Raw genomic sequence first — 72,089 nt, forward strand, 5'->3', positions numbered from 1 at the left:
GAAATACCCAGTTTCGGTTTTCGGTTTACCGGGTACAAATTGGGTTCAGTTCCGAGTACGGGTTTGTTACTGAAATGCATACCCTATACATACCCTAAGGGTATGATTAGGTACGGGTTTGGATAATAAAAATCCAGGTATAAAAAATCCTCGTTCCAAATTTTTTTTCGAGGTCGGTTTCCATATTAGAATTTTTGTTCAAAAAACTCGAAGCTCGGGTTCGTGACTCGCTCGATAAAAGCTCGAATAAAACTAAAGATAATACGTGAATCATTTTTGTAACCGAGCCAAAATCGACCCAGGCTTGGCTCGTTGGCTCGATCTTAACCTCATATAGCTTTAAAATCAAGCTAGAGCTTAACTAAGTTACCTCGTTTAATTTCGATCCCGAGCTCGAAATCTCCCTGACTCGACTCGTGATCAGCCCTAAACACCCGTGACCCTCCCTTCCTTCTACCTACTACCCCACACACACACACTTACCAGAGGCAGAATACACTTATAAAATGAACCAAACCAAGCTTCAAGTTTCAAACACAAAACACCACCATCTCCTTAACCCCTGCCTTTCGGTTTCTACCAACACACACACACCAAATATACATTTCTTCTTGTTGAACGGATGAGGTTCATTACTGTCTATCAAGCAGGCCTTCAATGGTATCTTATTGAACGTCATACATTAACACTCAACACAACTTACACGATGTGTTATTGAGTTTCAGGTGAGTATTGTATTTGTAGTTTATATATGTGATTTTGGTTTGAAACCGTGAAACCATCTAAATAGATTATCGGTTTGGTTTTACACAGATATGGTTTCAACACCGTCTGCCTGCTTTTGTGGAAGAAATGAATAAAAAAAGCGACAAGGATGATGCGATGAAGAAGCATCATGACTTCTTGTCATGGTTTGTACCAGGCAAAAGAAAGAGGAAGCGATAGCCCATACAAACTATATCTATATCATTTTGTATCACATTTGTCGGTGGTGTTTTGGCAGAAAAATCGCTAAAATCGAAAAGGAAAATTGTCTGATTTTGGTGATTTTCCCCTTTCTTACACGACGCTCTTTTCTTTCCGGAGGATTTGTCGGCGGCGGTCAGCGGTTGATGATGAGACTGACGTTGTTAGAATACCCATCATCTGAGGTGGGCCAGAGCCATGCCAGCTAGAGGTGTTCAAAAAAACCGGTTACGGAACCGGTTTGGCCGGTTCAACCGGAAACCGGTTTTTTAAAAACCGGTTTTTTTAAAAACCGGTTTGACCGGTTTACGTAACCGGTTTACGTATCGGTTATACGTTTTGGAGCCAAAACCGGTTTTATAACCGGTTTTTTTTATAACCGGTTTTTTTTAATAACCGGTTATTAAAAAACCGGTTAACCGGTTTTTAAAATAACCGGTTTATTACCGTTATAAAAAAAACCGGTTAACCGGTTTTTTAATAACCGGTTAACCGGTTAAACCGGTTTTCGAACGTTACCAAACGGCTTTATAGCCGTTTTTTTTTTTTTTTGACCGTTTTTTAGCCCTTTTTTTTTTGTTTTTTTACCATTTTACCCCCACAAACATCTATATATAGTTTAGGTTGGGTATTGGTTAGATCACACTTGATTATACAACTCCAAACGCTCTAAACGTTTATTTCATACGCGATTATACAACTCCAAACGCTCTTCTTTCGTAGTCGTTTATTTCATACTCGAGTATACCACTCTTAATTCGTAGTCGATTATCATGGCCTCCCAAAGTGCTGCTTCATCGGTCAACATGGGTGCCTCGAACACGGGAGAAACCGTCGTTCGGGTCATCCCCACGAAACGAAACCAAGATATTTGGCAACATTTCGACCTATGCGAAATGTCTAACGGAACCCAAAAAGCTAGATGCAAACATTGTTTGAAGTTTTATAACAAAGAAGCAAACTCCAGTTTAAGAGCTCATGTAGAAAAGCCCTCTTGCAAGGTCTTGAAGGACGAATCCGGAAGTAGTTCGCAGCCGGAGATGACGAATCAAGGAACGGTGTTTACGTACGACCTTGAAGCGGTACGTCAACAGTTTGGCAACTTTGTGATTCAACAATCACTTCCTTTCAACCACTTCGACAACCCTCAATTCACGGAGATGATGCAAAAGTATGTTCAACCACGCTACCAACACGTAAGTCGTTCGACCCTTAGAAGAGATTGTCTTAAAGCATGGAAAAACGCTAAATCCGAACTAATTTCATACTTTTCAAACTTACAAACTGGTGTGAACTTAACAACGGATGTGTGGTCGGTACCTAATGGTTCGCCCGACTCATACATTTGTGTGACGGCTCATTGGGTTGACCCCCGGTCGTGGCAAATGATGAAACGAACCGTTGCGTTTCAATTGTTTGATTACCCGCACACGGGTAGAAATATTTTTAAACTCTTGGATAAAGTCATTCGACAATACAAGATTGAAGATAAAATCTTTTCAATATCGTTTGATAACGCGTCCAACAATACGGCCGCGGTTGGCCATTTAAAATTAAAGTATAAACCTATCTGTGATGGAGCGTTTTTTCATAGCCGATGCATTGCACATATTATCAACTTGGCCGTGCAAGATGGGTTAAACGTGATCGAAACGCAAAGAAACAATTTTAAAAGAATGTTACGAGATGTTTTTAGCAACAATTCAACATTTTCAAGATACAAAAAATTTTGTGAAGAAGCTAACTGTCAATGGTTGGGGCCTAATTGGGATTGTCCAACAAGATGGAACTCGACTTGTGAAATGTTTGAGAAAGCCATCCAACAAAAACAATCGTTAATTGCGTTTCATCAAATTTTGTCAAATAGGGGTAAATGTGCACCGTACGATCCTAGAAACTAGTTATTGATTGAGATCGTTACGGAGGTTCTTCAAATTTTTAAATCTTGCACAACTAGTTTATCCGGGGTTTACTATCCAACAAGCCCCATTGCTTTACCAAAAATTGCTGTCATGTGCACAAAGTTGACTGAAATTCATTGTAGGGGTGCACCTTATTTTGATATGGGTGCAAAAATGAAAGAAAAATTTAGAAAATATTTTCAACAACTACCCGCTGTTTTGACCTGTGCGGCTGCGTTAAACCCTTGCATCAATGTTGGTGGTGTTGAAGCTTTAATAGAAAAAATTTGTGATGAGCTAGAGTTAAACGACGATCAAAACCCCCATTATAACCAAACTTTAAAGAATGCTTTCAACACCACCTTGGCAAACATGTATGATGTTTACCTTACAAAACACGGGTCGTCTTCCCAAATTCATGACTCGTTAAGAGCTGTTGCCCAATCCCAATCCCAAACCGACCTTGAAATGGGGATGTACTACATGATTTGGGAAGACGCCGGTAAACGTCAAAGGGTAAACACCCCAAGCAGTGAACTTGGAAGGTATGGTGGTACCAACTTTGTGAAACACATGACTCCGGATGAATTTAGAAGTCTTGATTTGCTGGCTTGGTGGAGAGGTAAGGAGGATGAGTTTCCGATCCTCGCCGCCATGGCCAAAGATTTACTAACGGTCCAAGCTTCCACGGTAGCTTCGGAGTCTGCTTTTTCTGTTTCTGGCAGGGTTATATCGATTAGGAGGACTCGACTCACTCCACCAGCTGTAGAGATGTCGATTTGCTACAAGGATTACTTGGACTCTTTAGATAGGGCACAACATCAACGCTCACTCGAGGGGGAAATGGAGTATGAGGCGGCCTTGTATGAAGACGAGGTCAATCAAGGACACACTCAACCAATGACCGATGAAGAAGCCGCGTACGACGATTACCTAAGGAATAGCTCGGGATCGGGTAGCGAAGAAAATGAGTAACAAACATCAACTTGTTAATGTAATCGTGTCTAAGCATTCTTTAATGTTTGTATTTTTGAGTTACGAATATGCGATAACGATTTAATGTTTGTATTTTTAATGTAAAAGCTATAAATGAAAGTTATGTGTTTTTAATCTTCCAAGCAAAGAATGCTAACAACGAAACCCTAAACCCTAAACCCTAAAGCAAAAAAAAAAAAAAAAAAAAAAAAAAAAAAAAAAATAAAACCGGTTAACCGGTTAGACCGGTTATTAAAAACCGGTTGTAAAAAAACCGGTTTAATAACCGGTTCTAACCGGTTTCTAAACCGGTCCAAACCGGTTTGGCCGGTTTGAGTTTTCATTGACAAAAACCGGTTAATAACCGGTCCGGTTATTAACCGAACCGGTTTTTTTCTGGATAAAAAAAACCGGTCCGGTTAATAACCGAACCGGTTTTTTCAAAAAAACCGATTTGTGCACCTCTAATGCCAGCCCAGGCCTAAGGCCGGAAGGCACTCCGGATAAGGTGGCGGTGGCTAAAGCGAGGAAGCTGAAATTTTATAGTACATCCCAAGAGCACTTTTTTTGGCTTCAGGACATACTGGGCCTTCCGACACCGTCAGCCGCCTTGATGTTTCTGATGGAGAAGAGCAGTGTGTCTTTTGCGAAAGAAATAAACAAGAAAGGCACATGGATGATGCGTTGAAGAAGCATCATGACTTTTTGTCGTTTGTACCGGGTAAAAAAAAGAGGAAGCGATAACCCCAACAAACTATATAATCATTTTGTACCTGTTTTGGCGGAAAAATCACTATATATAAGTAAAAGTAAATATGTAACATCGTCGGTTAAAACACGTACAACAATGATTAGTTACCTATATGTTAATCAACACACATAATTTAACTCCTATCGTTTATATTCTTATTGAAATGATCCAAGTTTGACAGGATTGTGAAGGCAAAAGGTCAACGTCTGCCCTGAGGAGTGTGTATAGGCTCGAGTTCATGTGTGTTTTTTAAACTAAAGAAACAAGCCAATCCCGAGCCCAAGCCCTCATGAGTCAAAGCGAGTAGAGCACTCATTCGCTACGAATAGTACTTTAGTGTTGTTGTGTAAGCATGCAGACGAGTCAGGTAATACAAAGTTATAGCTTACATGTAACCTGTGTTTGCGCCCAAAGACAAAAACGTACCATGACGACAAACGTATCGTAACCAATGGTCTCATAGAAAATGTGCAAAGTAAACAATAAACCAAGTGATTAACTTTCAACTAACAATAAAACACGTCACCTTAGGATACGAATAAGCAAAAACCGACAACACAACTAATATCCTTGACATATAGTGACAAGTAAGCGCCTTTTGGTACCTTCGTATTAGACTTTCATCAGGGTTCGGATTTGTCTTACGCCATTGCATCATAATCATCGAGCTTGTCATTATACACCATGACTTTTCTCTTAATCTTGGATGTATCAACCCATGTGATAAAATCTTTGTTACTAGAAATGCCGGGTCGGTTACTGTTTCCGGGCCCACACGGACATGTCCTTGTTCTATATATGTCACAGCTTCCTTCAAGTGTTCGGCAAACTTCAGCCTCACCAATACCGTTGCAAGACGTCGCCTAAGATCATCATAATATCAATTATTGTTAGCATGAATAAAAAGCAAGATTATTAATTTTTTTTAAAGACTGCGTCTTTCTTACCGGCAAAAAGATGAAACTGATAAGCGGTCGCACAAAGCTAAGCTTTTTTGAGACGGTATCACACCCATGTTGTACCTGCATTAACACAGGTTTAATGAATGCAATTAGAAGAACACTTTCGAAGCACTCGCAAGTGTTTACACGAAACAGAATAAACCGAGCCGCCGAATAACTGAATCCAGTAAAAAACGAACCGACGATTAACCAAATCCAATAAAAACCAAACAAAAATAACTACACCCAATAAAAATAGGCGTTTTGGTTTTATGTTTTATAAAAATCCACTTTTTCAATTTAGCATCGGTTTTGCGTCAACCATAAACCGGAAACCAAACCGAAAAAAGAAAGACGAATCCAATAAAGAAAAACTGTACCGCAACTGACTCCAATAAAAAACTGAAGGTCTGATTTTATTTCATTTCAAAAAACTGATTTTTTTGTTTCGGTTTAGGCTTACTGAAAGCCAAACAGAAAAAAAATAATTTTAAATAATATTATAATAAATAACAAGTGCCTAACATATTTAACCATAATTCACTATTTTAAATATTTTTGGCCCAAAATTTGCAAGCCTAAGTGCCTAACTAGTAAAACCAAAAAACTGAAACCAAACCATTTTCAAAAATCCAAAAACAATAAGTTCAGATTTTGGTTCGGTTTGAGCCAAAAACTGTACATCCTACATCCTATTCAAGAGTAACAAACTGAAAGAACAAAAGTCAATAATCTACACATGTTAACTACAAATTATTACTCACTAGTAAAACCAAAGAAACCGAAACCGACCCAACCCCATTGTGAAAAGCATAAACCCATAAAACCAAAAACCAAACAGTTTTCAAAAACCCAAAACCGAAGATTCAGATTTTGATTCAGTTCGATCCCAAAACTGACCTGTGCACATCCTAATCAAGGGCAACAAAACTAAATAACACAATCAATAATCTATACATGTAAACTATTAGCCTAGTAACTCCCTAGTCATTCAACTTGTAACAAATTCACTATTTTGGCTATTTTTGGCCCAAAATTTGCAAGCCGAACTAGTAAAACCGAAACCGAACCTAACCCATAAAACCGAAACCGAACAGTTTTCAAAAGACCCAGAAACCAAAAGCTCAGATTTTGTTCCCGTTTGATCCTGAAACCGGCCCGTGAACATCCTAATCAAGGGTACCAAAACTAAATAACACAATCCAATAATCAACAAATGCTAACAACCATTAACTAATTACTCATTCAACTTGTAACAAATTAACAAACACAACAACAAACTCACAGCTTCTCAAGAAGCGGATCGGTCATCTCGATTCGATACGGGTCTGTCGGTTCCATCTGCTTCAGAATATTAACCAACTTCTGAGCCATTCTGCACAAACCCGAGTACCTAATTCAAACCACACACATGTTAATTTAATTATCATTATCATTATCATTATTATTATCATTAGTAAGCGTGAATTAACAAAACGCAACAAGTTGATATTATAATTAGCATATAAAAATTGTTACTTTTTGTAGTCGTCACGGCCGGTAACGTGGACCACGTTACGTGGTAACGGTGCATGACGTGGGCTTCACGGTGGCCGCCTTCGCGTGGCCATTCGAGAAAGTTGACCTTTTTAAAAGCTTCTTCTCATGAAACTTCAATTTCCTCATCTTCGATTAGCAGCAAAACCCTAAAATCGATTGAAGAGGTAGGTCCCAGCAGAGCCCAGTTGGACCCGCAAGACTCACCTCAAAGAGGGACGTCTGCGCAGTTGAAACCGCAAGACTCACCTTCAACAGGGACGTCTGCGCAAAGGCTAAACTCGCAAGACTCACCTTGAAGAGAGACGTCTGCGCAGAAACCAACTGGATCCGCAGGACCCACCATGCTCAGAGACGTGACGTCCTTACGCGCAGTACGCAAGCTGTTCCCGCAGGAAAAGCCTCCCAATGGTCGACGTACTCCGCCTGTTCCCGCAGTAACGGATACTAGCCATCAGGGAAGGCTACCCGCGCAGCAAGGCTACACGCACAAGGCACTTAACTCTTAAATAATTCAGTAATGTCACCTGAAGAAGGAGTGAGCAAGCCGGGAACACTCCCGCCCAAAGCCGGGAATACTCCCGCCCAAATGAGCCAGTCCGTACGCTACTGGAGGACCTTTTGTACTGTACCTGACGAGGTATGGACAAAAGGTCTGACCAAAGCAGCGAAAGCTCACTGTGACAAAGGAATAGTACACAGCCGGCCTGGTCACTATCAGCCGCTGCCTACTCACCAACCCCTGTCACTATTAGCCGCTGCCTACTCACCAACCTGTCGTAGCACGTGCATAGCCTGCAGTTGGTGGAAAAGAATAGTACACAGCTGGCCTGGTCACTATCAGCCGCTGCCTACCCACCAACTACCAGCATGGCATGTGCGTAGCCCACAGTTGGCAGAACAGGAATACTATTCAGCCGGCTGTACCTTCTTGGAAACCTACCTTCGGCTATAAATACTCCAACACCTTGGAATGGTATGGACACATTACATTACCTTATCACATCTTATCTTCTCTAGCAATCTCTTAATATACACTTATATTCAAGAGCAATCTAGTCTGATTCTCACGCCGGAGGGTGGTCACAAGGAGGTACCCCCCTTCTCAGTGACGAGCTCACGGTGTCTGTTTTGGAGGTCACTAGAAGAACCATCTTTGCCGGGCATAACCCCTCGTAGGAAACATCTATTTAACCCCCAGATTATCCGTAATCTGCCCGGGGTCAATTAGTGTTTCTTCATTGGCGCCATCCGTGCATAAAAGCTAGAACTAATTTTCTCAGCTTTTTCAAAACCTCCGAAAAGATGGTTAACGTTACTCCGGTCCCAGGGCCAGAGAGTGACCAGGAAACCCCGGAAATCACAACCCCAGCTACTGGGAGGAACACCGGCGAGTACACAAATTTTACGAACACTACCCCGGTTACTCAAGCCGGGGTAAGTGCAGTAAATTTTACGAACACTACCCCGGTTACCCAAGCCGGAGCAAGTGCAGTAAACAATCATCCCCTGGGATTCATTGATACCCAGGTGGAAAGACAACAGACGAGGCTCCCCCGCCAAACACTTGAACAAGTTAAAGCGTGGGCGGAAGCACGTCAGAAGGAATTCCAAGCTGAGTTGGACGAACGCCTACGTTCCATCCAACAGGCTGACGAATTTGGAGCACTCAACAGCTCAACATGAGTAGTGAGTGCGAGTACTCGGAGGAATCCGACACCGACGCAAACCCTCGCCATAGGGCGAAAGGGAAGCGTAAGGAAACGGACTTCCAACCAAGAAGGAATTTCGGAGTCACCTTCAAACCAAGGAACGCGGGGAGGAACCCACGCGACTTCTCCAAAACCTTTAGACCAACTGCTGCAAATGCGGGAACGTCCAAGTTTGCAAGGGACATTGCGGAAGCAATCGCCCCGAGAAGTGCCAAACAGATGTCCAACATCGGCACTTATGATGGTATATCCGACCCAGACGATCATTTGAACAGATTCATAGCGGAGGCAACCGTCAGCAACTGGACGGAACCCACGTGGTGTTATATGTTCCAAATGACGCTGGTTGGAGCAGCCAGAGCGTGGTTTGACCGTCTACCGGTCCACCACATCTATGATTGGGCAGACTTCCAACAGAAGTTCAGCCAACACTTCAGTCAACAAAGAAAGTACACTGAAGAGCAATGGACAATCCTCACCTGCATCCGAGAGGAAGATGAGTCTTTACTAGACTTCATCACTCGTTTCAACTCAAAGAAGCTAAGTCTAGGCAATATTAGCGAAGATCTTGTTCGCGCTGCTTTCATTCAGGGCGCGAAAGACCCAGAGCTCATCCGCACCTTAACGGGTAAAGATGGCATGCCATCCACATGGGATGCCATCATGACAGCAGCTAAACGCTTCGCGGAAACGGAAAAGCAACTGGGTAGAGATCTTCCCCAGAGCACAAACCTCTACACCCAGAAAACAAGAGAAAATAACGTCCTTACCGCCCGACTAAACAAAAAGAGGAAGCTAGGTATTTGGCAGTCAAGGGTAAACTTCGACACCTCATCCGACTCGCACCCTCGGTTAGGCGGAAAGGACAACAGGCAGTCGTCGAACCGGAACCCCCGGTGGACGCCGCTCACCAAAAGCGTCACCGAGATTTTCGACACCGAGAGGCTCCCATGGCCAAAGGCTCCAATAATCCGAGAGCGTCACAACGCTGATCAGAGCAAATTCTGTGACTTCCACAGGACAAAAGGCCACAACACCGACGAATGCATAGACTTGAAAGACATCATCGAGACATTCGTCAGAGATGGAGAACTCGCACACCTCGTGGCGTAAAGGATGCTGAGCAGGCCAACGCGTGTAGAACCCCGGTTGGGGAATACATGAAGGAAACTGCAGCTTCAATGTTGGAGACTACATACTGCGTAAACAACGAGATCCCGAACCAGGTGCATATCGGCTCGATGGCACTCCCATCCCAACAACATGGAAGGGAGCTCAATTACACAGTCTGCATGTAGATCAATTCCAAACTTGTAAAGAAAAGGCCCATAGCCACTTCTAATGGAAATGATTCTCCTTATCACATTGACGCTGATAATCTTACCTTTATACTTATGAACTTTCCACACTGATATGCCGGTCTTCACCGCATACATAAGTGGGGAAGTAAGTCGTTGCGTGTGGAAGGCGGCAAAACCCGCATAAACACAAAAAACGGCAAACCTTCACGCAGGTCAGTCATAGGTGAAGTTCGGTCATCCCACTAAATGAAAGTGCCGGTCCTACCCGCACAATCATCATAGAGGAAACTGAACGTTAACCTATTGACAACCGCGCGTCAAACGGTTAACTTATCCAAAACACTGATATGCCGGTCTTCACCGCATAAATAAGTGTGAAGAAGTCGCGTGTGGAAGGCGGCAAAACCAGCATAAACACAAAAAACGGCCAACCTTCACGCAGGTCAGTTATAGGTAAAGTTGGGTCATCCCACTAAATGAAAGTGCCGGTCCTACCCGCACAAATCATGATAGAGGAAACCGAACTAACCTATTGACAACCGCGCGTCGAACGGTTAATTTATTCAAAACACTGATATGCCGGTATTCACCGCATAAATAAGTGTGAAAAGTCGTTGCGTGTGGAAGGCGGCAAAACCCGCATAAACACAAAAAACGGCAAGAATTTCTAAGGAAAAGATAAGGAAAACCTTCACGCAGGTCAGTCATAGGTAAAGTTTGGTCATCCTACTAAATGCAAGTGACGGTCTTACCCGCACAATCATGATAGAGGAAACTGAACATTAACCTATTGACAATCGCGCGTCGAAAGGTTAACTTATTCAGAACACTTAGAAAATCTCTTAAGGAAAAAATGAGGAAAACCTCCACGCAGGTCAGATATAGGTAAAGTTTAGCCATCCTACTAAGTGAAAGTGACGGTCTTACCCGCACAATCACGAAAGAGGAAGCAAAACTTTAACCTATTATCTGCCACGTTGAAAGGTTAACTTATCCAAAGTACTTAAGAAATTGCTAAGTTAAACTAAAGTATGCACAAGCGGAACATATATTGTTTATGCGGCAAAACAAGTGCCAAATTAAACTATAATATGCATGAGCAAGTCGTATAACGTTTATAAAGCAAGAGTGACGGTCCTACCCGCACAAAAGATTTATATTCCATAAAAATTCAACTGTTACAAGAATGGCCGGGTATCTACCCGCCTACAAGAATATAAATCTATACAAAGACGTAAATCTATCCTAACAGTGGGAAAGGATTTAAAAGATCAAGCTTCAGGGCCACTCCCTCCAAACCCACTTGTACCCGCACTATCAGTTGGCTGTGGCGGTTCAAGGAAGGTCTTGAGAATGGTTAGCCCATCATCAGCAGCAGCAACTTCGTTCACCTTCTCCACCACCGGGTGCGGGAAGGCGGCATACTGATTCACTGCTTGGTCATATACAGCTTCAGTATCCACATCATATAAAGGGAAGTTGGAAGGCGGGATGCCCTTCTCAACGAACCCTAGATCAAGCAGGAAGCCAGCCTTTTCCCCATCCTCATGAGAAGCGTTGAGGGCTGCGCTCATGGCATCGTCATATGATGCGTCCGTGAAGACCCGATGCACAACCTACAAAACAAAAATACAAGTATCAAAACCTTTTCTAAGTACAAAGAAAAGCGTAAAGATATTATGAAGCTATGCATACCTGCGACAACGCTTCTCGTAGAAGCCATTCCTTGGTAACCAGAGCCTCCTGGAGGGCAGCTTGAGCTTCATTACGGGCGCGTTCGGCTTCGTTCTTTGTAAGGTTGGCAAGCAACACATCTTTGGCTGCAGCCTCTTCGACGCCCTTTAGCTTACGCTCAGTGTGGTCAAGCACCCCCCTCTGGTCCAAGATCTCTTGGAGCTTCTTGGCATCTTCCATGGCCAAGGCATCATGAGCCTGCTGGAGCCTCTCTAATTTGGCTTTAAGCTCCTCATTCTCAGCGCGTAGAGGCTCAGCAACAACTTCAGCCTTGGTGGCCCTCTCAGTTGCGTTCTGTGCAGTTTCCTTAGCCAACCGAAGCTGTTCATTAACAGCTTGGGTAGCCTTGGAACGTGCCTCGAGACGGGCCTGAACTTCAACCTCGAGGGCCTTGAAGGCCTTCTCCTTCTCCGCAGCAACGGCGGAGAGTCTCCTGTTCTCCTCCCGGATAGCCCGCGCCTGAGCTACTTCTTGGATACGAGCCACCTTTAACTTGTCGTTTTCACGACAAAGAAGCTCGACGCGCGGCTGCATCCGGGCAAGGAGAATTCGAAGCTCGTTTGTCAGCCTACCCTCTTGGTAGCTCGACATAGCTTCTCCCAGTGCACCACTGGGGGCGGCGTGGCGCGCCCACTCGACACAATCCACAGCCGTCCGAAGGGTGGTTCCCCGGCGGATGTTCCACCGCGGAACAAACACCTCATTCGAATCCGACACTGCAAAAACAAAAAGCAGTTGGGAAAAGATGATATAAAAAAATATATATATAAAAAGGCCAAAATAATCCTACGCACCTGTAGGGTCGACAACAGGCCGGTAGCCGCCGAACCCATCACCTGAACCTAACGGATATCCATCCAAGAGGTCAGGCAGGTGGGAAGGAGGCAGAGATTAGCTAGAAGCCCCAAACATACCTGCTGAACCGGCCGGGGGCAAAGTAGTCGCCGGTGCCGGAGGCACGGTTGAAGCCGCCGCGGTAGAGACCACCGGTGGTGAACTCACTGGAGGTGAACTCATAACCGTGGCCGCCGCTGCGAAGGAACCCGCAGAAAAACTCACCGCCGGCTCAGTGAAGGACGCAGTGAATATGGCACTGACAGCCGGCGGAGACGTCACAATTGGAACAGTTGCCTCAATTGGATGAGCAACTGAACCAATGCTGCAAACAGGCGCAGCAGCCTAGGTCATCGCCTCGGGTAGGTTGACCAAACCTACCGTCATGGGTCCAGAGCTGCTCCTCCCCGCATCACCTTGGAATGCGGTAGCATCCATGCCTGCATGAAGACAAGATATTAAAAACAATGGCGGAAAGAAATTGCGAGTAAGATTAATTTATACTTACGAGTTCTCTTCAACTTGAAGGTTCTGACCAGCGGGGACGAACCCGACGGAGCCGGCCTCTTCACGCCGGTCACCGTCGTAGAACTTGGTCGCGCGGCAGTGGCAGCTGTCTCAACCTCCGAGACTGTTGTCTCATCACCACCAGGATTCCCCGCCACCTCTTCGCTTTCGGTCTCTGAGTCAGACCGATTCACCGGATCGGCAGTAGAGGCAACCTTCGCCTTGCACTTTGCGCCAGCAGCCTTCTTCTTCCTCACCAAGAAAGGACCATCTGCGGATTCCTTATCAGAAGATGACAAGATTAGAGGAACTCCAGCAGAGGTTTAAGCATGGAGAGGGCGGGGGTTAAAAAGTTCCTTACCTGGCCGCGTGGCACTCAAAATCTCGTGGCCTAGCGGGTAGACCTCCACAAACCGATCCGCCGTTTGCTTCAAGATGGGCAACTCGTTCTCATCAAGAGCACGGGTACCCATCCGAGCCAGACCATCAGCTTCCCGCGGATGCAGGAGCGATTGCAGGTCGTTTCCCTCTGAAAATAAAAAGAAACAGTTTAGCGGGAAAACCCTAAATCAGCAAGAAGATATGAACCATACCGTAAGGGACAGAGTTCAAACCGTATTCGAGGACAATAGGAATCTGTGGCGCCTCCGCCCCAGCATCTTTCCACACCCGGCTCATCCCGAGCATCACCATCCCGGACTCCGCAAAGCGGTAAACCGGAGACTGGACCCGGGAAATCTTGGAGAACCATTCCGCCTCCTCATAGTTGAAGGCGTGAAGGTGTCACACCCTCAAAATCCACTAACGGAGTTTTACCGTCAGAGGGTGTGAACTAACAGGATCGGAATCATTAGTTATAATCAAACCATAAAAACGTTTAAATGAAAATAAGTGCGGAAGCGTAAAACCATAGAAACAATGTTACGTCACGCAGGAAATCGTTTAGAAGAAGAAGAGAGGTGAAACTGTGAGTTGAGATGCAACCTCTCCTCCCTTTATATACTCATCGCAATGAATGCGATGAATTTAATGCGGAAGAGATAGGAAAACGCAGGTGCAATGAAACTATGACACGTGGAATATGCAAGCTGGCAACAACTGTTGACAGGACGCGTGCCGTAAACTTCGCGGCCACGCGCCCGAAAACTCGCGCCCACGCGCCTGAAAAAGCGTCTCGAATGACCATATACTGTCACGTCGCCATAACTTCCTGCACGTCCTGACACTGTCAGAAGAAACCGTCGGACGACGTTTCAACAGTTTGGACTGTTCTTATCCTTTCACCAACTCTTCAAATTTCAAAAAGATTCAAAAAAGATTCAAAAGTAAGCGGGACTATACCCCTTACCTTGGCAACCAAGTAACTATAAGACAGGTGCGAGTACAGTGTTAAGGCAAAACCCTTCACATACTTAGCACCTGCAGGGAATTGAAGCCAAGAATACCTCGGCAACCAAGTAACTATAAGACGGGTGCGGGTACAGTGTCAAGGCAAAACCCTTCACATACTTAGCACCCGCAGGGAATTGAAGCCAGGAATACCTTGGAAGTAAAGTAACTATAAGACGAGTGCGGGTACAGTGTCAAGGCGAAACCCTTCACATACCTAGCACTCCGCAGGGAATTGAAACCAAAAAGGATCTTCTTGGCCATGCTTGCGGAAACGGGAATAACATCCCCGCATAGCGGGAACGTCGAGAACTAGATTGTTTGAAGCTCCAAGATGGAATTGGTTGTTTAAACATAATTGATCATTATGTTCAAAACTACCAAAACCTCATGGAGAATCTACACAAGTGGAACTCAACGCTCCTGACTTGCGAGGAGGTTACAGACCTACCCGCATCATACCCAAAGATCAAGCAGAAAAGTCGGGAATTTCTACATGTGACATTAGGACTTCCGCGGGAAGAATCCCCATGGAAAACCTTAAAACTAAACCCTTTTCAAAACCCTATGCTTAAGTCCAAAAGTTCACCTCACTTATTAACAATTCATGAGAAGAACATTGGACTGGGGGGACTTGAAGAGGTAGGTCCCAGCAGAGCCCAGTTGGACCCGCAAGACTCACCTCAAAGAGGGATGTCTGCGCAGTTGAAACCGCAAGACTCACCTTCAACAGGGACGTCTGCGCAAAGGCTAAACTCGCAAGACTCACCTTGAAGAGAGACGTCTGCGCAGAAACCAACTGGATACGCAGGACCCACCATGCTCAGAGACGTGACGTCCTTACGCGCAGTACGCAAGCTGTTCCCGCAGGAAAAGCCTCCCAATGGTCGACGTACTCCGCCTGTTCCCGCAGTAACGGATACTAGCCATCAGGGAAGGCTACCCGCGCAGCAAGGCTACACGCACAAGGCACTTAACTCTTAAATAATTCAGTAATGTCACCTGAAGAAGGAGTGAGCAAGCCGGGAACACTCCCGCCCAAAGCCGGGAATACTCCCGCCCAAATGAGCCAGTCCGTACGCTACTGGAGGACCTTTTGTACTGTACCTGACGAGGTATGGACAAAAGGTCTGACCAAAGCAGCGACAGCTCACTGTGACAAAGGAATAGTACACAGCCGGCCTGGTCACTATCAGCCGCTGCCTACTCACCAACCCCTGTCACTATTAGCCGCTGCCTACTCACCAACCTGTCGTAGCACGTGCATAGCCTGCAGTTGGTGGAAAAGAATAGTACACAGCTGGCCTGGTCACTATCAGCCGCTGCCTACCCACCAACTACCAGCATGACATGTGCGTAGCCCACAGTTGGCAGAACAGGAATACTATTCAGCCGGCTGTACCTTCTTGGAAACCTACATTCGGCTATAAATACTCCAACACCTTGGAATGGTATGGACACATTACATTACCTTATCACATCTTATCTTCTCTAGCAATCTCTTAATATACACTTATATTCAAGAGCAATCTAGTCTGATTCTCACGCCGGAGGGTGGTCACAAGGAGGTACCCCCCCTTCTCAGTGACGAGCTCACGGTGTCTGTTTTGCAGGTCACTAGAAGAACCATCTTTGCCGGGCATAACCCCTCGTGGGAAACATCTATTTAACCCCCAGATTATCCGTAATCTGCCCGGGGTCAACTAGTGTTTCTTCATCGATCTTTTAAAGTTTTCTTGAATTAGGGTTTTGGTTGGGGTTTATAAATAGAAGTAGAAGTGGGCTTGGGCTAAACTCTCGTAATCGGTTTTAATGGATTAACCGAATTTAATATTTACATTGTGTTAATAGAGTTTACTTAATAAAATAAAGGTTTCCATTCATTCTCCTTTGACAAAATGGTAAAAGACATCCTCTATATTTGCTCCTTTTTTTCATAGACGTCCTTTAGCAAAAGAAATGGCAGAAAACATATTTCATGTTTCAAATCCCTTTCAAGTTACGTCCTTTGACACTAACCCAGTTAATTTTTCTCGTTAAATCTAAACATGTGTCATGCACGTGAGAGTAGTAATTGTAACTTTACATATCATTTATTTCTTTAATATATATTTTAAATTAAAATCCAGTCAACCCCTCTCTTTCTCTTTTCTCATCTTCCATCTTCAAGATCTGGCCATCATTCCCTAACCCTAAAACACCATAGCCCGAACCATCAACCACCTATTTATCGTTTAGACTTTTGGTGTATAAAGGACGTCGACGATGATTTCAGCCGCAAACCCTAGCGCGCGACGACTTCGGTTGTAAGGTCGTTCCCGGCAAAATTCAACAGCGGGGTGTTTAGATGATGACAATAACAGGCGATGCGAGAGAAATGGAGTGGCTCCACGCTGTTTTCCGACGAGTCCAGGTCGAAAAACAAGTTTTTGATGCTTAAGCAATCGCGTTGTTTCGAAACCCTAGGAATTGGGGGTTAGGGTTTGAGGACGTGAACTTACAATTACAAGAATTGTGAGTGAGATGTATTGAAACCCTTGTTTTGATGTCTTTTCATGAGCCAAAGTAGAAAATGATCGGTGAAGGTGTGGTGAAAATATTAGCATTTCTCAAGGTATGCATTTGCAACTCCTGTTGGTTTTAAAGAATTAGTTTGTAAGCGATGTGATTTTTAATCCATGGATCTGCAACTCTGGATGGTTTTAACTTGATATATGACATATCCGCAACTCCGGTGATGGTGGCAATGTGGATGCGAATGCTTATGGTTGGCGGTGGATGAATTGGGATGTGGCAAAGGTAGGTGACGGTAATGAAGGTGGCGGCTAGGGAAATGGAAGCTGGTGGATGGGTATAAAGATTTTTTTAATACTTTTATTTTAAAATATTAACTAAATAAATGATATGTAAAGTTACAATACTACCCTCATGTGCCTGGCACATGTTTAGATTTAACGAGAAAAATTAACTGGGTTAGTGTCAAAGGACGTAACTTGAAAGAGATTTGAAACATGAAGTATGTTTTCTGCCATTTCTTTTGCTAAAGGACGTCTATTGAAAAAACGAGCAAGCATAAAGGACGTTTTTTTGCCATTTTGTCTTCTCCTTTTTAATAGAGTTTACTTAATAAAAGAAAGGTTTCCATTCATTCTCCTTTTCCTTTTCTTTCTTTTTCTTTCTTTCCATCCAATTTCTTGCTAAAGAATATCAGTGTTTTTTTGTTGCAAATTTTATAAATTGTACCGGATCTGAAACCGGTTTTAGTGAATGAGACTATGAACTGGTATACCATGTAGTCGATATCGCCGATATATCAGTGATATATCGGTTATCGGTCCCTTGGCGATATATAAGTCAATATATCAGTACCGATAATATCAACGATATTGACCGATATTGGACTAATACTTGATCGATATCAGTTTTTTAAGTCTTAATTATCAACTTTTAGTGTTCAATGTTAATGTTTTAAGTCTTAATCTATTCTTACTTGCTACGATTGTTAGTGTTTTGCAATTTGCAAAAGGTTAATTTGTTAATGGTAGGAGACTATACTGAATTATTAGTGTTAAATTGCTATATATATGAATTTTACATGATATTAAAGTTACCGATATCCCACGGATATCTCATTGCGATAACCAATATCTCATATATCGATCATTGACCGATATCCGATGTTTTCGGCATTAACTGATGTATATTACCTGACCGGTTCAAACCAGTTTTTTTGTTAATGTGGTCCGGATTAGAAACTGGTTTACCCGGCCCATAACCGGTAACTTCATAGTATGTCGGCCCAACTAAAACATCTTTTAAAAATACAAAAACACACCAATCAACTTTATATCCGACCTCATTCCCATAACTCAAGAATGACATTCTACACAAACTTGAGTACCTGATTCAAACAATCATATTAAATTTGTAATGGACTTTGTAATAGGCTAGGCTGAGCTAAGCTGGGCTAGTTTTGTAATTACACGTTGGCCTAGAATATATCTTAAGTTATGTTTGGTTAATCGAAACTTAGACTTGGCATAAAACCCAGTTCCGGATCTTGATCCAAACTAGAACCACCAGATTCAGTTTCATCTTTACCCGGTCCAAACCGGATAAAAATCTGGTCAAAAACCCGACCATACACAAAACTGGTTGCTACCGACCTGGTCCTTGACTTTGTTGACCGAACCTGGAACCAGTTCTTAAAAAACCTGATTTGTAAACCTATACCAAATTTAACATTTTGAGAAACTGAAAATCGGGATGAAAAGCGAGGGAACTATTTGCCCCGAACTAAATGACTTAATAAGATTTTGTCTTTTTCTTTTTTTTTTGACTTATTTGGTTTCAAACCAAATAATGAATACCTCTGTAAAAGAGTATGTTATGTAATGATGAATGTAACAAACTAGGGGGTTTGGTTTTGGTCATGCGATTCGGTTGCTCATTATTTTGTAAAATTTATATCAAATACCGGTACCCATTGTACACAACCGGTACATGTATTTGTTATTCATGTTTTTGATTTTTTTTTCTCTGGTATTTTCACTGGTACCAATACATGTTATTTCATCATAATGACTGGGAGGGCCTTTTTTCCTCCATTATGGAGTTAATTATACAAATGGCTCATATGATTTGATTATATTTGCAACTTTGTCCCAAAGAATGAAAATTTGCAAACTTAATCCAAATTTAAAAAAAAAAATCTCAAAAAGATATAAAACTATAATAACTCAATTACATAACCAAAAAATGTACCCATCCCGATATTATACATTTTTAGTCTCTATTAACTTTCCTTATTAATTAAATTATTTTTATACGGTGACCCATACACTTTCAAACTCTACTTTTAAATTACATACCACTAAACAAAATCTGGGTTGTCAAATCTCTATTATATAATTTATATTGCTAAAAGCGCCTGTGTTAATTACAGACGTTGATTTATTTGACATATGATTTCAGTTTAGTGATAACCATTTAGGAAAGAAAAAAACTTTGGAATATTGTAACTTCTGAAATTGTAGCTTATACAATGAGATCGGTACTATTTTGATTCCAAATCAAAAGTATTGGTACCGATTTGTAACTGGTACCAAATTTCTGAAATGTAGGTATCGAGTTTTTGAATATCGGTACCGCATCAGTAGTTGTTACAGAAATTCGACACTTTATGGTACTAGTACCGAATTTGTACCAGTACCAAAAATGCTGGTATTGAATTTTTTAAAAAGTGGATATCAAATACCATACCAAATAATCTGAAATAATCTGAACAGTAAGAATACTGCTACTGGTACTCGGTACCAAATACTCGTCTGTACAACCAATTCACTAAAACTTTAACTATTGTTAGGTAGCGTTTGGTATGCAGGAATGACAGTAGTAATGGAATGATTCATTACGTGAGAATGAAAAAAGTGGTGTTTGGTTACTCAATGGAATGGAATCATCCATTACATATAGAATCTTATTCCATCAAAACCATTCCTTCCCACCCCCCTTCTTTTTTTTCATTCCATTCCTCCTTCACCATACTTTTTCAACAACACTACCACCTAACAACAACCACCACCACTACCATTGGCACCACCACCAACTGCAGACACCACCACCACCACCGCCACCATTTTCGTCGCCGGAGCTACCACCGTCGCCATTGTAGGGTTTTTTTTTTTGGGTTAAAAAGTATTTTGAGATATGAGTGTTTTTATTATTTCTATTTCATTTCTACAATTTTTTTGGATACAAAACAATAAAAATTAATAATTGATTTCATTTCTATATGTTAACCAAACAAGACAAAGGAATGGTAATGATTCATTTCATTCCCTTGTCCATTCCATTCCTTCTCCCATTCCATTCCCACATCATTTCATTACCTCCAACCAAACATACCCTTAGTGTTATCATTGGTTGAATAATGTATCTTAACGTGATCGGGTAAAAGATTTAGATGTGTTTGTTGGAGAAAACTTGATATATCTTTTCAAGAAAATGAAAATGGCTCTTGATAGAAGGTTGATCATGTAATAAAAAAAAGTATTATTATGTTCACAATGTGTAATATATTTTTTTTTTGACAAGTCTAGTTTAAGTAAGATGGACTTAGAACCTATTGATAAATTTTTTTTGAACGGTTAATTTGGATACTGTAGGTTACCGATCCATCCGATTATCTTCATTCTATCCACAGGAGAAAACACACTCATAGAGTTATAGGTGAGAAAACCCACTGACCCTACTTGAACCCCCTATTTTTTGTCTCGAGTGATACAACCCCCTTGATTCATTCTCTTCTACCCCGAAGCCAACACCAAACCACACACAAATCGGTTCGGATGTCTGAAATAACAAACACATTTCTTACTTTTTTGCAGCCATAAACATCATCCCTTGGATACTTTAAAACCAATCCAAGCCCTCCATTCATAAAGTAAACACATAGGTTTAGAGGGACTTTATGTGTATACTTTATGATTCTTATGTATTTATTGGTTTTATAGATAATAGAATGGCGGGTATTTGTAATAGAACATTTATGTATATTCCCTTGCTAAGTTACCTTATTATATATTTACTTATCTCTTAAAAATCAATTACATATTTTCCCTCCCTAAACCACACATATTACATATCTCCCAATTTCATTAAAATTAACTAATTAAATAACTGTTTTACCTTAATGACATAATTAAATAAGTATTTACACATATCCCCTTCCTTAAAGCATCAATTACATATCTCATCAAGTTCAATCCAACCCAAATCGATGTAACGACAAACATATCAAACACTAATAAGCCAATCGACATCGAACTTTTTAATCAATAGTCAATATAAAAAAGTTTTAGATTACCAACAAAAACAACTCAAGTATAATAAAAAAAAGTGTTCATGAGACGGCGGGATTCAAAGGGAAAAAGTGATGGCAGTCATTTATGGAGGTGATGAGATGGCCAGAAGCTTGCCGGAAGTAGGTTGGAGAAGATGATTTGATGATGTGGGTTTATAATTACTAATATAACTTTGTTTTATAATTAATTTATTAATGGTAAGAGATATATGTAACTTGGTAATTTGATATGAAAAAGGGAAATATGTAATTGCTTGTTTAAGTGTGGTGAAATATATAATTAATGGTGTTAAGTAAGGAGAAATATGTAAAAATCTCATTTTTAATTTAGTATTCCAAAAGCGAAAAGCAAAAAGTAAAACAAAAGACTTGGATTTCTTGATTCTGAAAACCATCTTTTTAACACACAACAAAAAACAAAACCTAGAAGTGATTTTATGATACCTAAACATAATTATTTGCTTATTTGCTTTTTGAAAAGCATATAAGCAACATTGAAAAGTTCACCCAAACACACCCTTACTAGCTCGATATAAATATAGTTATTGGCCTTCACTTCACCACATTACATTATTGACCTTCACTTCACCACAAACACACCCTTACAAGCTCGATATAAATATAGTTATCGGCATTCACTTTACCGCAAACTTGCTGTGCGAACTAGAGTCTTTGGAGCTACTATACTTGGCCAAGAAAAAAGGGGATACGCGTCAAGGAGTTAAAGTTGTAAGCACTTTAAACAACCATGTTTTAAGATGTTTAACCTTGCTAGCAATCTATAAGTCATGGTCGTTCATGTCTTCATGTCACTCTTCCTATAAGTTAACCAATAAATAATGAGCTCCGTATGGTTGAACGAGTTAAAATAAACATAACACCTATCTAACTAATAATGCATCATTTACTCTGCATTCTTTAGTTTTTTATTTAAGGGTTTGAAAAAAAAAGATAAGAAAATTTTTTCTTTTTAATTCTTGAGTTTTTGTTTAGAAAGAAAAGAAAGAGAATGGAAAGAAAAATTAGGGTTTTTTTCCTTCAAAACTTTCCAGCCAAATATGGTCTGATTCTGAAAGAAAATTTATAGCCATATACAATATTACTAATTTAACTTATCTTTTCCTTCCTATCTAACTTAAGAATGAGGACATGATTGTAAAGTTACAATTTTTTTCCTATCTTTTCCTTCATATCTAACTCAATAATGTAATTAACAATTTCTTTTCTTTTTCTTTTATTTTGACTCAAGAATGTCTTTTAAGTATATAATTTTTTTTCCTTTCTTCTCCTATCCAATCTTATCATTTTTTTTTCTTGTATTTTAAACCCGAGAATACAGTGTTAGAAATTAATATACGAGTTATATTTATTTATGCATTTTTATTTATCAAAGAGTTTCTTTTAATCCTTGTAGTCTTTAGGACATGAAACCCAAAACCTTCCCTTCCAAACCATGATGTTTAAAGGCTTTGTCTTTGTTAATGGACCACCAAATGGTATGAAGTATAATGGATATATATTCTACTAGGTTTTATCCTCCGTATTACAGGGGTTGTTTTTATTTTTCATTTATAATATTTATATATTTTTTTAATTCAATTTTATTTATTGTAAGGTAGTTAATTATATACTTAGTGTTTAATGATGAAAGAGTTTCACAAATAAATGAGTTGTTATAATCCGTTTAAAAGCTATCTGAGTTTGGTGAGACTCATGACCCGCTTATTTTTTTACTATAAAATTCTTTGTTAATTATAAATAATATATTTAAAAAATTGGATATTAATTTTTAGTATGTCTCTATTTTATATAATTTTCATATCAAATATTTGGTGAAATTAGTTTTTAATGTAATGAGATGTTATAACCCGTTTAAGGGTTATCTGGGTTTGGTGAGACCCATACCCGTGAATTCGGGTTAAATGCATGAGAAGCCTCCATTTACAAATAAAGCAATCTGGTGGCTTGAGAGAATGTAGAAACCAACGAAAGAGCTTTTAAAGTCGTTTATATATATTTAAGATTAAGATAAATTTATCACAAGTATAAATGTGTAAAATTAAAGGAAACATAATCATGTCACCAACGAATCGAATCACGTGAAAGTATAAGTGTTGGGTGAACATTACATAAACTAGCATAACTGTTAAATATGTCGTACAAACTTTGAAAGAGCCCATGATTGTCTTAGGACGCACGCATGTTGGATTCTATCAAGACTTTTCATAATCGTTATCATCAGTCACCGGGGCCTAGGTGAGTTTCGCGGCCCCTTTTTCGTTTTATTGTTTTATATCTTGGGGGAAAAACATACACATACTCGTTTTATATATGATGATTTAAAAAACAAGACCAGACCTTTATGTTTACATGAGTTTAGGGCTGGAAATTCGTGTCTTAACGGGTTTAATAGGTTAGAAATGACGCGTTTAACACAAGTATCAAACATGAATACGACTCGTTTATTTATTTTATATGCCATGGTTATAATACAGTTTTAAGTTTCATGTACCAATAAGGGAAAAATGATAGAGTCTAGCCTATTAGTTTCAATTATTTAAAAAAATGACATACCTTACTTTTTTTTACTAACATGTCTTATCGTGTCTTAAACAGGTACCCAATTGTCAGCCCTACACGAGTTACTGTTTGGAGCTCGGGATATTCACTTTATCGTCTTATTTATAACCACTGGCTATGTATTAGTCAGGGATTCTATGAATAGTACTGTTGGGTTTGACACCCTCGGTCATGGTTAGTCACTCTAACTGCCCATATGTATGGTCGAATGATTGCATAGTGTCTACTCGTGAGGAATAAGTGAGGGGAAAAACACTTGTGCTTGGGTTGGTTATGCCTCATGTTGACCTCCAACACCTAAGATCCTCCTATTATAAATTTCGACCCTGAAAACAACCAGTAAGTTGTTGGTATCAATTTCGGTCCCAACCAACAAGATCAGGGTAATATTGTTTTCATTTTCGACATCTATGATAGACTTACTGCGGCAGACCTTTCTGAGTTGTATGCATGTTCTACACTTACTACACCATTTGGAAGTGGGCGTCTAGATGAAGGCCCAGATCTGAACAATATAGGCCAATACGATAATGTAAATGCTGATACAAGCCTGGGTGCTGAAGAGGAAGAGGTTCCAAGCCAAAGCTTAACTGTTGTTGTTGATGCAAGCCTTGAAGATGGTCCATCAGGAGGCGGCAAAAAGGTAAAAAACTAAAAGGTTTAAAATCACCAAACAAAATAAAGACAAGCTTTTTTAACTCCAAGAAATTTTCAGTCACAAACGTTACCCTGGACTTATTGTTTAAGTTTGCCGATGAAAATGTTCAATAAGAAATCAAGTAAAGAAAGACATCAGTTGAGGAGTGTCTCCAAAGATATGAAGATGACTGACAGAAAAAGAAAAGAAAAACACAAGGTAGTCAAAAGCATCACAAGCGTCGTGAAAACAACATGAAAGATTGTTACTTTTTGTAATCGTCACGGCCGGTGGCATGGTAGCGGTGCATGACGTGAGCTTCACGGTGGCCGCATTCGCGTTTCCGTTCCAAAAAGTTAACTTTTTTCAGCAGATTCTTCTCATGGAACTTAAGCTTCCTCATTGAAACTCAATTCAATTACTACAGCAAAACCTTGAAATTGATTCAAGTTTTCGTCATTTAGGGTTTTAGTTTGGGGATAATAAAATTTTAACTGGGATTTGAATAGCTGGGCCTAATGTAAGTAAAAGTAGGTTTGGGCTTAAAATCTATTAAATGGTTAAATGGGTTATTTGATTAACTGGATTTAACATTTAGACATATAGACAATACCCGGTTTTGGACCTGAATCGGAACCGGTTTCTGCACAAACCTGGTATTAGATTTCTCCCTAGAACGGAAATACCTGGTCAAAACGGTAGCTGTGTATTGGAAGTTACCGAATTTGACCGTTTGATCAATAATTGGTTACAGAATAAGCGATATTCTAATATAGTTATGGCTACAGCCGAAACTAAATAATCAAATAAGAATTCGGTTTGATTTTTTTTTTCATGTTTTGGTTTGGCTTGCTTTAATCAGTTTCAAACTGAATAATAAGGGGGTGTTTGGGATTCCTTATTTTACCTTCTTATAATTTTTCATTAAGTTAATAAGTTACAAAAATTTAACTTATTAACTTTTCCCTCTCACATCAAAAGCAATCTCAAACACCTTATTCTTTTTCAAAAAGTTAATAAGTTATAAGTTGGTGAAAATAAGCAAATCCCAAACACCCCCTGAACACCTTTGTAAAAGAATACGTTATGAGAGGTGAGCAATAATCGAATCTTTAACCGAAACTAACCGAAGAATGAATTAACCAAAAATCAGCTACGGTTTTTTGGATACCCATGGTTAACCTCAGTTAAATTTTTATTATATTGTTATTTCATCTTTTAATTTGTGAGCGAGTTGTACGTTTATCACACAACGTTCATGCTTATTCGTATTCGTTTTCGGGGTTTAGTACCTTCACATGCATTCCCTATGACGGCACATTTGTCATTTTATTTTATTTTTTCTATGAGGTAATTGCATAAAAGACCATTTTGGTTTTGATCATATTGCCTCTTTAGCTCCGTGAATGAAAAATTGTAAATTTAATACAAACATTAAAAAATTCATTTTAGAAAGATTAAACTGTAATATATAATTTATAAACAGCAACCCATGCACTTTCGAACTCTACTTTTAAATTACATACTTTAACCTATAAGACTCAATTAATAAATTTGTTTATCTAACTCTCTGTTACCGCTAAACGAAAGTCTTTTGTTGAAGTTTCTATTATATTGCCAAAGGCACCGGGAATTATAGACATTGATTTGACATGTAAACTTTTCAGTTTAGTGATTTGCATTTAGTGAAAAAAAACTTAGGATATAAAATTATAAACCTATTGAAGAGGTATGCACCCGCCTTAACATCGAGCGGGGCGGGTCAACCCACAAGATATAGACAAGAGGCTTGAAATCAGGATGTCATGAAGACACAAAGCCAAAACCTATGCGCGTGGCGCATATCACATATGCTCACGCATATCACATATGTTCACGCATCACATATGCTCACGCGTATCACATATGCGCACGCATCATATATGCTCACGCATATCACATCTGCGCGTGGCGCATCTGCGTGTGGCGCGTATCACATATGCTCACGCATCACATGCTCATGCATATCACATCTGCGCGTGGCGCATCTGCGCGTGGCGCATATCACATATGCTCACGCATATTACATATGCTTGCGCATATCACATCTGCGCATGAAACATCTGCGCGTGAGAATAAAGAGAAGACCTCGCGCATCCCCAGGATAGGCGCATATCACACATGCACATAATCAACCACGTCCTTATCCAAATCAGGATAAGGACAACCATGATTGTGCTCATCAGACAACCTTCCAGAAGGTATCATTTAAGGAATAAAGAATATGCTGATGTTGACAGCTGCCAATGAAGGGTGGACAACTCAGCAAAACCCATGTGCTACCACGTGATTGCACATGGGTCAGGTGAAATACCTTGGTCAGAGAATAATCAATGAAAAAGCACCAGGTGTCCTAAGGACACGTGGCGCGAAGCAACAGGAGGAGGCCAAAAAGGCCCTAATTGGGTCTGAGCCCAATCATTGAAAACCCTAACACTATAAATACCACACCACCTCCACAGGGGGAGGTAAGCAAGAAAATACATTCTAAATCCTTACTCACTTTCAGATTATTATTATCTTCTCCTACAATATCTTATTCTCACACCGGAGGGTTACCCCAAAGAGGACCCCTCTGTCCCTTTCTGAGGGGTAAGTTCACGGTGCTGCTCGTTTTGTAGGTGGAAGAATTCATACTCTGGAAAACCATCGGTGATATAGTACACTCATACCCGAGGAAAGTTGATCGTCTACTAGTAAGCCGATCCACGTTTCTTCACCTATAGTCATAACAATTTAAAAGATATAATTTATATTTTTATTCATGAAAAGTAATGTAATAAATAATTTGAGTTGGGATAAATGATAGGTAAGAGAAGTGGTGGGGTGTGACAACTGTGAGTCTGTAACCAATCAATGCACCATCATCAAGTCCCCCTGCCACCGCCGGTGCCACCACCACCGGTAATCCTCAAGAAGCCTCTTTATTATTATTATTATTATTATTATTATTATTATTCAAAATACATGCTTAAAGATGACACAAAAGAAATTAACATCCCCATAGACAACACTCCCTTGTACAACATTTTGAAAGGGGTATATGTGGCTCAATAAAGAAAAACTAGGACCGTTGTGATTTTTAGTTTGATCCTGATAGCATTCGGGTTTTACCACCAGTGGATCTTTGAATTCCGACGGGTGGGTTTAACCTGGAACTGGATAAATTGGACGCGCTGAAGGGTTTCGTACGACTGGGTTGGACCGGCCGGTAGTGACATTTTGTCATTGGGTCACCCACTCGCCCCGTACGATAGAGGTGCACAAAAAACTCGAACCCGGAACCGGACCCGAAAAAAATACCCGGAACCGGTTTTTGTTATACCCGGGTTTTTAATACTCGAACCCGTACCTGACCCTACCCGTAGGGTACGTATAAGGTATGCATTTTAGTACCAAAACCCGTACCCGGAACCGGACCCGATTTATACTAAGCAATACCCAAAAACCGGAACCAGTTCCATACCCGGAACCCGGTTTTTCCAATACCTGAAATCGGGTTTTTCAAATACCTGATCTATACCCGAAATTACCTGAAAAATACCAGAAAATACCCCTCAAATTATAACCCATTAAAAAAAATCCAATCTATATCAGAAAAAAACCCGAAAGAAACCCAAAAAAATCCCCAAAAATAGGGTTTTTCAATACCCGAAAATAGAGTATTCAAATACCCGGTTTTAGAATACCCGATTCTATACCCGACCCGAACCTGATGCATAGGGTATGGTTTTTAGAGACAATACCCTGACCCGAACCCGACCCGGGTATTACCAATACCCGATTTTCCAATACCCGGTCATACCCGAACCCAGGTATTTAAAAAACCCGATTTATGCACCTCAACCGTACGAAGTACCTACGCAATTTTCGTCGTAACAAAACTAAATCATATTCATAGTTAAATATTCATTTTAGAATATTTAGCTGATAAGATACTTTTAATAAATAATTCATATGATAGCTGATGACTTTATTACTTTCAAGTTTTAAGTATTAACCTTTTTGTCATAAAAGATTAAATAACGTAATATTTATATTATAATATTTAAAAATAAAAACTTTCTAATATCATTTGGTTATTTTATTTAGGCATATAAATCATCTTTCTAAGTCCATGAAGCCATGATGGTAAATATTGGAATTTGTAATTTGAATAATAGATATTTTTAGCTTGACAAAAATAGTCACAGGACATTTGGAATATTGTAACTTCTGAATTGATAAAAAGCTTGTGAGAATTTGGTATGACAGGTTGTTGTAGTTTATACTTTATACAACAATAACTCACTGAAACTTTAATTTTTGTTACAGTTATCATTGGTTAAATATATATAACAGAAAGTCTTGATAACAAAAATATATATAAAAATGTTATATATAAGAATTATTTGATAAAATAAAATCAAAATTTATTTCAAGACCAGAATAATATTTTATCCTTTTTATCGTGCACTGGCAAAAGATATAGATGTGTTTGGTGTAGAAAACAAAAACTTAAATAGTTGATAGATGGTTCATGTAATAAAAAAATATTATTTTGATGTTTTAAGATTTAATATATTTTATTCTTAACATGAAAATAGTGAAAAACAATTTGTTGTTATTGTTAGGCTTGTTTTTATAATTGTTTGCTGTTATTTTTTGTTCGTATTTGTTGATTTCCGATTATGACGTTATAATTTGTTGATTTACGTTTTGTTATTATTATTAATTTTTTTTCTTATGTTGTTATAAGTAGTTGCTCTTATTATTTTGTTGTTAATTTTGATTTTTTTTGTTGTTATTATTATGTTTTTTTCTTTGTTATTATAAAAAATTGCTTATATAGATTGGTATTGTAGTTGATATTGTTTTCTATGTTCTCATTTTTGATAGATTTGTATTGTTTCATACGTTCTCGTATTAAGATTATTTTGTATATGAACTTCCCCTTATTATGATCACAATATGTAGTTATTTTTTATATTATGAATTTATGATCACTTTTCTAGAGAAAATTATAGAGATGCAAATAAATTATTTTCAATTTACAATCACCATTTCTGAAACTAATTTGATTTTTAGTAAAATATTTTACTTATTAAAGAAGGTGATATAACCTAAAAAAACAATTGAAGATATGATGGTTTGAGTGGATATCAACTAAATCACTTTATTTACTTCCAACCCTTTGAAAATAATTTATTTTTCATTAATTTCTATCTATTAAGACTAGATTACAACTTATCTATCAAAGATGGTATAGATCATGAAGTTTCACCATATTTTCTTTCTGGTAATTAGTAGGGATAAATAACAACTCTTCATTGTTATAAAGAGACAATTGCACACAACTTTTATTAAGTGTTTCAATCTTGTCAATTTTTTTATAAATGTTAAATTTCATAGAAGTAATTGATCTAAATGGAAAGTGTAATTTTCGTTATAAAAGCCGGTTACTATTTATATATATTTTATTTATTGTTACCTAAACTTTCAAGTTCAGTTAAAAAAGAAACGCTCAGTACGTAGTTACTATAACTCACACATGTCCCGTATAATTATATAAATCTTTTAATCATTTTTCATAATTGACACTTAACAAAAATATCATAAAACTGAAAAACCTAATTAAAGCTAACTGTCTTTAAAAGAAACTTTTTTAGTGATATTAAATGGATCAACATTTTTTAGTGACTTAGAAACATTTACGAAATTTAGTTACCAAAGTGTGTCATATGTCATTTCAATTCATTTATAGAATATACAAATATAGACAAACATTTATTAAAGAGCACCATCCTCAATAATTCTATTCTTGCAAAAATCAAAAGAATATTTTCCTTATTAGTGGATACTAGAAAGCCATAACAAAATCATGAATTACCAAATAGACAAAACACATAATAATTCTTTTGTTTTAACACGAAACACCCAACACACAAAACGTGGTGATCCGGCCGTATCCATACAAGAAACCCCACAAATGAGAAAACTCATAAGATCTATTCATAACAAAATGCTTAAAGTTAGACTCGAACCCCTTATCTTTCATTGGACCATAATAATAATAATAATAAAAACCAAAACTTAATATAATTTAGTTGGTGGAGTGGTAAATGAGAGACTTGGTGTTTCATGTGACTCAGATTCGATTCATGCTCTCACCATTTAGTTTCAGCAGTACCGGGCAATGATGAGAGATCAGGTGAGTAGCCGACATTCACCAGCTGGATTGTTGAACTGAACATGTTTTATCTCATCACACTGTCGTACCTTCGGCGAGTGCTCACGGGGCACTGGCCTTAGGTGAAAGTTTTCCCCATATCGAAAAACGAGTGCATCCCGATATGATGAATTTAACCAATAGCCCATTCAGACGATTCATTGGCCAAAACCTGTCACAACCTGAATCGAATTCAATTAAAACTCGAACCAAAATCGATCGTAACCAGGTCAAAAAAACCGGTTTTGACCAAAACCGAAACCAATCATAAACTGATTTTGACTTTTGTTGACCAAACCGAACCAGCTTATACACCTCTATAATCAGTAGCCCATTTAAAGAATTTATCGTTCGTAATAAAACCAAAACTTAATAATATAATATAGAATCTTGGAAAAGTTCAACCTCCAAATCCAAATATTTCTGCAGTAAAAAAGAGTAAGAAAAAGGCAATAATCTGCTCCGTAATTACAGGCACAACAAATTCAGTTTCTACTCGTTTTCCAACAACAAATTAACACAAAACCCCCAATTCCCATCTCACCAATTACTCAATCCCAAAACCCACATTCACCAATTCAAGATTCTCAACACCCATTTCTTGATCCCTTCAAAAAACCACTTTTTGATCAAAATTACACCCCAAGATACACCTTTCACACATTCATCAAATACCCATTTGTTAATTTGTGTCTTCACACAAAACCCACATTCATCAAATACCCATTTGTTAATTTGTGTTTTAAAACAAAACCCACATTCATCAATTCAAGATTCCTTCAAAAATTGAGTTTTTGATCACAATTACACCCCAAGATTGCATCTTTCACACATTAATCAAGTACCCATTTGTTAATTTGTGTTTTGACACTCACAAAGCCCACATTGATCATTTCAAGATTCACAACACCCATTTCTTGATTCCTTCAAAAAATCACTTTTTGATCAAATAATCAAATACCCACATCACCAAATCCAATACCCATTTGTTAATTTGTGTTTTAACAAGAATTGGATCATGTGTTGTTGAGCAGTTGAAAACAGAGGAGCAGTTGGAATTGAATAATATGGGTGGTGGAGATAAGTCTAATAGTAATAGTAGCAGTTTGAATGTGTTGTCTCAAGCTAGAATGATATTGTGGATGACTAGAGGGATGACAACTTTGTTGCTGTGGATCTGTGTTGTGCAGTTATTGACAGTTGGTGAGATTTGGGGTCCAAGATTGTTGAAAACTTGGCCTTCTTGTTATTCATCTCACCAGATTAATAATAATAATAATAATAATAACATTCATTCTACTTCTGCTTCTTCAAATTCTTTCTTAGAAAACAAAGTTTATCTTCCACCCAAAAGTAAGTTCTTGGATTGTTTATTGAGTTGTTGAATTCTGATTGTTTGCTTATTTGGCTGTGAATTGATGTTTGCAGTAAGTCATTGTATAATTCAAGCCTTTTAGATTTTGAGTTTTACTGTTACTGAGTGATTTATTTATTTATTTATTTTTGGTGTGTGTGTTAAACTTCAAGTTTTTTGGTTTTTTAATGAATTTTTGTGTTGAGTTTCATTATATTTGGTTTCTAGAATGATTTTTATTTTTCAGTGTCAAGTTTTAAGATTTTTGGTTTCTTGAATGATTTTTTTAGTCAAGTTTCAAGTTTTTTTTAATGGTGTTAAGTTTCATTATTTTCGGGCTCTAGAATGATGTTTGGTGTTAATTTTCAAGATTTTTGGTTTCTTGAATGAATTTTTGTGTGAAGTTTCAATATTTTTGGTTTCCTGAATGATTTTCTTTAGTCAAGTTTCAAGTTTTTGTTCTTTTAATGAATATTTGTGTTAAGTTTCAAGATTTTCGGTTTCTAGAATGATTTTTTGTGTCAAGTTTCAAGATTTTGGTTTCTTGAATGAATTTTTGTGTTAAGTTTCAAGCTTTTTAGTTCCTTGAATGATTATTTTTTATGTCAAATTTCAAAATTTTCGGTTTCTCTGGAAATCTTTTATATGTATTTGTATTAATTTATTGTTGAATTGGTGGTAAATTATAGATTTTGAGTTTAAAAATCTTGAATTTGGTTCTGTTTATTGCAGGGGCTTACAAGAACAATGGTTATCTAATGGTTTCTTGCAACGGAGGACTAAATCAAATGCGAGGAGCCGTAAGTTTGTTATTTGCTTCGTTTTAATTACAAGTGATCAACTTGCTAATTTGTTATTGGATATGCAGATCTGCGACATGGTTGCAGTTGCCAGATACTTAAATGTCACACTTATTGTTCCCGAATTGGATAAATCATCATTTTGGGCGGATCCTAGGTAAGTTGACCATTTCCACAAGTCAAACTAACACTCAATAACATAAATTCTGACACTAGATTTTATATTATAATCTCCAGTGACTTTGAAGACATCTTTGATGTTGATCATTTCATTAGATCGTTGAGGGACGAGGTTCGGATATTGAAAGAGCTTCCACCGAGGCTTAAAAGACGAGTCGAACGTGGAAATTTTCGCTCATTAGCACCGATTAGTTGGTCTGATATTTCTTATTATCATAACCAGGTTTACCATTTGCTCATAAATTATGTTAAGTTTGACTTTTAAACTCGAACAATGATGCTAACGTGTCAAATATTATTGGTTCACAGATTCTTCCACTTATCCAAAGGTTTAAAGTTGTACATTTAAATAGAACTGATGCTCGACTTGCAAACAACGGTCTCCCTCTAGAGATACAAAAGCTTCGTTGTCGGGTCAATTTTAGTGGCTTGAGATTCACTCCACAAATTGAGGAATTAGGTGAAAAGGTTGTGAAGATTCTTAGGAAAAAAGGGCCTTTTTTAGTTCTTCATCTTAGATATGAAATGGATATGTTGGCGTTCTCGGGCTGCACGCAAGGGTGCAATAGTGAAGAAGTTGAAGAATTGACAAGAATGAGGTGAGTTTTTAAACATGATTTAATTTTTTTATTTTTATCCGTTTTGTTTTTTTGATTATTAATCAAACGGGTCAGTTTTAATGAGGTGATTTTTTAAACAAGATTCGATTTTATTCTTTTATTTCGACCGGCTTTTTTTAATTATTCTTCAAATGGGTCACTTTTAATGAGGTGACATTCGAAACAAGATTCGATTTTAAATTCGACCCGTTTTGTATTTTTTGATTATTTCTCAAATGGGTCATTTTTAATGAAGTGATTTTGATTTTTTAAACAAGATTTGATTTTAGTTCGACAAGTGTTGTATTTTTTATTATTCCTCAAACGGGTCACTTTTAATGTGGTGAATTTGTTACAAGATTTGATTTTTTTTATTTCAACCCGTTACGTTTATTTTATTATTAATCATACTGCTCATATTCGAATGGCTAGATATGCTTATACATGGTGGAAAGAGAAAGAAATCAACTCCGATTTCAAGAGAAAAGAAGGGTTGTGTCCAATGACACCAGAAGAAACCGCTTTGATTTTACGCGCTTTAAGAATCAATCGAAATATTCAAATTTATATTGCTGCGGGTGAAATTTACGGTGGTGAAAGACGAATGGCGAGTTTAGCTGCTGAGTTCCCAAATCTGGTTCGTAAGACCGATTATCTAATGAAAACTAAAATTACCAGTTTACCCCTATAATACTTTAAACATATGTAAGCTAACGGTTATTATGAACAGGTGAGAAAGGAGACGTTGTTGGACCCGTTGGAGCTCGGGTTCTTTCAAAACCATTCATCACAAATGGCTGCACTCGATTATCTTGTTTCTTTAGAAAGTGATATCTTTGTTCCAACGTATGATGGAAACATGGCTCGAGTCGTTGAGGGTCATCGAAGGTATTTCATTATTGCATATCGTGTCGTTTACTTGTGAAAGGGCCAACCAGGTTGTAAGTGATCAAACCCAACCTGGCCCGGCCCGTTTCAACACAAACTCGTAATAATACTATATTTATAATCATAACACGTTAGTTATTTAAAAAATGGAGAAAACATGTTTATGGGCCAACCCAACCCGGCCCGACCCGACCTGTTTCAACACAATTGACACATTTAAGAAAAATAACAAAGATCAATCTTTTTAATCATAATACTACTTAGTTATTTAAAAAATGGTATATATGTATTCGGGTCAACCCAATCTGGCCCGGCCCGGTTTGACGTAATTGGCCCGTTTCAAGTCAACTCACACTAGTCATTTATAAAACAAAATCTTAACTTTTTTTTGATGAAAATGTACCAGATACTTGGGCTTCAAGAAGACCATCCGGCTTGACCGAAAAGTCTTGGTTGACTTAATAGACAGATACAGTGAAGGGTCACTGAACTGGGAGAACTTTTCAAACACGGTCAAAGAAGTTCACGCGGACCGAATGGGCCGCCCGGCCCGGCGGGTGATGATTTCCGATAGACCGAAGGAAGAAGAGTATTTCTACGCTAACCCGTACGAGTGTTTGGATTCTTGAAAAGATTGACTTGATTAATTCTTTGTCTAATAGTTGGAGATTATGTTTGGTTGTATGTATACTTACATAGTATACATTTTGTTACATGGCTTACATAAAGTTTCTAGCTTTAATAGCTAATACCAAGTTTCATATCATCATCTTTCATTTTAGATTGTAAAAAAAAACAATGTTTTCGCAGCCCGACTGGTTATGGAACTGACAGTCTTATGGATTTACCGCCTGGGTCGGATCGGTTTTTAAAACAGAATATTGCCATAAATTATTCAAAAATTAAAATTGTATAACTAACTTAAACAACATATAAAACTACTTTATTTTTATGGTACCGAGCCCGAAATAGTAAAAGAATAACCTAATAAATTTTAGTTAGAAAAAAAAATAATTTTGAAAATTCGATTCAAGTATTCAACCATGAACAATGAATTCGGCCTTGCTCATTGTAACCGGCTGGCCCAAACAAAAGCTATTGTGTAGCCGGCTGGTTCAATTATGAGAACCGATTATGAGAATGTTAAAGCAAGCATAACAATGTAGTAATGTTAAGTTTTACTTTATTCTGGAGGATGTAATACACAAGATATCGAACCCGAAATAGTAAATGAATAACCTAATAAAATTTAAAAGAAAAAAAAATCAATTTTGAAAATCCTGTTCAACTATGAATCATGAATCCGTCCTTGCTCTCATTGTAACCGGCCGGCCCAAACAAAAGCAGTTGTGTAGGCGGTTGGTCCGATTATGAGGACATTAAAACAAGCATAATAATGTAGTCATGTTAAGTTTTACTTTATTCTGAATAACCAAAGAAAAAAAATTTGAAAATCCGGTTCAATTATGAACCATGAATCCGGTCTTACTCTCATTCTAACCAGCCGGCCCAAACAAAGGCGGTTGCGTAGGCGATTGGCCCGATTATGAGAGCATTCAAACAAGCATAACAATGTAGTAATGTTAAGTTTTACTTTAAATCTTGTATAGTTATTAAACACAAGTATAGAAAATGAATAAATTCAAACACATTTTTTTGTATGTATACACCTAAACCAAAAATAACATGTTTGATCCATATATTAGGGAGAGGATAACTCTGAAATTATGAAATATGTATCATGTATTATTATTGATTAATGTACACATTTATTCATGAAAGTTTGATCCAAGAAATCCCAAGGTGTTGAATGATCCAAGAAAGGACCTTTTTGGGTCTTTTATTCAACATAAACTTTAAAATATGATATTCCTTGGATGTATGAATTAAAAGAATTTAATAATATTATTATTATAGTCACTAAAGCATGTAACTTAACCTGGAAAACAAGTAAATGGAAAATTGTGCAGACAAACCTCATTTAATTAGGAAACAAGATATCATAGATGGTATAGGCTTGCTAAATTTCAATTACACTGCATTTGATAAACTATTTTAATAAAGTGATAATTATATTATTATATATTTTTGTAGCATTCTTTATTTTTACATACAGAATATATAGAATAAACTGATTTGATGCATCAAAATGTGTGTTTTCATAACAACTTTGGTAAATTGGTTGATGGAAAAGTTAAAATACAAATGGCGACAAAAATTAGAAATGTGAGAAGGACTTGTAAACACACAAAAAACCCCTTAAAAATAAATGCAAAAAAAATAATAAAAAAAATCATAACTCAAAATATAAATAAAAAACGAAAAAATTTAAAAACTAAAATGTTTCCTTCGTCATTCTCGTTCAAAAAAAAAAACGAAAGACACAATGACGAGATCAAAGTCACAATGATGAAAATGAACAAAAGACACAATTATAGCTAAAAAAAGACACAATGGATCACAAAATATAACGCAATGCTGAACATAATATAACACAATATCAAGGAAAAAAGACACAATGTCAAGAAAAAAAAACACAATCAATAACAAATATAAACACAAAACACAATAATAAATATTGAAATCATGTGGTATAGATACCAAACACATGCTCGATTGGTCTATTTTGAACCATATGCATATTATTGAAACTGGTTGTTGTGAAAGGACGTTAAACCTTAAGGTTAAAATGGCACGTCACTGTCAAATAGGCGCCTAATGAGGCTTTAATTAACGCATCTCTTTGACATAGCGCCGCCATGGTTTAAAAGCTTTTACCAAATTCAAAGCCTATCATTTTCTTATTAAAGCAAAATTAATCTTTTTTCTCCTTTTGAAGCCCCGTTAACGTGTTGAAGCCCCACCCTTTACCGCCCGGGCTTTATCACCCCGGCGCGGATGGGGTAATTGTCATATTGTGTAACTCTTGAATAGTTTTCTTTAGTTTCTTGTAGTTTTATTAATACATCATCCCTATACTTGATTACTTTATTTACATTTATGTTTTCAGATTATTCTTCATATGTAAAGTCACCCTGGTAGTGGATGGGCGTGGGGGGCGGCTGGGTGGCAACTGCAGCATGACCGTCGGGAACAGTGGTCACGGGCGGTGGCACTGGCGGTCAAGATAACAGCTCATTTGTACCCCTAACTACCTCCCAGTCAATGAACACTGTTAACAAGCCGAGCTTTTTAGGCATTGGCACTGGCGGTCAATGGATGAGCCGAGCTACTTAAGATCGGCTTGTTAAAAAGCTCGATCGAGCCAAGCTTAATCAAGCCCGAGCTCGAGCCTAAAAGTAAGCTCATTTAATAAACGAGCCCGAGCCCAAGCTTCACTTATCGAGCTCAAGTTGGCTCGCGAGCCTAAACGAGCCTGCTATTTATATAATTTTTTAAAATATATATTTATAATTATTAATTAATATCTACAATGTTATAAAAAAATAAATAAAAATAACTCAATAATATATATTATTTTATACATAAAATTATAATAGAAAAGAATATATAAAAATAATTATAATCATATAAAAAATAGTTGACATATAGTAAACGAGCCGAGCTCGAGCCTAGTCGAGCTCGGGTCGGCTCGTTTGTGCCCCTAGAGGTAGTGGCGGTGGCGGATTGACAGCAGCTGAGAACTTGAGAAGTGTTTAAGATATATTATCAAAATCCGCCAGCAGTTGAGAACTTGAGAAGTGTTTATATTATCAAAATCAGACCGTGAACACCCCTAAGTAGAGGTGCACAAAAAAACCGGGTCCAGACCCGACCCGGCGGTTCCTACCAGGAACCGGACCCGATCCTACCCTACCCGCGGGTATGGACGGGGTCTTGGGTTTCCCTCTGAAACTGGAACCGACCCGGAACCGGTTCCACCAATACCCGGTCAAAACCCAGCTGTACCCTACCCGAAACCCGAAAAAAACCCAACGGAACCGGTCAAATACCCAACTATACCCGGAACCGGTTCCTACCCGAACCCGATTTTGACTTTTGTTGACTATACCTGGTTCCGGTTCCTAAGAATACCCGATTTGTGCACCTCTACCCCTAAGAAGCACAAGCCAAAGACAAAAGCCCAAACACAGACAATGTAATTAGGCGTGCTAGCGTTACCAATTAGGTTTTCTATCCTTTTGATGATTTAGTCTCAAAACAATATGACCGGATTCAAGAAGAGCGGCTTCTCTGATTCGCAATTGAAGCCTATGACTGAATATTAATATTAAAATTAATAAAGTAAAAGCAATCTGTAACGCCTTCGGATAAACATGTACAATAACGAGTAATTACTGGTTGTCTTCAGTTCTGAGCCTCTTATGTTCTTGAATGCCAACATCATCTCCAGTTCTAGCCCCACACTGGGTCATTGCCTCATATGAATATCCATGATCCTGAAAACCGATATGTTAATCAACGCGCATAAAGTGTATTTCTAACTCCTAAATAATACTCCTTATGGATCATGATACAAGTTATGGAATCATATTATTTACCATGATCCCGAATGACGTTGAAGTTGCTTTCTTGATATCCAATTGTACGGAAATACTGGCTTGTGATAAATCAACTCCACAAGAACCTAACGCATGCGTTAGATTATTCAACAGCCTGTAGAAACACCAATTAATCTCAAACAGATCAAACAAAAATTAATATAAAATTAAATAATAAATAAATAAAGCAGATGCTCACCCTTTTGAATAAGCATTTGAGATGCTAGATTCTTCTAGAACACTTGGAGTACCGTTTTGAACACCATTCCAAGTTTGTTGACTGGATTGTGAAGTCAACAGGTCAATGTCCGGGAAAGAACCCTGAGGAGTGTGTATAGGCTCGGGTTCATATGCGTTCTGTTGTAATGACACGCCAGCATGATCAGTTGTTTTGAAGGCATCGGGGCCGCTCATGTCAGGTTCTACCAAATTGTTTGGATCTGTAAGCATGGCGTGGGTGAAAACAATATTATCCTCGTCAACAGACCCGTTTTTTATGGGCTGTGATTGATCTGCAAAGGTATCAGTTCCTCTCTGTTTGGAAACAAAAACTATAGATTAATATCATGCCACGGGCACAATAAGAGTCCCTCGCTTTCAATACAAAATCAATAAATTTGACATGAGGCAAAGGCTAAATCCACTCAATGAGTGGAGCTAGTACAACAGCACATGACTTGTTTAATGTAATCATGTTTTTATAAACGTACACATGCTTCATGATCACATAAGGTTCTTTTGGTTATACACTTATACCTAAACTCGTTCTTTTGTTTTAGAGTTGTAAGGTAATAAACTTTGACTGCTAAAGTTGATAACTATAGATGGCAATCATAACCATTCTTCAAGCAAAAAATAAAATGCATATGAGTTCATATGGGTCACCGCGGGTCAATTTGGGTCTACTCAAGTTAGTCAACGGATCAAAACAGCTGACTATTAGAAACTTGTTAACTGAAAAGGAGTTCACAAATGGGTTAGCGCCACACATTTGTATACACCACCGCCACATCACTGCCGCAATGACAAGACACCTGCCTAATACGACCACAGACCACTACTAGTAATAATTCTTTTGTGAGAACAATTGGCAAGCAGCCGGCCAGCAGCCTAACTTAGATTACTTAAGTTATAACCAGTACTTTATCAGTGAGCAACCATGCCTCACCAAACTTAGAAGTTAGAACTTAGAAGATATATCGAGTCAAACCAACCAGATGGTATTTTGTGACATAAACTAATTAAGCAACATCCTATTTTACCCTACGAGTCATAGTGAAGAGTGAAGACAATAAGCAGATTCTAACTATGTCAATACAAAGTCTGCTAGTAAAATTCCAGAGCTCGTGAGAAATACAGCCCTCATGTTGTAAATACTCTTCTAAAACTGCGTTAACAGGCGATCTCTATTCATTGTTTTCTTTTATTTTGCACTGATTTTTTCCTATTTGTCTTTTGCTTAGATTGATGAGCTATGAACCAGACCCCTATGTAGGGACAATATAGTAACAAAAAACGCAGATATAAAGATTATGTTATTTACCCATGGCATCGATTTACTGAGCTCTGGACTCCAACCTTGATATGTTCCTTCATACACCTGCAATTTTTCTTGTAAAAACTGGATATATTGTATCACCTACATTCACAAAAACACTCCCAAAGTCATATGCAAGCATAAAAAATCTACAAAAACAAAGTTGCATACAATGATACAGACCTCCAACAAGAATGAAGCTCTGTCTCTTTTCTGATCATTTTCAGGAATAAGATCCCTCAGAATCTGAAACCTGCACAATTTCAAGCTTATTAACTTCATCCATAACAACAAAGTTCACATAAGTGTGTCCCAGAATTCAACATTAAAACACACAAAAACTGTGATCAAAACTCATATTTGCCTCACTATATGATCATATCAGCTGTCTCAATAAGCAGAAAACTAACCAATTCTCTATAATCCTAATTCAAACAACACATTTTTGTTAAGAACAGAGTGGCACTCAGCAGAAATAACTAACACACTCACTCACACGAATATCACGCAGAAACTGAAAATATAAACGAGACAAGAACTTTAACATGGTTTGGTCCCAACAGAGCACCTACAACCAACCACAAATAACAATTATATATAAAGACTAATTATGTTAAGTAACTTAGGGACCAAGAAACATAAATACGAGCCCAGGTTAAAACAATAACAACCACAAAACCGGCCCGAAGCCTTCATAAATCCTAACAATTGTAACCTAACCAATTCTCTATAATCCTAATTCAAACACAACATTTTTGTTAAGAACAGAGTGGCACACAGCGAAAATAACTAACACACTCACTCACATGAATATCACATGTAAAAACAGAAAACACAAACAACACAAGAATTTTAACAAGGTTCGGTACCAGGGGACCTACGACCACGAGCTGCAAGCCTGCAACTAGGTTATTTCATAATAATCAGAACCACAAATTACAATTACATAGTGTAGTTTATATAAAGACTAACTATGTTTAGTAACTTTAAGACCAATAAACATAAGCACACGCCCTAATTAAAACAATAACAACCACAAAACCGGCCCAAAGCCCTCCCAAATCCTAACAATTATAACCTAACTTTCAAAAATAAACGAGCATAAATAAACACCTCTTATTTATTTTGCTTCTTCTCTGCTGCTCGGTCGAAGCAAAACATTTACAACCACAAAACCGGCCTGAAGCCTTCAAAAATCCATCCTAACAATTATAACCTAACATTCAAAAATAAACGAGCATAAATAAACACCTCTCATTTATTTTGCTTCTTCTCCGCTGCTCGGTTTCCGAATGCTTCAACCGATGAGAACTTGCCTTCTGTCCGCTCTTCCTCCCATCTACATTCAATTCAAAACTTCAATTTCGCAATTATTATTATTATTATTATTATTATTATTATTATTATTATTATTATTATTATTACTAAAATTTAAAAAAAAAAAAAACCTTTATGTGAAGAAGCGTCAGTAGCTCTGGAAATGAAATCATCTTCATCCTCCTCTTCTTCTTCAAGGTGATGATGATGACTCTTCACTGACCTCACCATCACCTTCAATTCCTGCATAAAATTCATTCATAATAATAATAATAATAATAATAATAAGCTAAATGACGCCGCAATTACGGATACAGATGGTGCGATAACGTACTTACTAAGATGGAGGTGGTACGGCGGAGGAGTGTGGTGGTGGTTTAAATTCCGATGAAGGAGTACAAGTGTACGGGTTAGTACTGAAAAGCCCTAGCTATAGCTACCTCGATATTTTTGAAATGAAAGTTTATGGGTGCAAACCAGCCGAGATCGGCTCGTTTAAATTACATAGAGCTTGAGCTCGAACTTTGCTTGTTTCGAGCTCAGTTCGTGAATAGATTTTCAAGCTCGAGCTCGGCTCGTTTACTATTTATTAATTACTTTTTTTATAATTATAAAAAAAATATAATTATTTTTATATATTTTTTCTATTATAATTGTATGTATGAACTAATATATGTTGTTTAGTTATGTTTATCTACTTTTTCGTAACATTATATAAATTAATTAATAATTATTAAATATATACTTTAAATACTTATATAAATGGCAGGTTCATTTAGGCTTGCAAGCTTGCTCGAACTCGATAAGTGAAGTTCGGACTTGTTTATTAAACGAGCTTATTTTTAGGCTCGGGTTCAATTAAGCTTGACTCGTTTGAACCCCTAACTTTTAGTTTGTTGGTCATGGCAGATGATAACATACGCAGTGGTGTTACGTTTACACCGTTACGTGGCCCGGGTATTTTTACAGACTAACGAATACTTCGAGCTACTAGTGATTGTTATCCACTTGCCTAGTCTCAAATCATCACTGATGATAGAACTTTGAAAAAAGAAAAAACCAAATAGACCGAATAATAATGTCTTTTACTTGGCTTGAGCTCGGCTCGTCTTGAATCCGAACCAATTGAGCTTTTTCTCAAGTGACGATCGGTTAACCGCGAATCATTTTATATAACTGAAACCCAACTAATGCAACAAACTTTCGTCACCAAGTATAATAATAATCATATAATAATAATAATAATCATATAATAATAATAATAATAATAATAATAATAATAATAATAATATAAGTTTTGATGAGCGGCAGTGGCAAATTCAACCTTGTTTGATTGAATAATACAAAATGATGAGAAACCCAACGCATAAATCTTCACATCCAATCCGGCAATGTCAGTATATGAGCAAATGGCACTAACCCACTTCACCATTTGACCACTTTATCGTCTTCTTGTATCATCATCAATAGGTTTGTTATTTTTCCGGCACCAATTCTTGTTTATATGCATGTTTAACATGAATAAACCATAAAGATTGAACTAAGATGTATGGAATTAAAGATTTATACGCTCGGATAAAAGATGCCCTCCAACTGTTTGATGAAATGCCCCAATGAGTGTAGTCAATGCGGAAAAATATCGGATATCAGTTATCGCGGTGGGATATTGGTAATCTATGCCGTTGATGATATATCACCATCATCGGTCCCTTGGTAAAATATCGGTTAGAATATCGGTACCGATAATATTGGCGATGTTGACTGATATTTGACCGATTTATCACCGATATTCCTGATATCAGTGTTTTAAGTTTAGTTATCATTTTTCAGTGATCAATGTTAGTGTATTAAGGGGGTGTTTGGGATTGCTTATTTTCACCAACTTATAACTTATTAACTTTTTGAAAAGTAATAAGGTGTGTGAGAGAAAAAATTTCATAAGTTACAATGTTGTAACTTATTAACTTAATGAAACGTTATAAGGAGGTAAAATAAGGAATCCCAAACACCCCCAAGTCTTAAATCATTTCCTACTTGCTACGATTTTTGGTGTTTTGCAAGTTGCAAAAGGTTAATTTGGTAATGGTAGTAGAGTATACTGAATTATTTGTGTTAAATTTCAATATATATGAATTTTACATGATACTAAACTTACCGATATCTCAGTGAGATAACCGATATCTCAGATATCGGTACTTGACCGATATCTGATATATTTCCAGATTATTTGCTTAGTCGGTAATTTTAATATCATGTAGAATTTATAATTTTATATATATGGCAATTAACACTAACAATTCAATATAGTCTCCTACCGTTAACAAATTAACCTTTTGCAACTTGTGAATCACTAACAATTGTAGCAAGTAAGGACTTGTTAAGACTTAAAAACACTAACATAGAATACTAAAATTTGAGAATTAAGACTTAAAACAATGATATCGGGAATATCGGTCAATATCGCCGATAATATCGGGACGAATATTATGACCATATATTACCTAGGCGCAGAGGCGCTCTGCTTTTGATTACTATGGTATCACCGATATATCGGTGATATCGATTGCATAGGTTTTGAGTCTTTAAATCTTTAATTCATCGCGCTATGCTGTCAATTTAGGTTTGTGTTTGGTTACTGTTTAATGATGCAGAAAATTTAATCTAGAAGTTGGTTACAAGATGCTCTTACTGATAGTAAAAAGAGAGCAAAAACATGGTTCACAAAGTTGATTTAGTGATCATTGGAGTCTCTGTGGGTCTGGCTGTTGGCTTACTCATAGCAACACTTGTGTTCTTTTGCATATGGTGGTACAAAAGACATAAATACCCCTCACCGACACTACCCACACACAACAATAGTTTTGCAGAAACAAGTATTATCTTGAGTGAAGTCAAACAGTCAACTTACCCTGCAAAAGCTTCACCGATTGCTGCATTGTGTAACAAGTCACCAACATCTGGATTAGTGAAATACTCGTACAAGTATGTGTTTTGGCGGTTTTGTCGTTTGTTTAATAGAGAGTTTGGATTTTGATATAACTGAAATGTACGTTTCAGGGGCGTTCAAAATGCCACGAAAAGCTTTACGACTGTATTGGGACAGGGGTCTTTTGGTCCTGTTTATAAAGCGGTGATGCCAGGTGGTGATATCGTTGCTGTGAAAGCTCTTGCTTCTGATTCTAAACAAGGCGAAAAAGAGTTTCAAACTGAGGTAATGTTTATAAAATATAATTATAACCCGTTGGCTTAATTATCAGAAACTTTTTAACCATTGTCTTAAAATTATAAATTTCTTTTTGCAGGTATCACTTTTAGGAAGATTGCATCATAGAAACTTGGTGAATCTAGTTGGATATTGTGTAGACAAAAGGCAACGACTGTTGGTATACGAATACATGAAGAACGGAAGTTTAGCAAGCTTTTTATACAGTAAGTTGGTTGATTAGTTTTTGAGCTTTTCATAGTCAATAATCTTTTCTTTATTGTGATAAACTTTTGTTAGATGAGGAGAAACCGACTTTGAATTGGGAAGAAAGGGTTCAAATTGCTCTTGACATATCACACGGGATAGAATATCTTCATGACGGGGTAAATATGTTCGTTTTCTTATCGTTTTTAATATACGTAAAAGGTTTATATTTATACTAATTGTTCAAACAGGCAGTGCCACCTGTCATACATCGAGATTTGAAGTCGGCTAATATACTGCTAGATCACTTAATGACAGCAAAGGCAAGATCTAAAATCTCACTCATAATACGTTAATATTCTTGTATGAATCATGAATGAATGTTTTTTTTTAACAAATTGGTGATGAAATAGGTTGCTGACTTTGGACTGTCCAAAGAAGAGGTTTTTGATGATAAGAAATCATGCGTTAAAGGTACATACGGGTACATAGATCCTGTGTATGTGTCTACAAACAAGTTTACCAAAAAGAGTGACATCTACAGTTTTGGGATTATACTCTTTGAACTCATTGCAGCCATTCATCCAAATCAAAACCTCATGGAATATGTCAATCTAGTAAGTTTATACTCATTTTTGCCCATTGATGATCATTTTATAAAACTGCTAGCATTGTTTATATCCAAAAGACCAGTTATTAGGCTTGTAAGCAAACCGAACAAACACAAGCATGGCATGTTCGTGTTCGTTCATATAATTTTAACCGAACAAACAATCGAACATGAAGAATTAAATGAACAGGGGTTTTCTTGTTCACATTGGATCGTTAAGAAAGTGAAAGTGTTTGTGTTCGTTTACATTCGTTTATGTTTGTCCTATAATAGTATGATTGAACAGTTTACAAACATAAGCGAGCAGACACAACCAAACATAAGTGAAGGAACATAAACGGACATAAAACTAGACTAATGAGAGATATTTTAAATTCTTTAAATTAGACAAAATGATAACAGGCCTAAGAAATTTAAATGAATATACAAACGAACAAGCTTATACAAACCAGAAATAGCGGACATAAACGAATGGACATGGACAGATTTAGGTGAACAAACATAAACGAACGAATGGACATGGATAGATTTAGGCGAACAAACATAAACGAGCATTCACTCACAAACATAAACGAACGAATAGAGCATGTGCTCATGATCGCCGTTTAACTCCATGAACAAAAACTTTTATTCAAGTTCGTTCGTTTATCAAATAAACGAACATAAACAAATTTCAAGTCGAACGGCTCACGAATGTTTCATTGAACGTTCGGTTCGTTTACATGTCTACCAATTACCTTGTTACTACTGAAAGGTATTTAGTGAAGCATCATGATTCATGCATTTATTTAAAACAATGTGAAAAATGGGCCTTCTATCATCTGAATATATTGGACTACAAGTAACAAAAGAGCATTCTTTTATATTTTTTCATGTATTCGTTCCACTGTTTGACTTTAATGGTCAAAATCAAAACTGGTCAAACATTTTGCACCAATTCAACGCAATGTTTTCCAATCTATAGCATTCATTATCAATTATAAAACCTTGTAATTTGCAATTCTGTGTAACTTTCAAGAATCTTGGTTGGTTAAGAACTTGATAAATATCTGCTATTGTCAGGCAGCCATGAGTTCAGATGGTGCAGATGAAATCCTTGACAAGAAACTGGCGGGAAACTGTGATCTTGAAGAAGTTAGAAGCTTGGCTCGTTTAGCTCACAGATGCTTGCACAAAACACCCAAAAAACGACCCAACATCAACGAGGTTTCCCAGATTATAAAAAGGCTGAGACATAAACATATCATGAGATCAGAAACCCGTAGCAACGTGTCTTTCGGAGGCCTAGAATTCTCAGGGATCATAGAGATGCAACTGAATCAGTTAAACCGTATGTCCAGCATAAACGAAACCTCACAAATAACCTTTTGATACATTTGACATGCTGTTGTACTAGGTTTTTGAAACTTGAAAAAACATGTTACATGTTTAAAGTTTAGTAGATTGAAGCATCGAATCTTGGCTCATAAAAACAAACCTGACTCGTATACAACTCAAGTACACAACCGACAATCCAACACCACACCTTTTTATCAACATCATAAAGCAAACCCTTCCCTTGATTCCAAGATGTAAAAAGAATCAAATTGTTCTGTCCGAAACACTCGAATCGTTCTGCAGATAACCTTAAAAGAGCTCTAAAGAATCTCGGGGGCATTCTTGTAATTTCAACCCACATCATTTTCACATGATCCAACTCCCAAATTTTCATACTTTGAAGAGTACTGTAAACCCCAACTCTACCAACCAGAAATAACCGCTTTTCCGTACCCGAAATCAAATACCCGTCTAATAAAGATCGTGGGAATTTCGCTGGCACGTGTTCCCATAACCCCGTGTCAAGCCCGCACATCATTAACCCGAGTGGCGAAAGTGTTTCAAGATACAATCTTGGGTCACAAAATGCCATCTTTGATGAGCAAAGATTGACTGCTGGTATCTTTTGGTGTATGTTCCATTTATTAACCTTTGAATCGTATACTTCGATTGGCAACGACTGGTCACCGTAAAGATCGTTTGCAGCGTTAATCTTGAAAGACTTTTGCTTTCGGTCAACGACCATAGTCAACTGCCGGTGTTGATTGTAATGCATAGCTGGTAGTATTCTGCATGTTTGTGTGAGTGGGTTGCAAATTAGTATTTTGAAAGTTGATCCGTCAAGACCCGAAAAACAAACTAACCCGCCAGATGACCCGACTAACCAAATAGCCCAGTGAGGTAGGAATGTGAACGGGATTCTATACCATTGTTTTAACGGTAAACTAAAAACCGAACATTGTGGCGTTTGAGATTGTGAGTTTTTCCAAAATGCAAGAAGACAAGGGCCGTGTGACGGGACTTGCGAATGAAACTTCAGAAACGCGTTATCCAACAAGATCCAATTCCATCTTTTACAAACGGAACGGAGCCGAAAGATCATGAAAGGTGGGACCCACGCTAGTATCTCGTTTAGTAAATCTTCGGGTAATATAGCCCATATGTTGTCTTCCATTTGAACATCATGGTAATGAGGTGTTTTAGCAAATGTAGCCATGGTTTCTTCATCTAAACCCCTCGGTTTTGTCTTGATCGCCTTTTGTTTAGACGGGCTCGTGTTTCTTGACCCGACCCCGACCCCTCGACCTATCGGGCTCGGGTTTCTTGACCACTCCTCACCCATCCTAACCAATTGGGTCATTAAATCTCTTGACCAACAATTAGATGGCTCACCTATTCCAATCCCAACCACCATCTTCCAAGAACCTTAATTACAAAGGTTTCAACTTTCAAGAAGCCTAATTTGAAAACTAGTGTTAAATCAATGAATCTTGAAACATTAATCAATACCCAAAATCCCAAATCTATACAAACCTATACCAAAAAAAAAAAAAAAAAAAAAAACACTATACAAATTAAGAGATATAAGCAACAAGATTAATGCTTTGAGATATAAATTACCTTAGGATTGATTTTTGGTTGAAGGGTTGATTTGATAGGACATATTACATATGAAATTCATGACCCAAACAAGAATCAAGGTTTTAAGGATGAATAAAATGATGATGATGATTTGTGAATAGAAATCATTTGGTGTTGGGTGCTTCTCATTCTGATTCCTTTTGGATAAAATAATAATGTGATATGTAATATTTAATACATGATTAGTACATTAGTCATGTTTCATGTCCCTACATCTAATTTAAATTCAAAAGTTGCCGCTATGTATGTAACGATATCTTTTAAAGGTTGAGAGTTCAAATTCTATAATAGACATGTTAGGTGAATTTAGAAGTAGATTAGCTGTTAAAAAAGCGGTAAGTTCATTATTTAGTTATTGTAGTTCTGTTAATTAATTCCATTAAACATGATCATTTGATTGTGCCGTGAGAACTTTGCAAATACTATAGATCCTTAGGGCCGAAGAATTATATCCTGCAAAATTTATGTATAGGTAGCTTTGAATTTAGGAGTAGATTAAGAGCCGTTAAAAAAAAAACTATAGGTCCCTTTTTTTAATAATGTAATACATTGTCTTTATATATATATATATATATATATATATATATATATATATATATATAATTATTTTAAGAGTTAATTGCCCGTTTGCCCCTGTGGTTTGTCAAACTAGCACGTTTGCCCCCAGTGGTTCCGAAATAGCACCATTGCCCCCTGAGGTTGTTTTTTTAGTACCCGGGTGCCCCCAAACATGAACGTCCGTTAGTTTTCACCGTTTGGTGTCATATCTTCTAGGGTATTTTCGTCTTTTAACCCAGTGGTTCCGAAATAGCACCATTGCCCCCTGCATAAAGATGGAACGTCCTTCGATTTCTTCACTTATACACCAAATACCAGCAGATCCTTCAACCCCCACATCCTTCGATTTCTTCTAGGGTTTTCAAACTCATACCAGTGAATCTTTGTTTGAACGATGGCTTGGGAATTAAGGAAGAAATACTCTAACCTTAACCCCCATATAAGATATGGTAAGGTTTAGCACCTTCTTCAATTGCGATTCTTGAAAGGCTGGAATCATTAATTTCAGTTTAAATTTTGCTGTTTATATGTTTTATATGTGTTTGTTTTTGTTTTTTTTGTAACAGTTGGACAACCTAATTTGTTCTCTGTACGAATAAACTATGGTGGTGCATTTAGGAACTTTCCGGGTAGAAGATATGCTAATGGTAAGGTTGCATTTATAGATGATGTGGACATAGATGTGTTTTCTGTGATTGAAGTCCATTGGATGTTGCGTGAGCTAGAATTTTTTAAAGATGATGTTCCGCTATATTATCATTTTCAAATACCAGGTAAAGATTTGGATACTGGTTTAGTAGCTTTAGGTAGTGATGCTGATGTGCTTAACTTGTCCAAATATGTGGCTGAAAATAAGATTATTAACTTGTTCATTGAAGAATATAAATCTGATGTGGATACTTATTTGAAATCACCACAATCAACATCTAAGGTTGTTATTGAGGAAATAGATGATGGAGATGCTCATGCTAATGCCATTGCTGTTCCTAGGAAAAAAATGGTTCCTAGAAGAAAATTATTGATGATTGAGTATGGTGATAATGCAAAAGGGGGTGAGAATGCAAAGGATGGTGATAATGCAAAAGGGGGTGAGAATGCAAAGGATGGTGATAATGCAAAAGGGGGTGAGAATGCAAAAGGGGGTGAGCCGGTTGTAGATGGTTATAACTTTGATGATTTTGATTTTTCTACGGTCTACCCAGGGGGTGATAACGAATGTACGGGTGATAATGGGAATGAGGTTGACAATGGTGAGACTGATTGTGGCATCGAGGATTCTAGTGAAGATGATGATTCACAAGATAGTGATTTCAAGGTGGACATTGAAAATGAATATGCGGATGACATGGAAGTTGATATGAGGGACTTCCATGACTATGTAGATGATGACGAGTCATTTGATAGCATGAGTGATGATTCAACTACCGACCTGTCATCTAAGAGAAACAAGATGTTGAGGGAAATCAGACGTAAAGAAAAGGTTAGTGTTATATTCATTGTACTCTTTTGTTTTTTTACTAGTTATTAATTGTGGGATTAACTTGTTGCAGGGCAAGAATCATATGCAAGCTGCAAGATTTTTTGTTGGTCAAACATTTGGAACTAAAAAAGAGGCTAAGAAGCTTGTTGAAATGCAAGCAATTCAAACTAAAAGAAAGTTATCCTATAAGAAAGATGAGGTAAATAGGATTAGAGTCATTTGTGAAGGAAGTGTTCCTCAATTCAATAAAGGTGATGGGCCTTTACAAATATCTGCTAAAAGGGCTAGCCCAAGAAAAAAAAACCCTATTATCAGGCCCAACCAAATACCAGCAGATCCTCCTACTGCCAATTCAATAGCCTGTAGAAAAAGAAAAGAAAGACTTTTACAGGCAGCTTGTCCTTATGTGTTATACATATCTAAGGAGAAAGATTCGGTTGAAACTTGGATGGTGAAGACCTACAAGCCTGAGCACACTTGTGTACAATCAAGAGATAGTCTTTATTTGACTGCCAAGTTCATGGCTAAAGATAAATCGGTGCTTAACCTTGTGGGATCCAACCCACATATTTCTGCGAAAACCATCCAGGAGGAGGTATCAAGGAAGTATGAACTTAATGTTTCCAGACCTAAAGCATTTAAGGCAAAGGTAAAAGCTTCAAAGGAGATCCGGGGTGATTACAAAGAACAATATTCAAAATTGAGGGACTATGCCATGGAGCTCATGAATGCAAATCCAGGCACCACAGTGAAGATTGATGTTGAGTCAGAGCCTAACCCATCTTCTCAAACTAGAGTATTCAAAAGAATTTACATCTGCTTGGGTCCTCTAAAGCAAGGTTTTAAGGCATGTGGGAGGGAATTACTAGGGTTAGATGGGGCTTTTTTGAAGGGATCTTACCAAGGTCAAGTGTTAGTTGCTGTTGGGTTAGATCCTAACAATGGAATCTATCCATTGGCATATGCAATTGCAGAGGCAGAAAACAAAAGTTCATGGACCTGGTTTCTAGAATGCCTTCAAGATGATCTGGATTTACAAAGTAACAGCAATTTCACTTTCATCTCAGATAGACAGAAGGTTAGATCTGTCTTATTTTTAACCTTATGTCTCATAAATTGTTAATTAACATCTTTTATGTTCCTTCTAAATAGGGCTTGATTCCAGCTCTTGCACAAGTATTCCCAGCTGCTGAACACAGATTTTGCCTTAGGCATATACACCAGAATATGAAGTTAAAGTGGAGAGGCAAAGCATTCAAGGATTGCTTGTGGGCATGTGCAACTGCAACAACAGGTAACTTAATCAATTTATGCAGTTAATACTTTTATTGTACTTTCAAGGTTAGATCTGTCTTAATTTATGCAATTGTCAAATAGTTCCTGACTTTATTGAACAAATGGAAGAGTTGAAGAAATTTAATATTGAAGCTTATAAGTGGTTGGCTGGTATTCCACCACAACATTGGAGTAGGTCTCATTTCACAGGTACATTGTTGTTCAAATGTTTCTTAATCAATATGAGGTTTCAATGAGGTAACTTTTTTGTTTTGGTTATAATTGAACAGGAAGAGCACAAAGTGATGTTCTACTCAACAACATGTGTGAGGTCTTGAATTCAAAAACTGTTGATGGGAGAGAGAAGCCTATAATATCATGCTTGGAATTTATAAGAGAATACTTGATGAAAAGGATCATCAATGTGATGAAGGCACAAGATAAATGGAATGGTCCACTAACACCAAAGGCTACAATCATTTTAGAGAGAAATAAGAAAAATGCACCAAGTTGCATTGTAAAGTGGTGTGGTGATAAAAGGTGGCAGGTAACTGGGACTAGAGGTCAATATGCAGTTGATGTGGAGAAAAAGGTTTGCACTTGCAGGAGATGGGAATTGTCTGGAATTCCATGTAAGCATGTTGTTGCTGTCAACTGGGATATGGTTGTTCACAAACAAGAAGTTGGTCCACTAGAGACATGGGTCAATCCATGTTATTTTATGGATACTTGGAAAGAAGTTTACAAGTACAAGATTGGGCCACTGAATGGTCCTAAGTTATGGCCAAAATGTCAGGATCCAACAACATTGATTGCACCATTTCATAGAGCACAAATAGGCAGGCCTAGGAAGAATAGAAGAAAGGACCAGGTGGAGCTTGAAGATAATATGGAAGTTGCTGGAAAATTGACAAGGAAGGGTGGCACTGTAACTTGTAAGATGTGTGGTGATAAAGGGCACAATTCAAGAGGTTGCGGAAAACATAAGAATGTAGCTGGGGATGGAGGTCAAAGTGTTGGTCAAGCTGCTGGTCAAGCTGCTGCTGGAGATGGTGGTGAAAGTGTTGGTCAAACTGCTACTGATATGGATTGTGATGACTCTGTTTTAGGTGCTTTGCTAGGTGATGATGGAGCTGCTCCTGCTAGTTGAAACTGCTTTGATTATATTACTTAAACTTGTTTTGTTATGCTACTTGGTTGTATTAAACATTAGTAGATGTCTTGTTGTCTAAAACTACCTAAAACTATTGCGGCTTATGTTTGCCACCATTTTGGTATGAATTAAGGGTGGATATTAAACATGTTGCTTATGCATTTTGTTGTTAACACTATGTCATGTTTTGATATTAAACTGACTGTGACGTTCCATCTTTATGCAGTTAAAAGACGAAAATACCCTAGAAGATATGACACCAAACGGTGAAAACTCACGGACGTTCATGTTTGGGGGCACCCGGGTACTAAAAAAACAACCTCAGGGGGCAATGGTGCTATTTCGGAACCACTGGGTTAAAAGACGAAAATACCCTAGAAGATATGACACCAAACGGTGAAAACTAACGGACGTTCATGTTTGGGGGCACCCGGGTACTAAAAAAACAACCTCAGGGGGCAATGGTGCTATTTCGGAACCACTGGGGGCAAACGTGCTAGTTTGACAAACCACAGGGGGCAAACGGGCAATTAACTCTTAAAAAAATTGGACTAGCTAGTGTTTAATTATACATGTATGTAATAAAGGGTCAATGAAGTTTATTTTAGTTATCTTGAAGACCGGTTTTTATGGAGGTTTGAAAAGCATAAAGCAGTCTTCTTGTTCTGTTCATTTGTCTTCAAATCTTAAAAGTTTTTGGATCTTTATGTCTTTATCTTCTCTTTTATTACTACACCTTTTTCTTTATTGGTTTTTGTTCATATAGGACATAACAATGAAGCCTATGGAAGAATTAGTGTCACAAAGAGCTAAAAACTCTTCATCTTTGGAAAGAAAAGCAAGACCTCAAAAGGATTCAGCTGTCAACTGTCCAAGATGCAATTCTACAAACACTAAATTTTGTTACTACAACAATTACAGCCTTTCACAACCAAGATACTTTTGCAAGACTTGTAGAAGGTATTGGACTGAAGGTGGGACCCTTAGAAATGTTCCTGTTGGTGGTGGTTCAAGGAAGAACAAGAGATCATCAACATCTTCTTATTCATCATCATCTTCTTATTCATCTTCATCTTCCATCTCATCATCTTCAATGTCCAAGAAGCTTCCTGATTTGGTTGTACCTCCTGTACCACCAAAACTACTTTCTCATCAAAACCCTAATAATAATATTATGCATAATGATCATGACTTCAAGACTATTTCTGACCTCATCCAAGCACCTAACGCATCTGCTCTAGAACTCTTGACTGGAATCACAACAAGGGGTGTAAATGTGATGAATTCATTCATGCCAATTCCAATTCCTGATCCGAATTCATCGGTTTATTCGACTTCTGGAGGAGATCATGATCTGATGATCCCATCACTTAACTTTTCACTGGATGGAATGGGAGGAAGTAGTATTAATGAGAATTTAAGTGGGAGGCTTTTGTTTCCATTTGAAGATCTGAAAACAAGCACAATATCAACAACTGTTACTACTACTACTACTCCTCATGGACATACAAATGTTGAACAAAATAAAGATCAGAATGGTGATACCAATGGCTTTTGGAGTGGAATGTTAGGTGGAGGTTCATGGTAAACAGTTATATATATTAATCTATATCTCTCTATATATAGAGTGTTCAAACTAAAACTTTGGGGGTTTAGTTTCTTTTTCTGACTGCTTCATATGATTATTTTTCTAGTTTTTGATGAATGATGGATGGTGATTATTTGCTTGGATTTCTTGAAAAACTAACTTGATAGGATCATGCAATTAGTATTGGGTGTCTCTTCTTCCTTTATAAACTATAATAATGTATTATTTTGTTTAAATTTCTAGATACAAATTTGTATGATTGTTTCAACATCAACCTACTAATCTGGTAGTATATATTGCACTGTCTTGCATAATATTTCAAGTCTTTTTTATCAGTGAATAGTTCTTCTATATAATGATGAAAATCTTGTAAAATATTTAGTAAAATCAATAATCATATACAGGGTTACAATAAAAATATTTATAAACAGCTTTTAACATGAGAATTGTACAAATAACTAAAGTAAATATTATTATTCAATAAATTTTTAACTAGAGTAATTATTACTCTAGTTCAAAAACTATAGAAAAATAGTAATTATTCTAGTTATTTGCACGTTTAGTAGGTTAATTTGATTTGTACCGAATTTCACCGTTCTAAAGATAAAATGAAACCAATAAATATTGTACAATGAACCATGTTTACTAATACATTACTGGCGTTGCATGAAAATTACTTTAGGTATGTGTTAAATATGTGTGAATGAAAGTGTAAGAAGAGGTCAAATAGATATGGTCATAAATCATAACTTCATGTACGTATGTATATGGAGAAGTTGAAACTACTTCACCTGCTTCAACTGAAAGTTACAACCACTTCATTCTAAATAGAAACAGTCTCCAAGTACATACACGAATATGCATAGTTGTACAGTACAACACCTGGAAGATGTTTGTTTTCATATCAACTCACTCCAAAATGAATCATGATTACTTTACCTGTGTCACCATGCCATGTTTTCTTTAAAATATTGTTTTCAGTTTTCTTATTCTTACTTTGAAAAAGATCTGACAAGAACCCTACTTTTGACCTAGAGGGGCCTAAAACATTCCCCTAGGAGAATGTACTAAATAAAAAAAATATGCATTCGATCTCCATAAATCCACTTGATGATCTAGAAACGTATAATTAGCTTCATATTAATTGAGTGTTGTGACTTAATTAAATGAGTATTCCGCTAATTGCTGTAACCCACTCGATGTGCATAATCATATTTTACTCTTATTATTATATGAACACATGCCATGCATTAATACAATATTAATAATAATTACAGTAGTAATAAAAAATATAATATGAATAGTAGTAAGACTGTGTTATGGTTAATAATTGAGCCGTCAATCGTGTCTAAAGTAATAACAATAACAATAATAATAATAATAACCTAAACAACCACTTTAGGTCGTATGGTTAAGTTATTTTATAAAACGGGACATAAATAACCTTAACAACCATTTTAGGTCATAGGGTTAAGTTATTTTATAAAATGAGACAAAATTAAGAATGATGAGAAGGATTTGTAGCAAAAAAAACCCTAAAAATAATAAAAAATAATTAAAATAAAATCATAACTCAAGTTTTTAATATAAAAAACGAAAAATGTAAAAAACAAAAATGATTCCACCGTCTTCCTCATTAAAAAAAATCTCGAAAAAGAGACAATGTTGAGTAAAAAATATCATTGTGTCTTTTAGTTATCATTGTGTTGTTTGTTCATTTTCGGCATTGTGTCTTTTTTCTCGACATTTGTGTCTTTTCGCCGTTTTTTTTAACGGGAATGACGGGGGAAACATTTTGGTTTTATAATTTTTTTGTTTGTGGTCATAAATTCTTCTCACACTTCTTAATTTTGTCTCTTTTTATATTTTAACTTTACCATTAGGGGCCATACATTTTATTTTTAAATACAATGATAGATTTTGAATGTAGTTTAAAGAGGAAAAATAAATAAATTAAATTTCACCATGGCATGTTAGATGTGCCAACAAGATCAATTTTACATTTATGATTCTATAATAAGTTTTTATTTGATCTCATGTACATTATTCATGTACCACACTCAACCCAAACAAATGTATAATGTAGTTCTCTTAGTTCTTAATGCGTTCTTGATTTTGATATATATTTCGCACTGTTGCATGATGGACAATAATGGTGCATGATAATGAAGTCCCTTTCATTTGTCGTATTGAGAGGTCTAATTTAAAAATCTGATGTGTATTTAGTGTACTAGGGTTTCTTCTATGATGGGGTAAGGCACATGAGCATCAGTGGAACTTTAAGTACTCTTTGATCCAAAAGTGAAATAAGTATATATACATATGTTCAACTTGAATTCAAACTTCATTTCTAAGTGATGTTTTATGTGTGTTTTCAACAAGTACGACTCTATTCATAAAATACTATCACCAGTCAAAGTTAATGGACTAGAGTTCTTGCCACTATTTTGTAGGGACATGAAAGAACTCAATTTTCAAAGACCTTATGCTAAATTATTTAAGATTAAATCCAATGAAGTGTGCTTATAAGTAGAAGATACATATATAAAATGTAGTTTGTTTGTCTAGAAAGCAGTGGTATTTAAAACTGATGTGATTGTGGTAGTGGCGAAGCTTGGACGAGTTCGTCGGGGGAGCCGGACTCAAAATGTGTTATAAAAATCATAAACTAGTGGGGCCGATATCAAATTTTCGGTCCAAAACGGGTTAATTTACACTACGTATACAAATTTTCGGACGAAAAAATGTCAATTTACACTACAACGCAAAAAACCCGGGGGCGGGGGGGGGGGGGGCACCCCGTCCTAAGGAAGCTTCGTCCCTTGATAGTGCTATATATAAACAATTATAAGAATAATTGGTCGCGAATTATGTCTAATCCAACTGGTCGCAGTCCGTTTATAAGTTAAGAGGGTGTTTTTCATAAGTAGGCAAAAATAAGGAATCCCAAACACTCCCTAAATTTTGTAAACCCAACATAATGCTCCTTTTACTTAAACTTAAACAAAATTTTCGCATTCAGCCCAAAAATATTTTCTTCTTCTCGGAGCCGGCCCTGCATGTGGGATTCTTGTCTCAGAGGTCCCAATTTCAAGTCTCGACTCATGTGTGTGCTCTAAAATATGGGTAGAGCAACTGTAAAGGGGACGATTCGAACAGTAAGGAGTGGTGTTAATCGTGGGGCAACTCTTAATGAATCCCTCGACAACCAGCTGTATTGAGACATTCAAAAGAAGTTAAGAATAATGTGTCACAAATGCTATATATCTACCATTATTTTATGAAAGTGAACTTATTTAAACGTAATGAGATATTATTGCAGGATAAATTGCATATAAGAGTAGTGTTCCCTTTGTAGACAAGTATTTTTCTTTGAATTAATAAAAAGTACTTCACTTATGAAAATGATGTAAAAAGATAATTTTGACATGAATAAAAGTAACCCACTTAAATTAAAAGAGTTAGATGAAACAAAGACATAGTTATGCCAAAATTGCTATTTTAAACAATTTTTTAAAGTTGGCTACACTTTGTAAAAGTATAATATGTTTTCATGTAAACATTAAATAGTAGTCGTCGTCTTTTCATCTTTTCCTATTCTTTTAAAAGTTGCTCAGTCGTTTTTTTTCAAAAGTGAATTATAAGCCTCAAAGTAAACATATTTGTCATACATTCATCATGCTATTTTAAAACTCCTTTTAAATAAGCATGCTAAAACTATCTGTTATATTTGTAATCATTCGTCATCTAAATGTCACATGTATTCACCTCCACCAACTCGTTTTAATCTAAGTTCATACTTCTTATTTACCATCCACTCATTTGTAATATTAATAATTAAATTTAGTAATATTAATTACAGTTAAATTTAAAAATCAATATCAAGTATTAAAAGACATACATAATTTTAATTAAAATTTAAAACAACAAATAAAATCAAATATGTAGTCTTCAACGGTCGGTATGGGGTGGTAGGTGTTGGGATATGTTCCACCAAATCCGAGCGTAAGGTATTGTGTGTGTCTTCATTATTTAAGGCCCACATATTAGACTCTTGTCATGCCTCGTCAATTTCTTCACATTATTCACTAGTGTCCTCTTCATTGTAGTGACAAATCGCCCACCTTTATCTTCGATAATCATGTTGTACAATATAATTACGACATACATTGTTTTCCTTGTTTGATTGTGTATAAATTGGTTTCCTTGTTTGATTGTGTATAAATTGGTTGGAGTAACGAATATTTATATAAAATAAATTTATTTTTTTGATGCTGCCATTTTTCAACGGTCGAAAAGGACCAAAAGTAAAAAAAAATCCAATATTGAGCAGTGTCACCACCAAGCTAGTCACGCAAGTTAGCAGAGATGAAGTGGGTCGGCATGGAGTTAACCGCCCATGTATGCCATAATTGGGTCATCCCATGACCATAACACACAACTTGGGTAAAAAATGATATGTAATTTAAAAAGTTAAAGTTTATATTAATACATAAAATTTAAGAACTTTTAAGAACTCATAACAACCAAGCATTTTTTTTTGTATATTAACATTATTTGAGCCTAGTTTATCATATTTAAAAAAAATGATTACATATATAAATCACAAGTTTACACATGTGTAAAATTTATGTAATAACAAATTTACATGTGTAAGAAACATAGATTTGTTTAAAAACTAGCTCTTATAATTGTAATTGTAAATATAGACCTAAAAAGTGATAAAACTACACTTAAATAATATTAACATACAATTTTTTTATAAAATACATTAGTTATTAAGAGTTTTAAGGTTCTTAAATAATTTAAAAGTTATGTAATGATACTCATTCATTTATTTAAAAGTTAAGAATTATATTTAAAACATTTAAAAAGATTATGATGGCGAGAAACCATTATAGCATCAGCAATGCTAGTTTTTGGGGTTTCCGTGAACATCCAAATCAGGGGCGGACCCACATAGGTTCGATCGGGGTCCCAGGACACCGATGTTTTTTAAAAATTACTTAGAGACGGTATATTAAATTTTGTAAGGACTCCATAAAAATTAATACTTGGAACCCATACTATTAAGATTGAACTGGTACAGTGAAAAGTCCCTTGTTTTACTTGTGAGAGGTTGTAGGTTCAAGCCTCACCATACTCCTTTTTTGTTGTTTTTTTAATATTCTAGTCTTAGTTATTCAGTTAGGGTATTTGTACTTTTTATTAGTTACTCTCATATAGTCATTATCACCATGCAACATATATAATGTTAACATGGATTTTGCATATTCTTTTATTATTTACCTTGTGTATGTATATTATAATTAATCATTTATTTGTGTTAGAGTTATTTTTTCATGTTTTGGTCAATTATGTAAGACCATATATATAGATTACGTTCATGTTTTTCGGGTATGAATTAAAAGTGTATGTTTCATCTAGTTTGTAATTTAGATTCTTTCTACTTACTCGTTTCCAATGACACCATAGTTCCGTGTTTTATTATGTTCCTCGCCTCGACCCGACCCGAATAACGACCGACCTGAAAAATTTTGTAAACCGAAAAAATTGGGACCCCATTGACAAAAAATCATGGGTCCGCCACTGATCCAAATGATCTCACACACACATCACCCACAACAGTTAGGGATTGCTTATTTTAGGCTATTTTAACTTATTAACTTTTGAAAAAGTTAAAAGGCGTTTGGTATTATGACTTAGTGTGAATGAATAAGTTAATAAACTTTTGGGAAAAAGTTATTTGAAGGTAAAATAAGGAGCCCCAAACACTCTCAAGACAAGGTTGAAGAAGAAATAAAGGTGGGAACGTATTTTTGAATAACAATAGGCGAACCTATATCGTTTAGATTGGAATAGTTAGTGTACTTTCAATCTTTGTTTTTAATTGTATTCTTTGGTCTAGCATCTTACTAGTTGTAATAAACTTTTATGCATATTGAAAGAGAAAACACGTGAATCTAGCACCAATGTCGCAGCTACTCCATAGGATACTACATGATGAGAAGGATATCAAGAAAGTTTCTTGAAGAAACAATACATAATCGGTCAATCTAGCACCAACGTCGAGTATCATTCTATTGTCCATACAGCAACTAGCGGTGCCCAAAATGTACGAACCCAATTAACCCGAACCGAACCTGAATAAGCCAATTAGGGTTGGGTTAAATAAGGTCAAAAAATGTTAATTGGGCTATTAGGGTCAACCTGAATTGTCAATAGGGTCGGGTTTTGGGTTTGTTTATGAAAAAAAGTCTGGTTTCGGGCTAACCCCGTTAGTTGTAATAGTTAACTTCAGATACAATATTGATGCAAAAGATGAAATAAGCACTAACAATTATTGAAACAAGTTTGGAAATGCAAATTATTAGATCGCGACATGTACAACGATTTGATAGATAAGTTCATATTGCAGGTTGTTGTAACAATATATGGTATCTAAGTATACAAAATTAGTATTGGTGTATTTGACTAGTAAGGTCAAACTCAAAAGTGAAAATTGATTATTGATGGCTCTTGTTGAAGCAATTTATATGTGCAGACTTGAGGTTAAAGTCAAAATGAGGCTTAAATGTCAAATTCTTAAACAGTGCTGCAAACAGGCCAAGATTAGGATAAGCGGGTCAAATCTTGGGTCAGATTTGTGATTGACCTCGAGGGTAATTTTGGTAATTTGGATGATTTGATGTCAGTTGACCAAGAAAAAGTCAAACGGGCTAGTTTTTAAATGAGGGCATTTTGGTCATATTTTGCAAAAGAAGAGGGGTAAATAATTTGTTAAAATACATGATTCTTTGCAAAATAATTCGGGATTTATTCGTTCAGGTTTTTGCTACGTTACTTTAATTGAGTTCAAGATTCCGTTTTTACGTTTATTTCGGTTTGTTTGATTATTGAAGCCAGACAATTTGGGCTTTCAGTATATGCTTTATTAGATGGGGATGATTATTTAACGATTTAGAATCGAATGATGAATCAAGATTATTCGGATTTTGAACCCAAAAATGTGGGCTTATTTTATGATAGGTAGGAAGAAATATTCAAATAGAGTAACCTGATTAACCTGAAACCCGAGAAAATCAAACCTTAATAGGGTCGGGTTGCAGGTTAGATTATCTTTTTCTTAAAAATCCGACTAACCTGGCCTGATTAACTCAATCAGGTTGACCCGATTAACACCCCTAATTGCAGCTAAACTTGGTTGGATTATGTGTTTGCTTCACGAGCTGCGTTTATCTCTTCCATGTCCGTCTAGAGTGACATCAGCGTCACCTAATTAGCCGTTAATCCGATTAAGGCACCAAATATCTCAATATTGATCTACTGTTTTACACTTTATTTAGACGCGGTTATTTCATAGATTCAACATGTTCATCATGTGTCGACGATTGTTCAACCTGCCGAAACTCTAGCCAATGGCTATCTTCCTCTGCTTTCACCACTTTTCGGATCAAGTGTTTCATGTTGCGCTTCGGTTGTCGACACGTATTAGAGACTTAGAGTAGCTTATACTTTATAAATTAGTCAAAACTAGTGGTTTAATATTTGATATTTTAAACCAACCAACTCACACCATATAAGTTATAACTACTTCTAAATCTAGGGATGACATAACATGTCAGACACGAACACGACATTTTTTCCGAACACAGTTACCTATTTGCATCTGTCACAATCTTAACTGGCAACTTGTAATTTAAGAATTTGACTGATACTGTACTGAACTATTCATTGCACATACTCTGTATAAGTGTAGCTTTGAAACTATCTTGCAATATTATATGTTTACTTACTTATCCAGCATCCATTCATGATATCATGAACACTTTATTGCAACCACCTAACTCATGACACCCAAACCACGCCTCATACTATAATTATGTTCCTTTTAATTGCATTATTGATTATGACACTTCATTTCTTAACCAATATGACACAAATTAATACTTGAACCTCAATCCCAATATGGCAGAAAAAATAATGAAATGAATGTAGCCCAACAAAAAAATTAAATTAAATAATTTTACCATTTTCCGGTTTCCAATTTAAGATGGTAGAGTTACAGACAGACGCGTGATTGAACAAGTAAAGCTTCATTCTTCAGCATTGATTCCAAATATTCGGACCTTGTGCATGTTCGGAAACTTGGCAACAACTAGCACAAATACTGCCACTGTGTTTAGAAACAGCATCGGGTTCTGGTAGTCTGTCGTGTGAGATGCTATCAAGTACCTGATAAACATATTTAAACATATATCGTCCGTTAATTACAAAAATATATTTCACTTTAAATAATAATATCAAATTTGATCTTCATATAGATATACTTAACATTGTTGTAACAGCAAAAAAAGTAGACTTTCCATTTCAAATACTCATTTTTTATAATTTTTATCATCAATTTAAGGTATTATACATTTAAGTCGTCTTTTATGTATAGATTTAAGTACTTTATTCCATATACGCATATATGATACATAATCAACTCCACAACACCAACAATATCATATGATCAAAAGCTCAGCAGAGCACTAATAACTGTAACAATATTTTTTTATTTAGTATGAGTTATACGAAAGCGATTTAAGTAGGTAAAACTTACAAGACCACAGGAACGAGAGTGAGAAACTTCCTGTTGCGGGTGAGTTGTTTGCCACTATCGATTTGCTCCCACCAGGTCAACCGGTTGTATATACCCTGATCATCAGCAAAAGGTGTGCCTTTTTTCCAGTGGAAGAACTGGTATGTCAACTGATAACGACAACAAATGAAGAGTGCAAAGAATTAATCAACTATAACACACATATCTCATATTTGACTTATGTTTGACACTTAGGCTAATGACAAAGCAATTAGGTTATAAACATCCTGAGATAAAAGTTCAAACTTTAAGCATGTTGGGTTCAAAGAATATCTTTTTTTGTTGAAAAGCCAATATATTAAAAACAAAAATGGAACAGTCCAAGCCAGAAGCTAGAAGCCCGGAACAACAAGACGGAAACATGAGATTACACGAAATTAAAATTGCACCAAATTTCCCTATCCATGCCCGTCATTTCCCATAAGAAAGACGTTGCCCTTTATATCACTAACCAACTTAGCGACTGAGACACGTTTATTTTTGAAAATCAGATCATTTCTCGATTTCCAAAACAACCAGCATGTAACCGCCTGGATTAATTTACTCAATAAAGAATATCTAGTTGCCAACTTGGACATTAACCAGTCTAGACTGAACCACGTTAAACCCTTGTGTTTGTTTATTGCTTTCGTGTATGTACTAGATCCTAACAAAGGAGTAGTTAACTAGTTATAGATCAGTTAAAACACCAATACATGATCTGACATAATTCGTATTCATAAAATATTTAAGAACAAACATTGTTTTTTTTAATTAATGATTAGCAATTTTCAAAAAAATTATTATTTAAAAATGCATTTCTCTTATTTATATTAATATTCACCTATTCTGTTGTAAATATAACTAAACTTATGATATTTGGCATATATATAATATCCAAAAATTAGTTTCTTTTTATATATTTATCATGTCCGAGTACTCCCCAAGTACTCCTCAGTCGGCCGCCAAGGGTCCGCCTAGCAGCTTTGGATATTCACCTATTCTGTTATAAATATTAGTAAACTTATGATATTTGGCATATATATAAATATATAATATCCAAAAATTAGTTTTCTTTATATATATTATGACTCCCCGAGTAATCAGAGTACACCCAACTCCCCAGTCGTGCCACCCAATGAACAACTAACCAACCTAGACCGAACCGCGTTAAACCCTCGTGCGCGTACTAGATCCAAACATAATGTAAATCCAATCCAATCCAAACCCAGATCAATCAACCTATAATCTAACAAACCCATATTGGAAACACTAAATCACTACCAATAGCATTAACAATTAACCAAAAGCAATAAAAGTGATTAATTACCATGGCGTGAGAGAGATTGACGGTGGTCCAAGCCATGCCAGGAGAACAACCGAAGACAGAGAGAACAACGAGCCACGCGAAGAATAATATGAGTATGTAGGTGGTCCAGACGCCTGGGTACGTGAACCACTCGGTGTTCTTGTTCAGATCCGTTGGTGGCTCTGCCTGCACGTATAAATTGGCCATCAATTGATCGCCAAGCTTTGGTTTTGTTATTATTGTTATTATTGTAAGGATTTGTGAGGTTTTGATGATGATCTGTGGAGTTGGTGTTGGCCTAGTCTCTCTCTGTGTGTTGAGGCTGACGGATGTTTATTATTATTATTATTATTATTATTATTATTATTATTATTGGTTGTTGACGATGAAGAAGATTGTTTTGTTAATAAAAACATACATCAAGTGAAAAAGAAGGTAACCAAATCACTTTAGGTGTTTAAACTTCGAATTAACTAAATTAAACTGTTTAAAGCACGGTTTAGATCTAAGTTTTAGATCAATCGGCTCATAACATCATTCCGATCAAAAGTCATAAAACATGGTGTTCAATTTTTTAAATGGGGGTTCAACAAAAATAATTAGTATGAAAGTTGAGACTGGTGACGGTTATTTTTTGAGGTGAGAATGGTATTGGTCAACTGTAAAAATGTGGGAATATCAAAATCCAATTTGGCTTTTGCAAATACGGGTTTGGTTTTTAATGGCCAAGTCGACTCAATTGTAACAAAATTATTATTTGACGCTAGTAAGTGATGAAGTTGAATCAAATATTATTTATCTTTTGTACTTTTAAGGACTAAAGGGCTAGAGAAATGAAATAGCTACACAGCTACAACTTGTCATAACATAGTCATGTGGAATGTGGAGACTGTCGGAGGAAGGGGTGTTGGGTTTTTTGTGAAGGGGAGGAACAAAAGAACTAGAAGAGGCGTTTTGGGGTGCAGTGTCGGTTTAGAAAAATGGTGTGGTGTGTTCAATGATGGTGTTTTAGAACAGTCGAAGCGATCTAAGAAGGGGGGTGGGGGGGGGGGGTATTCAATTGTAGGAAGAGTAACTTGGATTTCTTGTTACGTTCTTTAACACGGTGGTTTGGTTAATCAAAGAATTAAATAATTTGTAACTGAAAATAGAAGTATATAGTTATTTTGAGAAAAGTAAACATATAATAGTCGATCATCCAATCCAAGGATCATTCGTGTTACAAGTCGACAAATAGCGAGGCTCGGCCCCACAAACATCACCCGTGCGATCAATAACTACTAAGCCACCGTCGACCCAACAATCATCACACGTACCTATTCAAGTTAAACGACGAATTATACAAATTTTTATAGACCCAAAACAGCATAAAAATGTATTTTTTTAGGTTTTTCATTAACAATTAAATAAGTAAATTCAGTGTTCTAATGAATATACTTATGTGATGTGTGCATACCAAAATAGAAGTGAAACAATGGCTTGAAAGCAAACATGACACCAACTCAACTTTAAGATGCCAAAAATCAAGTAACAATCCAAGAAGTCAAGAAAAAGCTTCAAATTAGCAATGGTAAATTGCAAACAACTAAATCAAGGTTCTTTCTTTAACCTTACAACAATTAACACAGTAATCTTACAAGCTCACATAAGCTTTACCAACTCTATCCAACCCGTCAACCAATCTTCTTTTCGCCGATTTTGTTCTGTAACACCAAATCTCAAAAGCTTCACTCAAATCCGGATACTTTAATTGCTCCCCATTCATCCAATCTGCCAAAATATCCGCTTGATCATTCGACGGAAGTGCTGTTATAAACGCCACAATCGTCCCTTCAATATTCTCGCATAATTCATCACTCATCTTGTAAGGATACCCCGTTTCCTCATTCCCGATTGAATCAAGAACAGGTTTCATTTTTCTTATAAACGGAAGCCATGTTTTCACCAACTCCACACGACGTGCAGGTGGAATAATCACGTTTCCGTATCCAACCGCGTCTAACACCTTATAATTTAATTCTATAATCTTCAACTTCAAACCCCACATGCTACTATTCAATAACTCGTCTTCCATAACTCCGATTATCCTACTAGAAAAGTCAATCCATTGGTCAACGAATTCTTTCATTAAGTCCATCTTCGAAAGAACGTTGCAGATCCAGCCAAGATCCGAAAGAGACTGCATTACTCTCTTCTCTGCTGACTCATCATCCGTCTGTAAAAGCAAACACGAAAGATCTTTATCGAATAAAGAATAAATGTTCAAAAGTCCTTTCTTTGACTCTGATTTGACTTCTTCATCCGCGATAACTAACGGGATTTCTTCATCGTCGTCACCTAACATGTATTCCACTTGTTCTTGAGCCGAAGTTTTCAACTCGTCCCCAAAAGGCGGTAATGGTGACGCGACTGATGTGGTGTAACGGATGGCCGAGACGAAAACGTTTTTGGTAGCGGAAAAGTCAACAGGTTGAACCCGAGCCAAAACAGGCATTGCAACCGGACCCAGTTTTGGAACCACTTGCAATATTAATTCCTCTTCTTTATCTTCCCACGGGACCGCTTCCAAGTACTGAATGGAACTTTCTATAACTTCTTGACAGTTAAACTCCGTTGCTAACTGAAGAACACCAACAGCCGAGTGGACCGAACTCCAAGATTCCGAAAGAGAATCTTTTGGAATATAAAGATGCTTTAATAAGTCAACATGGTGGTCATAGTTGCAATCTAAGCAATGGATATCAATAAAAGCATCACAATTTGGATCCGAGAGTTTATCCGCAAAATACTTGCTTTTTTCCTTAAGAATTGACGAATGCGAATAAAACAATTCGGATTTTCCTTTACTGTTACTTAAACGAACGGTGACGTCACTTGTGTTTATGTCATTAAACCCAAAACACGCTGATGACTTTTCCATAAGTAATTAGATACGCAAGCGGCCAAGTTCATGCTTTCTGCAATAAATAAACGCATTCATCTAAAACCGATAAGTACCCGCCAAAATAATAATCTCGGTTTTAATTTTAACTTGTGAGAAATTCATATACACTCAACTGATAATATGCAAAAAGACCAGCTTTTTTTCCGTAGTAATTCAAGATTGTATCTTTATATATTTATACTAGTTTTTATCCCCCGTATTACGGGGGTTGTTTCATATTGTTTATTCTAATATTTATTTATTTTTTGAATTTATATTTTTTTTATTGTATAAAAGTTAATAATATACTTATGGTTTGATTATAAATTGTTTCACAAATATATGAGATGTTATAACCTGGTTTAAAAGCTATATGGTTTTGATGAGACCCAAGACCCGTTTATTTTTTTTTACTATAAAATTATTTTTTTAATTATAAATAATATTTATGAAAGTTAATAATATACTTATAGTTTGATGAGACTCAAGACCTGTTTATTTTTTTTACTATCAAATTGGTTTTTTAATGTAAATAATATATCTATACTATATATAATACATCAAACAAGGGTAAATTAAGACACCCATTTTTAAGTAATTTACAACACTTAAAGCATGAGGTACATGTGTTAGTAAGGGTAAATATGTCTTTTAAACACAATCTATTCAACTTACAAGTTTGGTCCCTCATCTTTAACCATATTATGTTTTTAATTTAACTTGTAAACTAACTTCCCACCCATGATTTTTAAACGACTATAGCCTTTTCATACGCTAATATTTTTATAAACAAATTGCACCATAAAAACGAGTATTTTATTCTCTTTAATTTGGATATAATATTGTTGTAATTTTTTTTCATTTTAAATAAATTAATATGTTACGTATGGGTGTTCAGTGTTGGTTTTTATGATTTTTAAGTTAAACTTGTGAGTCCAACCGTTAATACTGATTTTTTGTCGTCCAAAACCAAACTCAACCATTGAAAGTTGAAACCGAATCGTTACTAACGGCCTAGTTCTGGTTTGGTTTCACAGTTTAAACTTTAATAATAAATTTGTTTAAAATAATTAATAATGTAAATGTACCCTCAATGTTAACTAAAAACCAACATAATATGATACTTGAGATGATCATAAATAAAAAATGATAATTTTAGCCACATAAATGGTAAATATTAATTGAAGATTTAGGACATGAAATAATAACAACAAATATTACAAAAGAAATCATGCTGCAATTAGGTTAATTTACAGTCTTTTCTGGTTTCATATGGTCCGTTGCCGATATAAACCGCGAACCAACCGTTCACTACGTTTTGAAAATTTTGAAACCGACCAACAAACTGAAAGTAAAAAATAAAAAGAAAAAAGAAGTCAAACCAATGACCGGTTTAAACGATTTCAAGGTTTTAACCGAACCATAAACACTTATATTTGTACGTGATTAATAGGTTCAAACACCCGCTGCATCGCGCGGGCACCCGTCTAGTATACATATATATATATATATATATATATATATATATATATATATATATCTTTTAAAAGAAATAAGATATTAGTTTTTATTATATCCTATTTTATAGGATTTTTACATCAATAATTTGGTGAGAATAATTTTTAATTTAATGAGATGTTATAACCCGTTTAAGAAATATCTGGGTTTGGTAAGACCCATGCCCATGAATTCAGGTCAAATGCATGAGAAGCCTCCATTTAAAAATCAAGCAAATCTGGTGACTCCAAAAAAGGGAAACGACCACATCGCGACACATAGGATTTTTATATCTTCGTTTATATATATTATAGATAGATATAGATTACTCCATAACCCAAAATTCAAAATTTGATTTTCTACAGTGGTTAAAAATTTAAAAAATAAAAATAAAAATAAAAATGCAAACTTGACACTCAATTGCAACTGGAACAAGTACATAATAATAAAAAAAGACTAATTTTTTTCAAATAATTCATAAAGACTATAAATTTATATTACTCCATAACCCAAAATTCAAAATTTATTTTCTGCAGTAATTAAAAATAAAAATAAAATGCATACTTGATACTTCAATAGCAACTGGAACAAGTAGATAATAATATTTAACAATTGAGTATTCAATAATAACACAAATTATAATCAACATTCAACAAACACATAATTATAATTAACCGATATAATAATCGAGTAATCAATAATCAAAAACCCCATTATCTAATAATAATTGTAATTACCTAAACTAATACAAAATTAACAATCTTTACACCAAACAAATTCATGGGTTGAAAAATTAAGGCAAAATGAACAGAAATCAATCAATTACCTTGTTAAATCGCTGACTCTTGAAACATGGATGAGCAGCAAAATAGATCGAAAATTAAGGGAATAAAGCAATTTGATTAAACGGGTATGAATCGATTGTGTTGAATTGATATGGGTCGAAGTTGGATTATGAAATGGATGAGTAAAAAGGGGGTATAAATTAGGGTTTCGTGAGATGAGTTCATGCTTTGTTTTGCAGAGGAGGTATCCAAGTGTCCATGGGAGGATATCAACACACTACCAAGGATAAAGTTGAAAATGACAATATTACCCTTGCTTTTAAATAGATTATTGTGTTTTTGTTTTTTTTAAAGTTTTGAAAAACATGAATAAACTTGTTTAATAGAATAGGGGTGATGGTTGATGTTTGAAATTTTTATAGTTTTAGATTTGAAAAATGACTTGGTAGCGTTTTTCTACTGGGGTGGGTTGGCTCTATAATGGTGTTATCAGGTGATGAAAGACTGGAATGTAAAAGCTGATATTGACGGATGAGTCATTCGGCTATTTAAGGTAGTTCTAAACAATTTTAAAAAATGAGATGAAAGTAGAAAACTGATTTGTTCGATAAAATATGTTGTGTGTAAATTACCCTTGCTTTTAAATAGATTATTATGTCGAGAGTCGAGACTTGTGATCTTTATGGTTTCACGTTTAAAACATGACTCAGTGGGTTGTTTAATGGTGTTTATGGGTAAGTTAAATGTAAAACATGTCTCAGAAAAAATCACTAGACTACTGAGGTAGTTTCAGACTTTCTTAAAAAAAATGAATTTGAAAGTAGAAAACTGGTTTGATTGATAAAATATCTTGTGCAAGTTGCATTTTTTTATGTAATTGAATTTTTTGTTGTAAAATATAATGCATCTTTCTTTATTTATATATAAAAAAGAAAGGATATTTGTTGAAAAGTAATGGTTAATTAAAGAAGGTATGGATGGATATGAAGGTTGGTTCATGATGTATTGGACATCCAAGTTGCATGGTTCTTGTTTAGTTTAGTTCAACTTGCACAACTTGTCCCATGTGATTCTGGGCCATTTTTTTATTTTGAAAATATTTGAACACACACAAAATAATATCTTAATCTTAACTAAAATAACATTTATAAACCTTAATAAACGTAGTTTTGGATATATAATAATGCAATAAACGTGAATTTAATATAATATTGTTAAGTCATGTTCATGCATCTAGTACTTCAAACGCATTTATGTCTAAACTATTTCTTTTAAATATGCTTCAAGATTTCAAGGCATAAACCTATAAAAATACGAATTATCTTTTTTAATTGTATGGTTGTACTTAATTTATATGTTAGACGAAATGGATCGTCGACTTGTTTGGATATGTTGATCTCAAGGGGTGATTTGAAATATATCAAAATTTATCATTATTGTTTTAATTTAAATTTGTTTTTGGTTTATCTTGAGCCTATATTATTTAGTTGAAATTGTTAGTCCAGACGGATCAAACAATCATATCAAACGAACACGAGATATTGGGGTGACAACCCTCGACTCTTTTCATATAATCAAACAAACATAACAAACGAACTTCATGAACTTATCAAATATATATGGAGAAGAGATTTCTCTTAACTCTCTCTAGGAGAAACAACTCTCTCTCATAAAATTAATAATCTAACCTTATTTAAAGATGTACTAAACTTGTTCTTCAAGACATACATTTCCTAAACCTACTACAATTAATTAACTAAAATAAAATATAACAAATAAAACCCTTAACTATATTACTAATTCAAGATTAATCCTTCATTCACCCCCTTAATCTTGAATTGTTCGTCTCTTTTGTACCACCAAGGTCT

The 72,089-nt window shown here is 36.3% G+C and overlaps 4 protein-coding genes and 4 pseudogenes across 5 annotated transcripts; 3 read left to right on the plus strand and 5 right to left on the minus strand.

Annotated features, from left to right (window-relative positions):
* Positions 1 to 5,195: 5,195 nt before the first annotated feature.
* LOC143534583 (uncharacterized) lies at positions 5,196 to 25,032 on the minus strand (annotated as a pseudogene).
* A 6,677-nt stretch (positions 25,033 to 31,709) lies between these two features.
* LOC143534608 (rhamnogalacturonan I rhamnosyltransferase 1-like) lies at positions 31,710 to 35,403 on the plus strand. The gene is made up of 8 exons (XM_077029059.1): positions 31,710 to 32,229; positions 32,963 to 33,030; positions 33,099 to 33,187; positions 33,268 to 33,433; positions 33,520 to 33,809; positions 34,242 to 34,446; positions 34,540 to 34,697; positions 35,104 to 35,403. Exons 1-8 carry the CDS (start codon positions 31,944 to 31,946, stop codon positions 35,324 to 35,326), a joined length of 1,485 nt encoding a protein of 494 aa, XP_076885174.1. The 5' UTR covers positions 31,710 to 31,943; the 3' UTR covers positions 35,327 to 35,403.
* A 3,564-nt stretch (positions 35,404 to 38,967) lies between these two features.
* On the minus strand, positions 38,968 to 42,284 carry LOC143534609 (transcription factor BIM2-like). Its single transcript, XM_077029060.1, has 7 exons — positions 42,185 to 42,284; positions 41,988 to 42,075; positions 40,920 to 40,989; positions 40,743 to 40,838; positions 39,399 to 39,733; positions 39,200 to 39,314; positions 38,968 to 39,097 (listed from the first exon to the last, which is right to left on the minus strand). Exons 1-7 carry the CDS (start codon positions 42,282 to 42,284, stop codon positions 38,993 to 38,995), a joined length of 909 nt encoding a protein of 302 aa, XP_076885175.1. The 3' UTR covers positions 38,968 to 38,992.
* A 2,397-nt stretch (positions 42,285 to 44,681) lies between these two features.
* On the plus strand, positions 44,682 to 47,443 carry LOC143534585 (calcium/calmodulin-regulated receptor-like kinase 2). Its single transcript, XM_077029041.1, has 7 exons — positions 44,682 to 45,035; positions 45,111 to 45,264; positions 45,356 to 45,482; positions 45,556 to 45,641; positions 45,714 to 45,785; positions 45,876 to 46,079; positions 47,135 to 47,443. Exons 1-7 carry the CDS (start codon positions 44,767 to 44,769, stop codon positions 47,441 to 47,443), a joined length of 1,221 nt encoding a protein of 406 aa, XP_076885156.1. The 5' UTR covers positions 44,682 to 44,766.
* Positions 47,444 to 47,507: 64 nt separating this feature from the next.
* LOC143534584 (F-box/kelch-repeat protein At5g15710 pseudogene) lies at positions 47,508 to 48,939 on the minus strand (annotated as a pseudogene).
* A 5,137-nt stretch (positions 48,940 to 54,076) lies between these two features.
* Positions 54,077 to 55,308, plus strand: LOC143534586 (dof zinc finger protein DOF4.6 pseudogene; annotated as a pseudogene).
* Positions 55,309 to 63,068: 7,760 nt separating this feature from the next.
* On the minus strand, positions 63,069 to 65,353 carry LOC143534588 (uncharacterized). Its single transcript, XM_077029042.1, has 3 exons — positions 65,038 to 65,353; positions 63,690 to 63,838; positions 63,069 to 63,319 (listed from the first exon to the last, which is right to left on the minus strand). Exons 1-3 carry the CDS (start codon positions 65,221 to 65,223, stop codon positions 63,181 to 63,183), a joined length of 474 nt encoding a protein of 157 aa, XP_076885157.1. The 5' UTR covers positions 65,224 to 65,353; the 3' UTR covers positions 63,069 to 63,180.
* A 1,206-nt stretch (positions 65,354 to 66,559) lies between these two features.
* Positions 66,560 to 70,487, minus strand: LOC143534610 (BTB/POZ domain-containing protein At3g05675 pseudogene; annotated as a pseudogene). The gene is made up of 2 exons (XR_013135572.1): positions 70,263 to 70,487; positions 66,560 to 67,973 (listed from the first exon to the last, which is right to left on the minus strand). The product of XR_013135572.1 is annotated as a BTB/POZ domain-containing protein At3g05675 pseudogene (transcript).
* Positions 70,488 to 72,089: the final 1,602 nt, after the last annotated feature.

The sequence above is a fragment of the Bidens hawaiensis genome, unplaced genomic scaffold, assembly GCF_021521415.1.
Source record: "Bidens hawaiensis isolate Kalapana, Puna unplaced genomic scaffold, B.hawaiensis_p1.1 tig00010251_1, whole genome shotgun sequence".
Classification (NCBI taxonomy): Eukaryota; Viridiplantae; Streptophyta; class Magnoliopsida; order Asterales; family Asteraceae; genus Bidens; species Bidens hawaiensis.

Excerpts from the sequence above, each read along its gene's own strand:
- LOC143534588 (XM_077029042.1), bottom strand. The coding sequence starts at position 65,223 with ATGGCCAATTTATACGTGCAGGCAGAGCCACCAACGGATCTGAACAAG. Across the intron at positions 63,839-65,037 it reads TCAATCTCTCTCACGCCATG|TTGACATACCAGTTCTTCCA; the intron begins GTAATTAATCAC and ends TGTCGTTATCAG. Across the intron at positions 63,320-63,689 it reads ACTCTCGTTCCTGTGGTCTT|GTACTTGATAGCATCTCACA; the intron begins GTAAGTTTTACC and ends TATGTTTATCAG.
- LOC143534608 (XM_077029059.1), top strand. The coding sequence starts at position 31,944 with ATGGGTGGTGGAGATAAGTCTAATAGTAATAGTAGCAGTTTGAATGTG. Across the intron at positions 33,031-33,098 it reads TAAATCAAATGCGAGGAGCC|ATCTGCGACATGGTTGCAGT; the intron begins GTAAGTTTGTTA and ends TTGGATATGCAG. Across the intron at positions 33,434-33,519 it reads TTTCTTATTATCATAACCAG|ATTCTTCCACTTATCCAAAG; the intron begins GTTTACCATTTG and ends ATTGGTTCACAG.
- LOC143534609 (XM_077029060.1), bottom strand. The coding sequence starts at position 42,284 with ATGGTGAGGTCAGTGAAGAGTCATCATCATCACCTTGAAGAAGAAGAG. Across the intron at positions 42,076-42,184 it reads TGACGCTTCTTCACATAAAG|ATGGGAGGAAGAGCGGACAG; the intron begins GTTTTTTTTTTT and ends AATTGAATGTAG. Across the intron at positions 39,098-39,199 it reads CAACGTCATTCGGGATCATG|GATCATGGATATTCATATGA; the intron begins GTAAATAATATG and ends ATCGGTTTTCAG.
- LOC143534585 (XM_077029041.1), top strand. The coding sequence starts at position 44,767 with ATGGTTCACAAAGTTGATTTAGTGATCATTGGAGTCTCTGTGGGTCTG. Across the intron at positions 45,036-45,110 it reads TTAGTGAAATACTCGTACAA|GGGCGTTCAAAATGCCACGA; the intron begins GTATGTGTTTTG and ends TGTACGTTTCAG. Across the intron at positions 46,080-47,134 it reads TCATGGAATATGTCAATCTA|GCAGCCATGAGTTCAGATGG; the intron begins GTAAGTTTATAC and ends TGCTATTGTCAG.